Below are 72,089 nucleotides of genomic sequence, written 5' to 3'. Positions count from 1 at the left end.
GCTGTACAATGCCCCGGCCTCTCCCACGCCTGCAGCTGTACAATGCCCCGGCCTCTCCCACGTCTGCAGCTGTGCAATGCCCCGGCCTCTCCCACGTCTGCAGCTGTACAATGCCCCGGCCTCGCCCACGTCTGCAGCTGTACAATGCCCCGGCCTCGCCCACGTCTGCAGCTTATCTGGGCTTTCAGTCTGATTGTGCTGTGATGTGTCTGCAGGTGTGCATACTAATGCTTTGTGCACTGGTAGTGCCACAGGCCTGCGAGTCTCCAAGCCCATTGCTATTTTTGGACAAAGTCTAATTCCATACCTTAGCATCCTCTACAGAAGTGAGGTTTCCTTGTGATGATGCAGGGGTGTTCAATGCCTCCTATAAGAAATCATTTGGGAACATGGCTTAAACTCCTGTACCCTGTTATTCTACAGAACATAAGCCGTTCTCTATGTAACCCTGCTTCCTATCGCTGGGCAAGCTGTTACTCTGTGCTGTGTTACCTGCTGGCTCACAGGGCCCGAGCCTCTGCCATGGAGAGCCTGGGGTGCATACAATATATATATATATATATATATATATATATATATATATATAGGTTCGGTGCAGCGCCTCCACCTGCGACAGGTCCCGCCAAAGGGGGAGTTAGTCTTCGCAGGACATCTATACAAGAATTACTCTTACACGACCATGTTCTAAAACCAATCTCGTTTACTGATAGATTAACCTTACGATACATTACATGCCATGACATTGCGGTATGCTGGTACACATCATTTAACACGCCACAGAGGACGTCAACATTCTTGCGACTCGGCGGACGCCAACAATGACTTGCGCCTCGGCGGACGCCAACAATAACTTGCTCCTTGGCGGACGCCAACAACACGTTCCCCAATCCCACCACCGGGTGATCCCATCCCGTGTCCAGATACGCTAATCAGTTCTCCCGTTCCCACAGGTCGTATGCATGTGTATGGGTGACTGCGCAGCCACTATGTCTTAGGTGATTGAAAGGGTAGAGTTGGTGCACTTGATGTAATACCTGCCGAGCACTCCGGTGCTCGGAACTGCTACGATTTCTTCGAAAAGAGTCTCTGAGGGCACCACGCTCTTGCCCTTGCTAGGATCCGGGGCGCTTCTTCTCGAACTCTGGCCACGCTACGGGGTCTGAGTCCGATCTCCTTCTTGACAGAATAGTCCCAAATAATACTACTAGTTAGGGGGTAAAACCCTTGCTAAGGGTGTCCCTAGCTCAGCTTGTCTCTACTGTGACTCAGGGCTAACTGGGCCGGGGGCACCTGGCCTGCGCCTGGGGGTACAACCTCCCAGCGCAGTATCTCCGTCTCCTCGTCTCTCCACGAAGCTCTCCCTACACGTGCGCGCAACCTCTGCCTATATGTCTGGCAACTCCTCCTCCCATAGGCTAACCGCTCTCACCTGACCCTCCCCGTGGGGGCTGCTGGGTCAAGGGACTGCTCCTCTCCCGCCAAATTGTACTCTCCTCCTTCGCGGGCTCTGCAACTACTCTTTGCAAGCGCAACCTCCCATTTCTCGGGGTGGATCAGGGGTCACGGCTACATCTATAGAACAGAATTACATTTAAGTGAAGAATTTAATTAAAACAAAGGTTTTCAAACTACAAACTACAAACCTCAGAACCCAAATGTATTGGCTGTGAAATCCCTGCTTTCTGTGCCTAAAATACTATGGGATAGATCCTCAGAAGTCTGTGAAATATTGTATTGTGACGTTACCCCATTTAACGTATTACTATTAGTAACGCATATGCACAAAGGTGACTAGTGTTACGATGCCCGCACCTTAACCAGAGAAATATTGGAGTGCTACATTTTAAGGTACGTCTGTCGTAGTCCTATGCAAATCATATGCTAATGAGTCATTAACCTAATATCGCATATCCACAAAGCTCCGTTCATGCTAGCGCATTGAAATAACGTTACCATAATTAGGTCACATCCGAACCTGCCGCTACATCCAGACCAGGATTATCACAGCCTTATTTCAGGGAACAGCCTACAAGCAAAAAGGGCAGAACTTAAGTTCTGCCCACATGACTGTACTGAGTATAGGACTTAACCCTTTCATTAATTGTGTCATACAAATATATATATATATTATGTATCACATAAACACATCAAGAGATTAATCTGATAATGTGCCATGTTCATGTAATAAACTATACTATGGTTTTTAGGGATTAAAGTGAATGTAGGATATGTTTGTCTGACCTTACATGGTACAGGCAGTCCTCATTTTACAACGAATGGCTTATCCGCTATGCAATGCATACCTATGTTCATTTTTACAACGCCAAAACGGCTTATCCAACGCTCTTACGACGCTTTGCAACGTTGTTTATGTGTATGTGTGTGTATATATATATATATATATATATACACACACATAAACAACATTGCAAAGCGTCGTAAGAGTGTATTGTACTATATTGTATATATAATTATAAGTTTTTTAATATCACACTGTGCATTATAAGTTTTTTAATATCACACTGTGTATTATAAGTTTTTTAATATCACACTGTGTATTACACTTTAGCGATTATAAGTTTTTTAATATCACACTGTGTATTACACTTTAGCGCTAGTTCACATTTTTTTCTTCACCAATATTGTATATATATTGTACTATATTATATTATACTATATAATATATTATTTATTATGTTATATTATATATATAATACAGTACATACACTATATAATTGGTGTGTGTGCTGCATATCATATTGCCTGTGTAAAATATTTGGTGTATTTTAGTGTTAAAAAAGCCTTCAGGAACAGAACCTTTCATTTAAACAGTGTTCCTATGGGAAAACGTGTTTCGCTTTACAACGTTTCGCTATCCAATGCCATTTTGAGTAACGCATTGTGTCGGATAACCGAGGACTGACTGTATATGAAATAGACTGTATTAAGTATGGGTGTACAATAATGTGTCTACATTTTATAACAATAATTAGCAAGAGACAGAAGTTGAGCACACAACTTTTAATCACATGCAGTTAATTCACTGTGTGTGAAAAACAAATTAACTGGGAAAATAAACTATGTACACAGTGACAATAACTACAAAGCTATGTACACAAAAAGCACCTCCTCCTCTTTCTTCGAGCAGAACTGCCGGGCTCACTAGGTCCCTGGTAACGCGTCTGCAAAGTGTGTGCATTCATTGGATACAGGTGAGATATGGAGCCGGCACAGGTACAGGTGAGATAAGGACCTGGTGCATGTACAGGTGTGATAGGGATATGGCCCAGGTACAGGGGAGATAAGTACCAGGTGCAGGTACAGGTGTGAAAAGGACCAGGCGCAGGATAGGTGAGATAAGGACCTGGTGCAGGTACAGGTGTGAAAAGGACCAGGCGCAGGATAGGTGAGATAAGGACCTGGTGCAGGTACAGGTGTGAAAAGGACCAGGCGCAGGATAGGTGAGATAAGGACCTGGTGCAGGTACAGGTGTGAAAAGGACCTGGTGCAGGTACAGGTGTGAAAAGGACCTGGTGCAGGTACAGGGGAGGTAAGGACCTGGTGCAGGTACAGGGAAGGTAAGAGCCTGGCCCAGGTACAGGGAAGGTAAGAGCCTGGCCCAGGTACAGGGGAGGTAAGGGCCTGGCCCAGGTACAAGGGAGGTAAGGGCCTGGCCCAGGTACAAGGGAGGTAAGGGCCTGGCCCAGGTACAAGGGAGGTAAGGGCCTGGTCCAGGTACAGGGGAGGTAAGGGCCTGGTGCAGGTACAGGGGAGGTAAGAGCCTGGCCCAGGTACAGGGGAGGTAAGGGCCTGGTGCAGGTACAGGGGAGGTAAGGGCCTGGGGCAGGTACAGGGGAGGTAAGGGCCTGGTGCAAGTACAGGGGAGGTAAGGGCCTGGCCCAGGTACAGGGGAGGTAAGGGCCTGGCCCAGGTACAGGGGAGGTAAGGGCCTGGCCCAGGTACAGGGGAGGTAAGGGCCTGGCACAGGTACAGCGGAGGTAAGGGCCTGGTACAGGGGAGGTAAGGAACAGGTACATGGGAGGTAAGGGTCTGGCGCTGGTATTGGTGAGATAAGGATCAGGTACAGGGGAGGTAAGGAGCCGTGGCCACATCAAGATACTCGAAGAAAAGCTCACAATGCACTTTTCATTGACAAACACATTTTGTTACTGACCCACAGAGCTTTTCTTTTGAGATGCCGACTCAAGGATGTAAACTGATTCATCAAGGAGAAGGGATTCCATGAAAAGCAACTAGGTTTTCTTTAATACAGTACATTTGGTGCCATGTTATTATTTTGCATTGGTTTACACCTATTCTGCAGCTGGAAGACTTTGATATGTTTCCAGCAGTGTATTTACGATGGGTGCTGGGTTTTTACGTCTCTGTATTTTCAAGTACGAAGGATTCACATTAACTTTCAATTTTGCCCAAAAGTATATTCCAGAGGATTACTCAATACACGTGTTTGCGCTTTGTTTACAATGGCGCTGGAAGCATAATTTAAGCTCATTACAGTATATTGCAGCGGGCACCATTCAAACCACATCATGTAATTTTATCTGATTTCTATAATTATTGTTAGCAGCTTTGCGTTTCGGAGAATTTTTGATCATTCCGACACATTCTGCACGATTACTGGGTAAGTGTTTTTGACATTTGAATATTTTTTTTAAAGACAATTAACAATGTCTTTTTTTAATTTTAGAACACAATGTCTTGAGTAAAGCACTCCGAAGCCTCTTTGTGTCCTTATTTATTTTTATTTTGCAATGGATGTAACCCTTTCAGTGCTGGAAGGATCACGCTACAAACCGCATATTGATGCGTTGCATTTTGCTCTAGCATTATGACAGATAATTGCTAGTTGTGTTCGATGTGACGCATTGAGTACAGTATGATGTTAGTTAGGCCTCGGACATGGTCAGCGCACCGTGCTGAGGCGCGCTTACGCTCGGCACTGAGGCTCTGCAGCCGCAATGAGAGTGGCTTTAGCAGGGGCTCGCTTACGCTTCCGTAAGCGTAAGCCTTAGCGAAATTTTAAATTTTCGCGCTTGCCGGAGCGCCGGGCCGGTGACTTGACCGGTTCGCCCAATGAAGGCGAACCAGCTTCGTGACGTCACTGGCCCGCCCCCCGACACGCCCCTGGACGGCGCGTGGTCTAAGGCCAGGGAAAGCACCCGCTTTCCCTCAGCCTCCGCGCGCCTCCGCACGCAATCACTAACCATGGACGCAGCCTTACATGTTGTGTTATCTGAACAATTTACTTAGGCCGGGATTGTGTTGAATGTATTTTTCTTTAAATACGTCTTCTGTGACTACGCTGCCTTTTTCAAACCTTTTGCTTCAGAACTGAGGTTTGAGGTGCAAAGTGTGTGATGCCCAATCCACAGCACTACAGACCCAGCCACTAATGGGACGTGGCCAAGTACGTGGACTGCTTATTTATGGAGCTTTAAAAGAGTAAAAAATCTCAACCAAATGTCTTCTTAAAATATAAACCTGCTACCACATTATTGTATATATCACAAAACTGCCCCGGTCTGTGTTTCTCATACAGTTGAGTTAGTTTTGATTATTAACGCAAATAAAGGATTCCCTGAGATAATGACAAAACATAAAGAAATGCAAAGTAACCCTTTCCCTGCCAGAGGAATCTTTCTTTTTTCACATCCATTTTTCTTGTGCGATAAATATTTGTGACACAGTTATCCAAGGATCTCTCTTTTTCTGAACCAGTAAATGTCTTGTTTTAATGTTTTTTGTGTCCGGCTAAATTACCTGAGGTTGGTGTGTGATGGAATTGGAGAACCATTACTTGCTTATTTTTAACCATTTGCCAACTTACAATTCCGCCTTCTTTTGAAGGAAAAGGGAATATATTTTAGAAAGTCCTGTTCACTATTTGACAGCATAAATCTTTCTATAATAAAATACAAGGTTTGCCTCAATGTAAAGGAGCAGTTACGTTTTTTTTGTAGCCCCCCCATTTACAGGATAGGAGCCAGGGGCCCCGCTGAGCCAAACACAGCTATTTTCAGTTCCGGGGACCCCAAGATATTTACCAATGAAGTTACAAGACTTAACTCCTTAGGGGAAACAAAATGGCTGCCAAATCTTAGGCTAACTGCAAGCTGCTACATCAGTTGTGGCTTCCGGTTGGCTGGTCATTTAAATCCCCTTAAAAAACCAGGAAGTAATACCAGTAACTTCAGCATTAAGTATCTCGGGGTGCGCGGGGGACTCTGCGGACGTTAGTTATGCTGGATTGCTTCTTTCAGTTATTTTAAGGCCACTCCAATGACTGTTCTGCAGCTTGCAAACACTGCGATGCCCGGCTTCACTCTATTGTTACTGGAGTCTTGCAAAGTGTAAGGCTAAGGTCCCACTGCATGCCCTGGCGGAGCGTGAACAGCACTTCACCGCAATCTGCGGTCTGTAGGGATTTTTTTAGGCGCGGGGGGCATGGCCTAAAGGGGCCGGGTGGGCGCGGCCATGACAGGGGGCAGGGTAATGTGTGAAATTGCTGTCTGCAAGTACACAAACACACATACAGCGTTTTCCAAATCTCGTGACAAACCTTTGCCAGGGCGAGCTGCCCTTGTGAGCCTCCCAGCCCCGAATAGGGGCTGATAATCTATAACCCCCCCAGCTGCCAGATACAAGATGGAGGAGCAGCACTTAATCAAAAGAAAGTGGAAAGGAGGCGGAGGCAGAGGCTAGGGTCCCGCTGATTGGCTCCCTGGTGCACCACGTGACGCGTCGCCTCCCAGGATTACAATCCTGTTGCAGCCCCTGCTGGCTGGCGCGTCACAGTGCGCAGTGAGCCAGCAAGCAAGGCGTCACCGGGGACAGCTAGGGAGGAGGTATGGGGCTGGTGAGAGGCGGCACGCGGCCGCGCGCCGCCGGCTGCAGCGGGGACCTAGCCTAACTTTTAAAAACAGTAACGCTTCTCAGAATAAGTGAAAAACTACACAAGGATGTCAGAGACCAATCACAGCTCGCACAGATTAATGTAATTACACACTTCTGTAACACACACACACCCCTTAGGCTGCGGTCCCAGTAATGTCTGTGACACGCGCGCCCGGCGGGGGGGGGGGGCGGCGCGTGCACAGCGCTAAACGCGATCTGCGGGAGCTTGCGATGGGAGGGGGCGTGGTCGGGAATTTGAGGGGGCGTGGCCATTACGTCACGCGGCTGGTCTGCCCTCATTGGGTGAACCGCCGGTAGGGGCGTGGCCACGCCTCCGTCGCAAGTTTTAAACTCAATGTCATTGAGTTTAAAAAATCTTGCAGCACGGCGCGGCTGCACCTTCTGCGGGAAGGTGAGTACTGGGCCCTTCCCCATTGAGGGGCGGTGCTTACACGCACAGCGCACGCCGAGCCGTGCGCTGTGGCAGTGACTGGGACCGCAGCCTTGGGGAGAACCCTTGCTGAGAACCAATGACCGTTATCTAATCTCAGGGCTTCTATCTCATTTCACATATACGTTTTACCGTAATGTCATTCTTCATATTTGCAAACCACAATATATTTGTCCAATGGGAAAATGGGAAGAGGTAACATGGCAAGAAATCTGGGAAATGAGGATACCCATTACTTCTGTAGGGTGCAACCATTACAGAGCAATGACAGTCGGCAATGAATGAAACAAAATGGAAATAGCATATCTTTAATCCTTTGATTTGCGTGTCACTGGCAGCAGAAGTATTAATACCAGCTTACTTCTTTACACCTCTCAGACTAAGGGCCAGAGTCAGGGCCAAAGAATACAAGTATGTTTCAAATAGATTCTTTCCCATATTTCTTTACAAAACGCAACCGGAAGGTGAAGGCTGTCTTGGAAATGTACAAAGCTGCTGGGACATATGTCAGGTACTGAGTCCCCTAATATGTTCTGTCAATGACAGAAGTGATTTAGTAACGGTTTGCTCATGGCCACGGTTTGTAGAACGCAGGCAGCCCTGGCATGCCCAAGAGAACAATAGGACTTATTGTTTGACAATACTAGGTGTGTGGCAATAGAGCTTCATCAAGTGACAACTCTTGTTACGTTTGCTCTTTTACACTGGGGTTTAAAGAAATGAAAAGGTACAATTACACTGAATAATGTTCAGAATCAGAATTTACCTGGCACGGCAAAATGTAAAGGTTATTTGTTTTCAAAAGGCAAACATAAAATTGAGCATAATCTATAGCAGTATAATGAGATGTGTGAGATGTGATTAAGTAAACGGAACAGCCTGTAGTTTGAATGTCTCCTGTTTACTGTACATGGAACCTAGTCATTGGCTGCGTGGGTATTAACAGCTAATCTCCGCCTAATTGCTTTCTCTCCAAGCTCAGTGGTACAATTGGCAGTACATTAAATGATATTCTCTTGTCTGACTTTATTAAGTACTAGCTGAGAGCCCCGGCGTTGCCCGGGATATTTGTGGTGTGGGGGTGGCATTTGGGTGGGGAGTGGTCCACACGGCCCATGTGCGGTGGTAGTGCTGCTGTGGCTGTACTGATGGTGATTGTATCGGGGTGCTGATTTGGGAGTGTTTGGTGCTGATGTGGGGGTGCGGATGTGGGTGTGCCGATGGGGGAGGTGCAAAGGTGGCGATGTGTGGGTGCTGATGGTGTTGATGGGGGCTGGGAATGGCGGGGAGCCGAGAATGCCAGTGTGCTGGGGGGGCATGGGATACCGGTGTGCTGATGCTGGGGATAGTGTGTGTGTATACATGTTTGTGTGTATACATTGTATGTGTGTGTGTGTGTATACATGTGTGTGTGTGTGTGTGTATGTGTACGTGTGTGTGTATACATGTGTGTGTATACATGTGTGTGTGTATACATGTGTGTATGTAGACATTGTGTGTATGTATATATTGTGTGTATACAACATGTTTGTGTGTGTATACACGTGTGTATACACATGTGTGTGTATACACATGTGTGTGTATACACACGTGTGTGTGTGTATATACACGTGTGTGTGTATACACGTGTGTGTATACACGTGTGTGTATACACGTGTGTGTGTATACACGTGTGTGTGTATACACGTGTGTGTGTGTATACGTGTGTGTATACATGTGTGTGTGTATTCTGAAGCCAGGGCACGTTGGTATGAATGGCTCCCGATAGCATTAACACAGTTCCCTTTTAAATCACTCCAAGTCCTGTAATATTTCCTCCACTTTATTGGGAAAAGGTAGCAGGGTACAGATACTTGTGGATGGTGTGTAGTGGTGATTATTAGTTAGAAACCGGTAAAAAGAGATGGCCTCACCAAGGGTTATAAACAGAGAAAAGTTCTTTACTCACTGTCTCCAGGGTTGAAAAGGAAGTGAGGTGCGGTGTGGGCAAAGGAAAAGTCTAGGGGCAGACCATGTCTGAACAAACAGGAGGGGGGGCAGACTAGTCCATTCTGGTGAGGATCTCAGAGACTGCTGTAGCAGCTCACTGATGTCATGCTCGCAGGCAAGGAGTGCAACATTGTTGCAAGCCACGCAGGCACAGTATGTGTCTGCAGACTCCATGCAGCTGGGAATAAAATCTGACAGGCAGAAACTGCAAAGGAGAGAGGGGGGTGAGTCAGAAATGTGGCTCTTGTTCCATAACACTCCCCGTCTGGTATCTGTAGATACCACTATATGGCAAGCTATGTGGAACATATGTGCAATACATACAACATAACAATATACTGCAAAGCTCCATATTTCCATAGCAATGTGATACCGGCTGGTACCACTGGCATCAAAGTCCTTTGGCCAGGCCTTCCAGTAAGGGAAGCCAGGTGGGTGCGTAGCTCTTGGTTAGCTTGATGCACCACAATGTCTCTTAAAAGTCCACGGCACTGGTAACCAGTTTTTCCCCATCACAGTCCGATTTGGGCATTAGAAGGATAGTCTCTGTAATGGGTCTTAGGAAGGTTTTAACGATCCCATTCTGGGCCACTCGTACTTCCACTTTGCGAACCCTTTCGTCTTCGCTTGGGATAGTTCTTATTATAAGTCCCATGGGCCATTCATTTCTTGCCACCTGTTTATCTTTCAACAAGACCACATCCCCCACTTGGATATCTGGTTTTACTGTTTGCCATTTGTGGCGTTCTTGAAGTGTCACCAGATACTCGCGTCTCCAGCGGTCCCAAAATGTGTTGGCCAAGTACTGCACCTGTCTCCACTGTCGTTTGTGCATATCCTTAGAATGGAAGTTTTCGACTGGTGTGGAGATGTTCCCTACTTTCTGGGTTAACAGCATTGCTGGTGTCAGAATACTTGGCGATTCTGGATCTGTTGACACTGGGATCAAGGGTCTAGCATTGACTATTGCTGATATTTCGGCCATGAATGTGGTTAGCACTTCGTGAGTGAGTCGAGTCAGATCGGTTTTTAGCATTATAGAATCCAAGATACGCCGAACCACTCCGATCATGCGTTCCCATGCTCCGCCCATGTGAGAGGAGTGAGGGGGGTTGAATGTCCACGTGCACTCTTGGTCGCGCAGGTATCTTTGGATACTATTGTTTCTATTGTCTTTAGTGTCCATTTGTAATTCCTTGCATGCTCCAACGAAATTGGTGCCACAATCCGAGCGTATTTGTTTAACTGGTCCTCTGACGGCAAAGAACCTTCTGAGGGCATTTATGAAGCTTGAAGCATCCATAGATTCTATAACCTCGATGTGTATAGCTCGTGTGCTCATGCAGGTGAAGAGTACCGCCCAACGTTTGCTGTTTGCTAGTCCGCCCCTAGTTCTACGCGAGATGACCATCCAGGGCCCAAATACATCAAGTCCTACATAGGTAAAGGGGGGTTCTGTATTAAGTCTGTCGACAGGTAGATCCGCCATCCTTTGGTCTTGGCTTTTGCCTCTCAGCATTCGGCACCTAACACATTTGTGGAGATTACTGGCCACGCACCTTTTCATGCCAACGACCCAAATGCCCGCCGCCCTAATGGCGCCTTCGGTGAAGTGTCGTCCCTGATGCATGACTTGTTCGTGGTAGTGGCGCACCAACAAAGTGGCGATGTGATGCCGGCCAGGGATGATAAGAGGGTTGCTTTCCTCCCTGCTCAGTTGGGACTTATTGAGGCGGCCTCCTACTCTCATGAGGCCGTCGTTGTCGATGAAGGGATTCAACTTCCAAAGTGGACTGTTTTTGTTAACACTCTTCTTTCCGCGAATGCAATTGATCTCTTCCGCATATGTTTCCCTTTGAACATGACTCAGAACAGTTTCCTTAGCCTTTGTAATTTCCTCTACGGTGCGCAGCTCTTTGCAGATGTGCCAGCCGTGGCAACCGGTAGTTTTACCGTCTGGTGTCTGGCGGAAGGAGGAGGCTATATGCCCGAGATGGGCTACTGTTCGCAGAAGGGCCGTCCACTTTGAGAAGCGTTGGAATCGATGTGATCCGAATGCGTTTTTGTGCGATACATTGGTGAGTACCACAGATACTTGTGGGGGCCTTATCTCCGTATCCTTTTCGGGATCCACGAGTTCAAAATCGTCAACTGGGGTTGGTAGCGTTTCCGCAGGCTGCGCAAGAAACATTGGTCCTGTGAGCCACGACGTATTCTGCAGTTGAGATGCGGGTACTGATCTGGTGGCGTGATCTGCGGGATTTTGCTCTGTGGGCACGTGGTGCCATTGTTCTGGTTGGGTTGACTTCCTGATTCTTTCTACGCGGTTAGCTACGTATACATAGAATCTCCTTTTCTTATTGTAGATGTATCCCAGTACCACCTTGCTATCTGTGTAGAGTTTGACGGCATCTGGTTTGCTGTCCATCTCATTCTCGATAAGCTCCGCCAGTTCTACTGCTAGCACTGCACCACACAGCTCGAGTCTGGGTATAGTATGGTCAGGTTGTGGCGCCAGCTTAGCTTTGCCAAGGATGAACCTGATGTGGCAACTTCCATCCACGTCCGTGGTTTTTAGGTAGGCCACCGCTGCTATAGCTTTGGTAGAGGCATCTGAGAACACGCAAAGCTCTTTGATGTGTGCGGCGGTGAGAGATATAGGTGAATAGGGGCGTGGGATTTGAAGTTGCTCGAGGGCCTTCAAGGAGTGTTTCCACGTTTCCCACTCTTTCCGTTTTTCTGGAGGTAGTGGGGTGTCCCATTCTTGTTTTTCGAAGGACATTTCTCTGAGGAGGGACTTCCCTTGTATAGTGACAGGAGCCACGAATCCTAGCGGGTCGTAGAGACTGTTAACGGTGGACAGGACTCCGCGACGTGTGAAGGGTTTTTCTTCGATGGCTACCTGGAACGTAAAGGTGTCTGTTTTAAGATTCCAGCTTATCCCCAGGCTCCGCTGTATGGGAGGCGTGTCGGTCCCCAGATCCAAATTCTTGAGATCTGGTGCTTGATCATCTGCGTGGAACGCCTTCATCACTGTGGCACTGTTGGAAGCTATTTTGTGCAACCTTAGGTTGGCCTTTGCTAACATCTTTTGTGTCCTCTTGAGTAGATCTACGGCTTCATCTTCGGTGGGAACTGATTTTAATCCGTCGTCCACATAGAAGTCTCTTTCGACGAAGCTCCTGGCGTCTTTCCCGAACTCTGCTTCTCCGTCTTGGGCCGTTCTTCTGAGGCCGTAGGCTGCCACTGCAGGTGATGGGCTGTTCCCGAAGACATGTACTTTCATGCGGAACTCCGTGATTTCTTTTTCTATGTCGTCATCTTGGTACCACAGGAATCTTAGGTAGTTACGGTTGTCTTCTCGCACAAGGAAGCAGTGGAACATCTGTTGAATGTCTGCGGTTACGGCGATAGGTTCCTTGCGGAAGCGGATCAGCACTCCCAGAAGACTGTTTGTCAGATCCGGCCCGGTGAGGAGAACATCGTTTAGGGAGACTCCCTGATGCTGGGCGCTGGAGTCGAATACCACTCGGATTTGGCCAGGTTTCTGGGGGTGGTAGACGCCAAACGACGGGAGGTACCAGCATTCTTCGCCTTCTTTCAGTGGGGGCGCCGACTCTGCATGGCCACTGTGGAAGATTTTTTGCATGAAGGCCACAAAGTGTTCCTTGGTCTCCGGTTTCCTTTGTAGGTTGCGGCGGAGCGAAGAGAGCCTAGACATAGCATGGTCTCTGTTGTTTGGGAGGCGTCTTCTTGGCGAGCGGAAAGGTAGTGGGGCCACCCAACTGCCCAATTCGTCCTTGAAGAGCTCCTTATCCATTAACCTCAAGAATTCTTTGTCTTCCATTGATGGCGCCTGTTTGTCGTCGTCCTTTGTTGTCTGGAACACTGTACTCCCTAGGTCGTTGGGGTATTTTCTTGCTACAGGCGCGTCTCCATAGTTCCTTTTAGTCTCGAGCTTCTCGTGGACCTGAAAGTGATTTGGACAAGGTTTGAAGTGGGATATACGACCGTTCTCCAACAAGTTCGTATGTAGGGTGCCTACGTTGTCGGGTCCTCGTATCCTGTCTATGCATACTTCTCCAACTACCACCCATCCTAGATCGAGCCTTTGAGCGCTTGGGCCGTTGTGGTCCCCATTTCGCTGTTCGCGGATCTTGTGTGCTCTCATGATGTCTCTGCCAAGTAGCAGCAGGATCTGGGCATCTTCGTCTAGTGGTGGGATATGATCGGCAATGGTTTTTAGATGGGGATGGTGTCGCGCCACGTCTGGCGTGGGGATCTCAGTCCTATCTTCGGCCATGTGATTGCACTCGATGAGCGTGGGGAGGGGCATGCTCACTTTGCCGTCTATTGAGCATATGGTGTAGCCATTCACTCTTCTCCCTGTAGTCTCCATTCGCCCTGCGCACGTTCTGAGAGTGTAAGGAGAAGTACTGTCTTGTATACCGAACATATCGAAGAATTCTGACCTGACCAGCGATCGGTTGCTCTGGTCGTCGATGATTGCATACATCCGTTTGGCTCTTTGGGGTTGTCCCTCTGGGTGCACTGCTACCAGACATATTTTAGAGCAAGATCTACCGTCGTTTCCTTCTCCGCATACTTCTGTGCATTTGGATGCTACTGACGTCGGGGGGGGTGTGTCTCCCACTTCTTCCTCCCCGCCCTGCTTTGTCGGAGGGTTAGGGGCTTTGCCTGCTTTGGGCTTCATAGCTTCCGGGTGTAGAGCGGCTATGTGCCTGTCGCTATCGCACTCTGTGCATTTCATAGCTTCTTTGCAGTCCTTGAATAAATGAGTTGTGGAAGCACAACATTTGAAACAGGCTCCCCATTCCCTGAGTAGGTTCTTTCGCTCCTCTATGGGTTTCATCCTGAATCCGAAGCACTTGTTAAGTGGATGCGGCTTTTTGTGGATAGGGCATTCTTTGTTAAGGTCCCTTGGTTTTTTGTCCCTGTCGGCCGTCTGGCTGGGACTCGCGTGGGTCGTAGGGGGCACGTCCGTCCTGTGGACCGAGATGGGTGTTCTGGAGTCCTTGCACCTTGCTGTTGACCTTTCGTTCCTCGGGTGGCTAACGCTGGATGTGGTTTGCGCCCCTAAGACGAAGCTGGGGTCGTTTCTTGTCTTTGCCGCTTCGCAGATGAAGCTCACGAAGAATGAGAATGGGGGGAAGACAACCTGCTTCTCCCTTTTGTATTTGGAACCTTGTGAAAGCCACCTTTCTTGGAGGTTGAAGGGTAGCTTCTCCAGGATGGGTCTCACTCCACGAGCTGAGTCTAGGGCGTTGAGACCTATTAAGGAATGGTCTTTCCTTGCGGACTCCAGTTCTTGCAGCAGGTCTCCAAGATCTCGTAACTTCGAGTAGTCTTTACTCGTGATCTTGGGGAAGCTCTCGATTCTTTTGAAGAGTGAATCCTCGACTGCTTCAGGGCTGCCATAGGTCTCTTCTAGCCTTTCCCACACTAGGTCCAGACCTACTTGGGGTTGATGTGCGTTTGCCGTCCGAAGTCTCTGCGCTTGCTCCCTGGATACGTTCCCCAAGAACTTAACTAACAGGTTGAGCTCTTCCCTTGCTGAGAAGTCCAAGCTGTCGATTGCGTCTTTGAACGTGAACTTCCACGTCCGGTAGTTCTCAGGGCGGTCGTCGAAGCTGATGAGTCCTGCGTGCACCAAGTCGCGCCGGATCATGTACTTGGCTATGTCTGTCAGACCTGAGACGTCGGCGCGTTTGCCCCGTTCTGAGGTAGTTGCTGGGACGGTCTTTGCGGTCGCCTCTTCCTTGGCGTGGACGCGTGATGACTGCCGGCCAGTGTGAGGGGCTGTTTTCTCCCGCGTGGGTGTACCTGGATTACGAGCCTGTTGTGGTGCATCCGTGTGCGCTCTGGCGTGTGGATCACTGTTGCGGCTGTGGCTATCCCAGGCAGCGTGTGCCATTGACGGAGCAGCGTCTTCTCCTCGTGGTCCTAGCGAGTCTTCGTTGTCTGTGGTGTCGCTCCCTCCGTGTTGAGATGGTGCGCTGGTGTTTACACTGAAGAGGCTCCTTACATAGTCTTCAGTGCGTTGGGCTGGATCCTCTGAGGCAATCCGTCTGTAGGGTAGCTCCCCGCCGTCCTGTCTCGCAGCTGCTTCTAGGACTTCGGCTTGGGCTATGGCGGCAGCGGCGTCTTCTTCTTTGCTTAGAGCCTCTAGATCCGCGTCTAATTCGGCCTTTCTACGTGCATTGGCAGCGGCGGTGGTAGCAGCGGCGGCGGCAGCAGCGGCGGCGGCATTGGCGGCGGAGGCGGCGGCGGCGACCTGCTCCTCCTCTTCTATGCGCGCCTTTTCTGCCCTTACGGCTGCCTCTCTCCGACCATATTCGGCCCGGGCACGTGCGGCCTCTGCAGCGGCTCTCGCCTTGGTAGCGTTTGTGCTTGCTCTGGACGCGTTAGACTGCGCTGATCTTGCTGACCTTGATGAGTGTCTGGATGTGCTTGAGCGCTGCGATGCGGTTTCCAGCAAAAGGTCCTTTCTCCTACTCTCAGCCTCCGTGATAGTGGTACGTACGCGGCTGTGTCGTGCCAGGTCAATGTTGCTCTGTAAGTCTCTTTCTTGCAGGCTTTCGCTGGTGTTGGCCCTGGTCAGGTAAGTAACGTATGCCTCTGATAGCTCTTGATAACGCGAGTGATCAGTCCTTAATTGCGTTATTGCCTGCTCGAGCTGCTGCGCATAGTTGCCAATACTAGTGACATTGCGTATTCCCAGTGTGGTTGTTTCCCAGGCCAACTCTAATTTAGCGCGGTGCGCTTCAATGTCGCTCTCATATTTTTCGCGGGCCTTTTGTGTCAGTGTGACTGTCCGTTTAGGCCTTGCGCCTGCCTGCGCCTGTTGCAGTTGCGCGGCGGTCTCTGTGTCTGAGAGATCGCTTTCCTGCGTGATGTCTGGTGAGGCTCTGAGTTCTGCCATGCTGTAGGTGTGTGTAGGCCTTTGCCAGTGCGTGTGGCGTGCGGTCTTTTACCTTGTCAGCGATGGGCGTCTGTCTCAGATGATGCCGAGCGGTGTCCTGCAGCGTGCAGCGTTGGGGTAGCTGTACTTACAGGTGTCCGTTGGCTCCTCACTGTGGGGCTGAGCAGCGGGTGAACTCAGGCAGAGAAAAAGGCAGTTAGTAATTGTGAGAGGAGCACTGCTGTTGCAAGGCTGCTGCGCAGCTTGAGCTACTGGTTGTCTGTGAAAGCTGCAGACTGTGTGCAGTTGCAGAGGCTGCTCTGTGTACTATTAGCAAAGTAAGGCTGCTCACTGTCTTTGCATAAAGCTGTGGTAGTTTGCTGTGTAGAGGCTTGTGGCTCTGTGTAGCAACGTGCTTGTGCAATGTGGTGAGAGACTGCTGATTATTTGCTATGTAGGCTGCCTGCTTGTTCCTTTAGCATAAAGGCTGTGGGTAGCAGCTCCTCTGTGTGTATTTCCCAAGGCACACGGTCCTCTTTTTACTATTCTGAAGCCAGGGCACGTTGGTATGAATGGCTCCCGATAGCATTAACACAGTTCCCTTTTAAATCACTCCAAGTCCTGTAATATTTCCTCCACTTTATTGGGAAAAGGTAGCAGGGTACAGATACTTGTGGATGGTGTGTAGTGGTGATTATTAGTTAGAAACCGGTAAAAAGAGATGGCCTCACCAAGGGTTATAAACAGAGAAAAGTTCTTTACTCACTGTCTCCAGGGTTGAAAAGGAAGTGAGGTGCGGTGTGGGCAAAGGAAAAGTCTAGGGGCAGACCATGTCTGAACAAACAGGAGGGGGGGCAGACTAGTCCATTCTGGTGAGGATCTCAGAGACTGCTGTAGCAGCTCACTGATGTCATGCTCGCAGGCAAGGAGTGCAACATTGTTGCAAGCCACGCAGGCACAGTATGTGTCTGCAGACTCCATGCAGCTGGGAATAAAATCTGACAGGCAGAAACTGCAAAGGAGAGAGGGGGGTGAGTCAGAAATGTGGCTCTTGTTCCATAACAGTGTGTATACATGAGTGTGTGTATACATTATGTGTATGTATACCTGTGTGTGTATACGTGTGTGTGTATGTCTCCATGTGTGTGTGTACGTGTACATGTGTGTGATTATACGTGTACATGTGTGTGTGTGTGTGTACGTGTCTATGTGTACATGTGTGTGTGTGTCTACGTGTACATGTGTGTGTCTACGTGCGTGTGTGTGTACGTGTGTGTGTGTGTCTACGTGTGTGTGTTTGTGTATACGTGTGTGTTTGTGTATACGTGTGTGTATACGTGTGTGTTTGTGTATACGTGTGTTTGTGTGTATACGTGTGTGTATACGTGTGTGTATACGTGTGTGTGTGTGTGTGTGTCTACGTGTGTCCGTGTGTGTGTATGTCCCTGTGTGTCCCAATGAGAGGTGTAGCGGGGGCGCGGGCAAAGGGACCAATGAGGTGGGAAGGGGGGGGGGGGGGGAGGAGGTGGGAAGGGGGGGGGGGGGAGGAGGTGGGAAGGGGGGGGGGAGGAGGTGAGGAGGGGGGAAGGGGGGGAGGAGGTGAGGAGGGGGGAAGGGGGGAGGGGAAGAGGAAGGGAGGGGAAGGGGGGGAGGGGAAGGGAGGGGAAGGGGGGAAGGGGAAGGAGGGGGAGGGGGGAGGGAGGGAGGGGGGGGAAGGGGGAGGAGGTGGTGGGAAGGGGGGGGTGGAGGGGGGAGGTGGTGGGAAGGGGGGTGGAGGGGGGGAGGTGGTGGAGGTGGTGGGAAGGGGGGGAGGAGGGGGGGAGGTGGTGGGAAGGAGGGGAGAGGTGGTGGGAAAGGGGGGGAGGAGGGGGGGGGGAGGAGGTGGGGAGGAGGGGGGGATGGGGAAGGGGGGGAGGTGGTGGGGAGGAGGGGGAGGTGGTGGGGAGGAGGGGGGAAGGGGGGGGGGAGGTGGTGGGAAGGGGGGGGGAGGTGGTGGAAAGGAGGGGGGAGGTGGTGGGGGGAGGGGGGAGGTGGTGGGGGGAGGGGGGAAGTGGTGGGAAGGGGGGGGAGGTGGTGGGAAGGAGGGTGGTGGGAAGGGGGAAGGAGGTGGTGGGAAGGGGGGGAGGTGGTGGGGAAGGGGGGGAGGAGGTGGTGGGAAGGGGGGGAGGTGGAGGGGGAGGTGAAGGGGGAGGGGTGGAGGGGAGGTGAAGGGGGGTGAGGGGTGGGGGAGGGGAAGGGGGTGAGGGGTGGGGGAGGGGAAGGGGGGGGAGGGAGGGGAGGTGGTGGGGAGGGGGAGGGGAGGTGGTGGGGAGGGGGGGGGGAGGTGGTGGGAAGGGGGGGAGGTGGTGGGAGGGCGGAGGTGGTGGGAAGGGGGGGTGGAGGTGGTGGGAAGGTGGTGGGGAGGAGGGGGGGAGGAATGAAGGGGGGGGAGGAGGGGGGAAGGGGGGAGGCGGTGGGAAGGGGGGGCGGTGGGAACGGGGGGATGCGGTGGGAAGGGGGGGAGGCGGTGGGAAAGTGGGGGGGAGGCGGTGGGAAGGTGGAGGGGAGGCGGTGGGAAGGGGGGGGGAGGCGGTGGGAAGGGGGGGAGGCGGTGGGAAGAGGGGGGAGGCGGTGGCAAGGGGGGGTGGAGGGGAGGTGAAGGGGGGTGATGGGGAGGTGAAGGGGGTGGAGGGGAGGTGAAGGGGAGGTGAAGGGGGGGTGAAGGGGGGGGAGTGGAAGTGAGGTGAAGGGGGGGGGTGGAAGGGAGGTGAAGGGGGGGGGTGGAGGGGTGGTGAAGGGGGGGAGCAAGGGGGGGTGGAGGGGAGGTTAAGGGGGGGTGAAGGGGGGTGGAAGGGAGAAGTGGAGTGAGGAGAGGTGAAAGGTGGTGAGGGGAGGTGATCGGGGGTGAGGGGTGGGTGAGGGGAGGTGATGGCAGCTCACTCACCCGTCCGGCAGGTCCCACGTGGATCTGAGGCGGGAGGCAGCGTGTTGTGGCTGCTCCCCCGCTGTGTCCCGGGCGCTTGCTCGCTCCCCCGCTGACTGTAGCGGCGCCAGGGGGGGGGGGGATCGGGGAGACACTGGAGGGGAGGGGGAGGGGGGGTGGAGGGGAGGTGAAGGGGGGGTGGAGGGGAGCTGAAGGGGGGTGGAAGGGAGGTGAAGGCCGCTCACTCACCCATCCGGCAGGTCCCACGTGGATCTGAGGCGGGAGGCAGCGTGTTGTGGCCGCTCCCCCGCTGTGTCCCGGGCGCCGCCATCTTGGGTACTCGGCGCCGCGAGGCAGCCTGCCTGGCCACTGGCTGTTCCCCCGCCGGGGAGGGGTGAGTTGTAGCGCCGGGGAGTGGGGGGGCATGTATATGTGGGGGGGGGGGGGAGAGGTGGGAGATATAGAGGGGGGGTCTCGCACGGCCGCTGACACTGGGTGGGGGGGGGGGTGCTGAAGGGGTAATAATAGTGTGTGTGTCCCGCTGACTGTAGCGGCGCCGGGGGAGGGGAGGGGTCGGGGTGAAAGCGCGGGAGACACGGGGAGAGGAGGAGGTGCGCGCGGGTGCTGCTAACACTGTGAGCCCCGCTAATGTATGTAACAGTGTGTGTGTGTGTGTCACTGTGTGTGTGTCTGTCATTGTGTGTGTGTCTGTCACTGTGTGTGTGTGTGTGTCCCTGTGTGTCTGTGTGTGTGTGTGTGTCCCTGTGTGTGTGTGTGTGTGTGTGTCCCTGTGTGCCCTTTGGCCCGTCACTCCGCCTCAGGCCAATGAGAGGTGTGCGGGGGCGGGCCAAGGGACCAATGAGATTTCCCCTAGGGACACCGGACATCCAGGCAGGCAGGCAGGCAGGCAGGCAGGCATACAGTGCTTTCACTAATATAGTATAAAGAAAGAAAGAAGCAAACAGTGAAAGACAAAAATACCCAATGCTACATCCAATATGACAAAATATATATAGGGGGTTATGCACAAAGCAGAGCTAGGTGTTTTTAAGTGAGATAAATGCTTTATGGCGCAATTTATGGCGCATTTGTTTTAGCAATGACTGTGTTTTGGTGATAATAAGCCTTTTAAGCGCGATACTGCAGTGTTATCACTGCTTTGTGAATTGCGCTGCACGCAATATTGAGAAATAAAGGCATTTGTCTCACTTAAAAACACTTATCACTGCTTTGTGCATAAGTTAAATACTTTACTGTTTGTCTTCTCATAAGTAAGGCACGTTCTATAATGCCGGGCACGTGCGCGCAAATTTTTAGTTGGCTTACGTTAGTCAGCCTTTCTATAGAAGGGGCGCGCGCGCGCACGGCAGGGAGAGGGGAGCCGACAGACAGCGGCGAAGATGAAGAAATTAATTTTTTCGCGCCGCTGCCTGCGCTCAAATGTAAGTATTGGTGTGTATGGATATGTGTGTATGTGTGTATGTGTGTATGCATGGATGTGTGTGTATTTGTGTGTCTGTGTATTTGTGTGTCTGTGTATTTGTGTGTCTGTGTGTCTGTGTGTCTGTGTGTCTGTGTGTCTGTGTGTCTGTGTGTCTGTGTGTCTGTGTGTCTGTGTGTCTGTGTGTCTGTGTGTCTGTGTGTCTGTGTGTCTGTGTGTCTGTGTGTCTGTGTGTCTGTGTGTCTATGTGTGTATGTGTGTGTGTGTGTGTGTGTGTGTGTGTGTGTGTGTGTGTATGTGTGTGTGTGTTGTGGGGGTAAATAAGTGCAAACACACACAAAAAAAATTATTAAACTTTTATTTTATTTTAAAAGTCTTACTTACTCTCCCCTTACACTCACACACTCACACAACATATACACACACATACACACACATACACACACATACACACACATACACTTACCAGCAGCTCCGATACTATATACATGAAAAGCATGAGGCACGTGCATGCGCGTTTGCATAGGAACGCGCGGCCGCATGCTGTATAGAACAACCCTAAGGATCATTTAGTTAAACCCTTTGGCCAAAGCGTTATAAGCCTGCAGCCGTGTCATGGCATGACCAGTATGCAGCCGCGTCACGGCATGACCAGTATGCAGCCGTGTCATGGCATGACCAGTATGCAGCCGTGTCATGGCATGACCAGTATGCAGCCGTGTCATGGCATGACCAGTATGCAGCCGTGTCATGGCATGACCAGTATGCAGCCGCGTCAGGGCATGACCAGTATGCAGCCGCGTCACGGCATGACCAGTATGCAGCCGTGTCATGGCATGACCAGTATGCAGCCGCGTCACGGCATGACCAGTATGCAGCCGTGTCATGGCATGACCAGTATGCAGCCGTGTCATGGCATGACCAGTATGCAGCCGTGTCATGGCATGACCAGTATGCAGCCGTGTCATGGCATGACCAGTATGCAGCCGCGTCAGGGCATGACCAGTATGCAGCCGCGTCACGGCATGACCAGTATGCAGCCGTGTCATGGCATGACCAGTATGCAGCCGTGTCATGGCATGACCAGTATGCAGCCATATCACGGCATGACCAGTATGCAGCCACGTCACGGCATGACCAGTATGCAGCCGCGTCACGGCATGACCAGTATGCAGCCGTGTCATGGCATGACCAGTATGCAGCCGTGTCATGGCATGACCAGTATGCAGTCACGTCACGGCATGACCAGTATGCAGCCGCGTCACGGCATGACCAGTATGCAGCCGTGTCATGGCATGACCAGTATGCAGCCGTGTCATGGCATGACCAGTATGCAGCCGTGTCATGGCATGACCAGTATGCAGCCGTGTCACGGCATGACCAGTATGCAGCCGTGTCATGGCATGACCAGTATGCAGCCGCGTCACGGCATGCCAGTATGCAGCCGCGTCACGGCATGGCCAGTATGCAGCCGCGTCACGGCATGACCAGTATGCAGCCGCGTCACGGCATGACCAGTATGCAGCCGCGTCACGGCATGACCAGTATGCAGCCGTGTCATGGCATGACCAGTATGCAGCCGTGTCATGGCATGACCAGTATGCAGCCGCGTCACGGCATGACCAGTATGCAGCCGCGTCACGGCATGACCAGTATGCAGCCGCGTCACGGCATGACCAGTATGCAGCCGTGTCACGGCATGACCAGTATGCAGCCGTGTCACGGCATGACCAGTATGCAGCCGCGTCACGGCATGACCAGTATGCAGGTCCTAACACTACCTGCGAATATTCTCATTTACCTCTGCTGGAGGGAGAAAGGTCTGAATACACCTGTCCTGCACGGGAACATGAAAAAACCTGCTACTTAAAAAGGATGTGGGGGGGGGGGGGGGGTGAGCTTAATCCCTGGGAGGAGGGGACACTAACCTCCAAACAACTGCCAGCAGATAATATTTTACAAACACACAATCCCTGCAAGCTGACCCCAGCGCCCACCACACCACATCATATGTTTTTATAAAATGTGTTACCAGGAAGTAATACAGTGAGAGTTACCTCTCGTTTTCACGCATGTCCTGGGCACATCAGTTATGATGACAGATACATGGTTACAAATACATGGTTACATTAAGTGAGCAGGGTTATACATTATATACTATCTCCGTATCCCACAGTTGTCTTGACTGACACTAAGACCAGGTCCCCAGAGGCCGCTGTGGTGCGTGCTGCTGCGTGCTGCGGCGCGTGCGCGCCACACAGCACAGCCCTCTATGGGGCCGGCCCCAGTGGCCATGTGTGTGCGTGCAAAGCGCTTTGACGTGTACCCTGGCAGGAAAGACAAGGATTTTGTCTTCCCGTGCAGTGACATGGTCACGTGCTCGGCGGGCAGCCAATGGAAGGGCAGATATGCCCCCCCCCATGGCCGCGCCCCCCCGTCATGGCCCCGCTCCCTCGCGCATCCCATAGCTCCCCTACAAACCGCAGATCGCTGCTGTAGTCTGGGCACGTGCCCCCAGTCCGCTACCATGTTCTGTATAACCTGTAGGCTCGCAGCGCCTGAGCCTCCGCCACAGAGAGCCTGGGGCATGCGTAATAATAATATGTATAACCTTATACGTGGTGCAGCGCCTCCACCTGCGATGGCTCCCACCAGAGGGGGAGTGGCTCCTCGCAGGACACTTATATATCACTCCACACACACTCGGCATATAAAACAAACGAATGACTTTACTATATTGCATAGGCAGTATCTCTATCAACAGATGTCCCTCTCTAGAGGAGACACTATCTACTGCGTCGCGCAGGACGCTCCCACCTCCACCGGGTGATCCCACCCCGTGTCCAGTAACCCCCCACAATATGTCCCCCACCCTCCAGTGAATTAATGGATATATACACTGGCGACACACTTTATTCGAGCTTGGCTAGTCCCACGAATTCGGGTATACCCGGGTGTATTGAGGTTTGTGACTGTTTTCTGCCCGAGTGCATTGAGTTATTTTCCAAGCAGGGATTGAAGCATTTTATTCCCGCTGGCTGCAATACTGCACAGTATATATATATATACTGCATTACAATTCATGAATTTATGCCATCTGGTAGACACGCGAAGCATTGCAGCCTATTAAATCCTAATCATTATCATTTAACAGATCAGCCGCCCATCAGCCAGGCATGAACCCAGGCTGGGAAGGCAAATGCAACGGGGCTTGTCAGAGGTGAGGAGTGGCGCATTCCAGGTATCTGCCAGGTACATACCGGGTATTTGCTCGAATAAAGTGTGTCGGTGCAGTATGGGTGACTGCGCAGCCACTATGTCCTGTGTGAATAGAGTATGAATCTCTCTCTCTCTCTCTCTCTCTCTCTTTCTCTCTCTCTTTCTCTCTCTCTTTCTCTCTCTCTCTCTTATGCCTAATGGAAACCGCGGGCGATTACGCGTGCTGTTGTTACCTGTACGCGCACAGGAGGTCCGAGCCTCCGCTTCTGGGAGCCTGGGGGGAGCTCTCTCTCTTTTAGTGCAGTGCATCCACCCATGAGGGATCCCAGCATTGGCGGGATGACTCCTCATAGGAACCAATACAATCAGTAATAACAATATCACACTATATATATACATATATAACTCGTCTTTACTGTAACAGTATATAGCATATATCACACTCAATGCAATACACCAATAATATAGTGCAATAATACAACCTGCTGAGTGGTTCCCCCAAAGTACTGAGGGTGCCTGGGGCACCTATAACCTCGGTGTCCGCACATGCAATCCCACCCACGTGTGAGGTAGCACGTGATGTGTAGGTGCACGTTGGTACCTTCCTGGTCACAGACCAGATCAGGGAATGAGGAGAGGAGGATGCTGGATCAGGTCCCCCGCAGCAGGTCCTCCAACACAACTCCCTCTCCTTATCCAGAGCGCAGTGCAATTTCCGCTGGAGTGTTCCACCTGTGCTGCCACGTGCAGCTCTGTCCAGGCCGCAGGTAGCCGCGAGGACGTCCATCTGCTGGCGCCCTTGTACAGGATGCAGCTCTAATGGGAAGGGTCCCTTTCCTACAATACTGCTCTGTGGTAGGACTGAGGCCTATCTGGGGCCTTGGGGAATGTACTGGCCTAGTCCAGGAAGCAAATTGCTCTCTGGACACTGCCTGGACACTGCCTTACTCTTCGTCGGCTCCCACGCGACTGGTTCACGGGCTCTCTGTCCGCAGAGGATATCCTGCTCCAAAAGGCCTGTATCATCCCATTTGCTGGGTCAGCCCATTTGCTCTATCCCCCCCTACCCCTCCACCTGAGGATTCTGGGACTCGTAGTCCCACTTCATTACATGTGGAGCAATTCTAAGATGGCCCCCACAACTTTCTCCTGAGGCTTCTGGGAGTTGTAGTTCCACGATTTCCAAAATGGCTGCCACCACTCTAACCTGGTCCCACGGAGTAACGGAGGAGAGAGAGAGAGAGAGAGAACCAATCACATAGTGTGACCCCCCTGATGCAAGTAACATTACAAAAGAAAATTTTTATAGCCAGAATTGCTTCATGGGAAGCATCAAAGGCCCCTAGCACGGGACCAAAATAGGAAAGTTTAAGCTGTGTCTGTAGAAATGATTCAGTAATATTTCCATGCTGATGCAAATGACAAAAAAGTTCCTTTTGTTATGTTACCGATCACCTTCACCTATTTGCAGGAAAAACCACCCAATCAAACATAGTCACCTTGAGGATGCAACTAATAACATGAGACAGTTAATTCATAAATAATACATATTCAGAAGCAGAACTTACTGTGTGAGTCAGAGTTCTGACAGCAAAAATATGTGCAAAAAAGATAATGGAAAATGTTCCATGCCTGGCCATGTTTAGTTTCCAGTTTGATTCGGACTTTATTCCCAGTGTCACTGGCGAGGGTCGTCCCTCACATTGCAAAGCTAAAGAGGTAAAGGCGTTAATAACAATGTATTTGCAGAGCTAATAACAAAACACATTTCATGCTCCATTCAATTTTTTTTTTGGTTTATAATTATACAAATCCTTGCGGATAATACATAGTAAATACTCTGTACATCCCCCAAATCATCCCTGGCACACACCCATCATACCACGTTACCCCTGCACTCCCCCAAATCATCCCTAGCACACACCCATCATACCACATTACCCCTGCACATCCCCCAAATCATCCCTGGCACACACCTATATCATACCACATTGCCCCTGCACATCCCCCAAAACATCCCTGGCACACACCTATCATACCACATTACCCCATGCACATCCCCCAAATCATCCCTGGCACACACCTATCATACCACATTGCCCCTGCACATCCCCCAAATCATCCCTGGCACACACCTATCATACCACATTACCCCTGCACTCCCCCAAATCATCCCTGGCACACACCCATCATACCACATTACCCCTGCATATCCCCCAAATCATCCCTGGCACACACTTATCATACCAAATTACCCCTGCACATCCCCCAAATCATCCCTGGCACACACCCATCATACCACATTACCCCTGCACTCCCCCAAATCAACCCTGGCACACACCCATCAAACCACATTACCCCTGCACTCCCCCAAATCATCCCTGGCACACACCCATCATACCACATTACCCCTGCACTCCCCCAAATCATCCCTAGCACACACCCATCATACCACATTACCCTTGCACATTCCCCAAATCATCCCTTGCACACACCCATCATACCACATTACCCCTGCACTCCCCCAAATCATCCCTAGCACACAACTATCATACCACATTACCCCTGCACTCCCCCAAATCATCCCTGGCACACACCTATCATACCACATTACCCTTGCACACCTATCATACCACATTACCCTTGCACAACTATCCCCCAAATCATCCCTGGCACACACCCATCATACCACATTACCCCTGCACTCCCCCAAATCAACCCTGGCACACACCCATCAAACCACATTACCCCTGCACTCCCCCAAATCATCCCTGGCACACATCTATCATACCACATTACCCTTGCACATCCCCCAAATCATCCCTAGCACATACCCATCATACCACATTACCCCTGCACTCCCCCAAATCATCCCTTGCACACAACTATCATACCACATTACCCCTGCACTCCCCCAAATCATCCCTGGCACACACTTATCATACCACATTACCCTTGCACATCCCCCAAATCATACCTAGCACACACCCATCATACCACATTACCCCTGCACTCCCCCAAATCATCCCTGGCACACACCCATCATACCACATTACCCCTGCACTCCCCCAAATCATCCCTGGCACACACCCATCATACCACATTACCCCTGCACTCCCCCAAATCATCCCTGGCACACACTCATCATACCAAATTACCCCTGCACTCCCCCAAATCATCCCAGCACACACCCATCATACCACATTACCCCTGCACTCCCCCAAATCATCCCTGGCACACACCCATCATACCACATTACCCCTGCACATTCCCCAAATCATCCCTTGCACACACCCATCATACCACATTACCCCTGCACTCCCCCAAATCATCCCTAGCACACAACTATCATACCACATTACCCCTGCACTCCCCCAAATCATCCCTGGCACACACCTATCATACCACATTACCCTTGCACATTCCCCAAATCATCCCTGGCACACACCCATCATACCACATTACCCCTGCACTCCCCCAAATCATGACTAGCACACAACTATCATACCACATTACCCCTGCACTCCCCCAAATCATCCCTGGCACACACCCACCATACCACATTACCCCTGCACTCCCCCAAATCAACCCTGGCACACACCCATCAAACCACATTACCCCTGCACTCCCCCAAATCATCCCTGGCACACACCCATCATACCACATTACCCTTGCACATTCCCCAAATCATCCCTTGCACACACCCATCATACCACATTACCCCTGCACTCCCCCAAATCATCCCTAGCACACAACTATCATACCACATTACCCCTGCACTCCCCCAAATCATCCCTGGCACACACCTATCATACCACATTACCCTTGCACATCCCCCAAATCATCCCTAGCACACACCCATCATACCACATTACCCCTGCACTCCCCCAAATCATCCCTGGCACACACCTATCATACCACATTACCCCTGCACTCCCCCAAATCATCCCTGGCACACACCTATCATACCACATTACCCCTGCACTCCCCCAAATCATCCCTGGCACACACCCATCATACCACATTACCCCTGCACTCCCCCAAATCATCCCTAGCACACACCCATCATACCACATTACCCCTGCACTCCCCCAAATCATCCCTAGCACACACCCATCATACCACATTACCCCTGCACTCCCCCAAATCATCCCTGGCACACACCCATCATACCACATTACCCCTGCACTCCCCCAAATCATCCCTAGCACACACCCATCATACCACATTACCCCTGCACTCCCCCAAATCATCCCTAGCACACAACTATCATACCACATTACCCCTGTACTCCCCCAAATCATCCCTGGCACACACTCATCATACCACATTACGCCTGCACTCCCCCAAATCATCCCTGGCACACGCCCATCATACCACATTACCCCTGCACTCCCCCAAATCATCCCTGGCACACACCTATCATACCACATTACCCCTGCACTCCCCCAAATCATCCCTGGCACACACCTATCATACCACATTACCCCTGCACTCCCCCAAATCATCCCTGGCACACACCATCATACCACATTACCCTGCACTCCCCCAAATCATCCCTGGCACACACCTATCATACCACATTACCCCTGCACTCCCCCAAATCATCCCTAGCACACACCCATCATACCACATTACCCCTGCACTCCCCCAAATCATCCCTAGCACACAACTATCATACCACATTACCCCTGCACTCCCCCAAATCATCCCTGGCACACACCCACCATACCACATTACCCCTGCACTCCCCCAAATCAACCCTGGCACACACCCATCAAACCACATTACCCCTGCACTCCCCCAAATCATCCCTGGCACACACCCATCATACCACATTACCCTTGCACATTCCCCAAATCATCCCTTGCACACACCCATCATACCACATTACCCCTGCACTCCCCCAAATCATCCCTAGCACACAACTATCATACCACATTACCCCTGCACTCCCCCAAATCATCCCTGGCACACACCTATCATACCACATTACCCTTGCACATCCCCCAAATCATCCCTAGCACACACCCATCATACCACATTACCCCTGCACTCCCCCAAATCATCCCTGGCACACACCTATCATACCACATTACCCCTGCACTCCCCCAAATCATTCCCTGGCACACACCTATCATACCACATTACCCCTGCACTCCCCCAAATCATCCCTGGCACACACCCATCATACCACATTACCCCTGCACATCCCCCAAATCATCCCTAGCACACGCCCATCATACCACATTACCCCTGCACATCCCCCAAATCATCCCTAGCACACACCCATCATACCACATTACCCCTGCACTCCCCCAAATCATCCCTAGCACACACCCATCATACCATATTACCCCTGCACTCCCCCAAATCATCCCTAGCACACACCCATCATACCACATTACCCCTGCACTCCCCCAAATCATCCCTGGCACACACCCATCATACCACATTACCCCTGCACTCCCCCAAATCATCCCTAGCACACACCCATCATACCACATTACCCCTGCACTCCCCCAAATCATCCCTAGCACACAACTATCATACCACATTACCCCTGTACTCCCCCAAATCATCCCTAGCACACACTCATCATACCACATTACGCCTGCACTCCCCCAAATCATCCCTGGCACACACCCATCATACCACATTACCCCTGCACTCCCCCAAATCATCCCTGGCACACACCTATCATACCACATTACCCCTGCACTCCCCCAAATCATCCCTGGCACACACCTATCATACCACATTACCCCTGCACTCCCCCAAATCATCCCTGGCACACACCATCATACCACATTACCCTGCACTCCCCCAAATCATCCCTGGCACACACCTATCATACCACATTACCCCTGCACTCCCCCAAATCATCCCTAGCACACACCCATCATACCACATTACCCCTGCACTCCCCCAAATCATCCCTGGCACACACCCATCATACCACATTACCCCTGCACTCCCCCAAATCATCCCTAGCACACACCCATCATACCACATTACCCCTGCACTCCCCCAAATCATCCCTGGCACACACCCATCATACCACATTACCCCTGCACTCCCCCAAATCATCCCTGGCACACACCCATCATACCACATTACCCCTGCACTCCCCCAAATCATCCCTAGCACACACCCATCATACCACATTACCCCTGCACTCCCCCAAATCATCCCTAGCACACAACTATCATACCACATTACCCCTGCACTCCCCCAAATCATCCCTGGCACACACTCATCATACCACATTACCCCTGCACTCCCCCAAATCATCCCTGGCACACACCCATCATACCACATTACCCCTGCACTCCCCCAAATCATCCCTGGCACACACCCATCATACCACATTACCCCTGCACTCCCCCAAATCATCCCTGGCACACACCCATCATACCACATTACCCCTGCACTCCCCCAAATCATCCCTAGCACACACCCATCATACCACATTACCCCTGCACTCCCCCAAATCATCCCTAGCACACACCCATCATACCACATTACCCCTGCACTCCCCCAAATCATCCCTGGCACACACCCATCATACCACATTACCCCTGCACTCCCCCAAATCATCCCTGGCACACACCCATCATACCACATTACCCCTGCACTCCCCCAAATCATCCCTAGCACACACCCATCATACCACATTACCCCTGCACTCCCCCAAATCATCCCTAGCACACAACTATCATACCACATTACCCCTGCACTCCCCCAAATCATCCCTGGCACACACTCATCATACCACATTACCCCTGCACTCCCCCAAATCATCCCTAGCACACACCCATCATACCACATTACCCCTGCACTCCCCCAAATCATCCCTAGCACACACCCATCATACCACATTACCCCTGCACTCCCCCAAATCATCCCTGGCACACACCCATCATACCACATTACCCCTGCACTCCCCCAAATCATCCCTAGCACACACCCATCATACCACATTACCCCTGCACTCCCCCAAATCATCCCTAGCACACAACTATCATACCACATTACCCCTGCACTCCCCCAAATCATCCCTGGCACACACTCATCATACCACATTACCCCTGCACTCCCCCAAATCATCCCTGGCACACACCCATCATACCACATTACCCCTGCACTCCCCCAAATCATCCCTGGCACACACCCATCATACCACATTACCCCTGCACTCCCCCAAATCATCCCTGGCACACACCCATCATACCACATTACCCCTGCACTCCCCCAAATCATCCCTAGCACACACCCATCATACCACATTACCCCTGCACTCCCCCAAATCATCCCTAGCACACACCCATCATACCACATTACCCCTGCACTCCCCCAAATCATCCCTGGCACACACCCATCATACCACATTACCCCTGCACTCCCCCAAATCATCCCTGGCACACACCCATCATACCACATTACCCCTGCACTCCCCCAAATCATCCCTAGCACACACCCATCATACCACATTACCCCTGCACTCCCCCAAATCATCCCTAGCACACAACTATCATACCACATTACCCCTGCACTCCCCCAAATCATCCCTGGCACACACTCATCATACCACATTACCCCTGCACTCCCCCAAATCATCCCTGGCACACACCCATCATACCACATTACCCCTGCACTCCCCCAAATCATCCCTGGCACACACCCATCATACCACATTACCCCTGCACTCCCCCAAATCATCCCTGGCACACACCCATCATACCACATTACCCCTGCACTCCCCCAAATCATCCCTAGCACACACCCATCATACCACATTACCCCTGCACTCCCCCAAATCATCCCTAGCACACACCCATCATACCACATTACCCCTGCACTCCCCCAAATCATCCCTGGCACACACCCATCATACCACATTACCCTTGCACTCCCCCAAATCATCCCTGGCACACACCCATCATACCACATTACCCCTGCACTCCCCCAAATCATCCCTGGCACACACCCATCATACCACATTACCCCTGCACTCCCCCAAATCATCCCTAGCACACACCCATCATACCACATTACCCCTGCACATCCCCCAAATCATCCCTAGCACACACCCATCATACCACATTACCCCTGCACTCCCCCCAAATCATCCCTAGCACACACCCATCATACCACATTACCCCTGCACTCCCCCAAATCATCCCTGGCACACACCTATCATACCACATTACCCCTGCACATCCCCCAAATCATCCCTGGCACACACCCATCATACCACATTACCCCTGCACTCCCCCAAATCATCCCTGGCGCACACCCATCATACCACATTACCCCTGCACTCCCCCAAATCATCCCTGGCACACACCCATCAAACCACATTACCCCTGCACTCCCCCAAATCATCCCTGGCACACACCCATCATACCACATTACCCCTGCACATCCCCCAAATCATCCCTGGCACACACTCATCATACCACATTACCCCTGCACTCCCCCAAATCAACCCTGGCACACACCCATCATACCACATTACCCCTGCACATCCCCCAAATCATCCCCAGCACACACCCATCATACCACATTACCCCTGCACTCCCCCAAATCATCCCTGGCACACACCCATCATACCACATTACCCCTGCACTCCCCCAAATCATCCCTGGCACACACCCATCATACCACATTACCCCTGCACATCCCCCAAATCATCCCTGGCACACACTCATCATACCACATTACCCCTGCACTCCCCCAAATCATCCCTAGCACACAACTATCATACCACATTACCCCTGCACTCCCCCAAATCATCCCTGGCACACACCCATCATACCACATTACCCCTGCACTCCCCCAAATCATCCCTGGCACACACCCATCATACCACATTACCCCTGCACTCCCCCAAATCATCCCTGGCACACACCCATCATACCACATTACCCCTGCACTCCCCCACCATTCCCCATTTACTCCCTGCACATCCCCACATCATCAGCAGGAATTTTTATAAAACATATAGTGCTTTATTGGATATCCGTCAATAATCCTTCACAGACACTGACACACCTCGTATATTAATTTGCGGGATTTCCTCCCCTGTGTAGCCCTCACTCCTACGCTGGGGGGGTACTTGGCTTGTTACCCGCAGTAAGGGTTAGACTGGCCGTCTCTCGCATAGTCAGTGACGCCCCATATTAAATGGACCTATATGATCAGGATTGCACCAGGGACCTCCCGGTGGGGCCGATACAAACACGCTCCAGAGTTACTAACACTGAGAACGCCTTACTAAAAGCATGTTTCCTACTATTTAGTAGTGAGAGCAATATCGGATCCATACTACTCGCGCTTACTTAAAGGGGAACGTTCCATTACTGAAAACAACAAAGCGTGATAGGACACATCTTAACACAGTAATCTATAAACAAAAACCTATATAAAGGACTCACAGTGAGGCCCCCATCTGAACTCTAAAGAACCTGTTTCTTGAAGATTGGGTGGAGCTATGTATACCCTTCTATCTCCCTGTAGTGACATCACTGGTCACAAGACATACTTGGAAGTGGCAATCCCTTCTGCACAGTCATCCTACATCAGTCACAGTGTGACTCTCCTAATAGCATCTAGTCCAGCAACCGTAGCCACCTGACGCCGGAGAAGCGACCTGTACCGACATCATCGTTTTGTCAGTCGCGGGTGCTGTTGTTAGCGACTCTCTCTCCTTGCTGATCGGGTCGGAAGCAGGTTGCGGACGGCATTTGTTTGTCATATCGCTATCCTACACACATTGTAAGTGTGGGTAGTTTGTGTTTTTATCATTTTTATTAAAGTGTAGTTCGTATTACACCATATTGTGTCCTATTCCCTTTCATCAATGGGTGTTATGTATCCGGTGTGCCCGTAAGCCTAATCGTCATCTTAAAGGGAGAACCATCGCGTCAGACCACGTGGGGTCTGTGGAAAACCAAGTTGAAGACGTGGCACAAGCACAGATTCTCTCCCCCATACAAGCAAGACATTATCTTGTAAGTAGGGTTTCTATGTTCTAGATAGGGGTCCTTGCCTTTACATACTGGGCAACTGGTGTGTCCTCTTCTTTCTGTATTTTCCCAGAACCACCTTGGAGTCAATCCATAAGGACACCCTTACCCATCTGGAGCATTCTTGATATTCCATCTACCCATCCAGAAAAGTCTCCCATCTAAAGACTGTCAATTGGACTATGGTAGTATCTTGGACAATTTATCACTAGCGCCGGGGGACACTTACAGTATTTTGTATTTTCATTTTGTTTACCAGGTTTGGAATCATCTGGTTTATGTAGTTCCCCTTGGCTGCTTAATTTTTGATCACTTCACATATGTGTATAGAATTATCACTTTCTTTTGCACATCACCTCACTTGGTTTAGGTTAGCGCTTGTAGTAAGTTTAGTTAGTTGGTTAATCCTACATCAGATGATGGGGAGGGGAGTAACCTGAGTTCGCTCACAAAGTTAACCCATTAGGGCTGTTAACCCCGTAACTGAAATAGTAGTTCCTAAGGTGGGCTGCATATATATTGAGCTTGCTGGGACAGTGTATATATATATCCATCAATTAAACTCAAAATTGATTATTCGGCAAACCTAGTAAACTTTCTAGATACAAGAGTAACACTGAAAGATGGCAAACAACACACATCTGTATACAGGAAACCAAAAGGCAGATGCAGTTACCTCCACAACTCCTGCTTCCATCCCACTCATACAAAACAAGGTATCATACACAGCCAGGCTATAAGATACCATCGCATATGCTCTGACACTGAAGACAGAAACAGGCATCTCACAACCCTGACCGAATCATTCAGACAGAAGGGATAAAAGACAAAGACCATTGCCAAAACAATTACATCTGCACTAAAAGCCCCACGAGAACACCTGCTACAATACAGACAGAAAGAACCTACCACACGCATACCACTAGTGACCACATACAACCCTACCCTAGAGGGTGTACGAAAAATAATCAAAGATCTGCAACCCATGCTGGCAGAAGATGCGACATTAAAATAAATCTTTCCCAAACCTCCCATTCTTGCATTCCAGCAACCACCAAACCTCAAACAGAAATTAGTCAGCAGAAAACTTCACAACGATTGGACACTGATAATGGCACAAACCCGTGCAACAACTCACGTTGCAAACTCTGCAAACATATATGCCAAGATCCCACAGCCAGTCACAACCATAGAACATTCAATGTTAAAGGATCATACAGCTGCACATCCAGCAATATAGTGTATATGATTCAGTGCAACAGATGTGACCAAGGCTGCTACATTGAGGAAACCAGCCAAAAACTACAAGGAAGAATGAATATGCACAGACACTCTATACTCCATCACGAAGAAGGAAGATACTGCTCACCAGTGGGACATCACTTCTCACAACCAGATCATTCCAGAAATGATTTAAAAATCAAAATCCTCAATGGAATGTTTAAAAGCACCCAAGAATGGAAAACATTTGAACTCAGAATGATGAGACTCTTTGACACCAAAACCAAAGGACTTAATGCAGACATGGGTTTTCTCACACCCTATCAAAATTGTTTGTAATTATCCTGCTTGCCTCCATTCTTATCCACACTTTCTCTCCCCCCCCAGCATCCCTCCCCCCCCTACCTTTTCTTGTCACCGTCCCCTGGCTTCAAACACTTTTAACACCCTACCTTATCTACAGTCCATATCTGTTGGGTTTTTTTTCTCTACACTGTTTTAGCCATTGAATCCTTTGTATATCAGTATTGCTTGACCTGAAGAAGAGAGGAGAACGCTCGAAAGCTTGTCCTATGACATAAATTGTTAGTCCAATAAAAAAGGTATCACCTAATACTGAAGAACTAATTTATTCTGCACTATCGCAACTGGACTAACACGGCTATTTTCTGCTTTATATATATATATACAGTGGTCGACAAATCACCAAAAAATCTACTCGCTGAACAAAAATATCTACTCGCCACCTGGTACCACACGTGGCTGCTTGGGCCAATAGGAGCTCGCCACGATGTTAAATCCACTCGCCCGGGGCGTGCAAATGTATAGGTTTGTCAAACACTGTATATATATATATATATATATATATATATATATATATATATATGTAGAGGTATCAGTACCGTGTTAGCCGAGCTTCAATAATCAAAAAATAAATAGATGATACCGTTCTGTGGCTAACGAAATGCTTTTATTTGTGCGAGCTTTCGAGATACACTGATCTCTTTTTCCTGCGATGTTACAATGAATGAAGCAAGCAAAAGCTATACTATAAACAGTGTCTATTGGAATGTTATCTGTGCTGGTCCTTCCCCCGGTGTGGATGTGTTTTATGGCTGGAGGTGTCAAAAGGTTCCTGAAAGCAAGTGATGAAAGAGTGTGTATGTGTATCAGTGTGAATTAACATGAATGGAGAGCCCACAGTATATACAGTGCTTTACACAAGGTGTGTGTGGAGTGGGAGCGGATATAAATGGTGTGGGTGGGTGTGGAAATGTGAGAGTTAGTAACATAACTAAAAGTGTGTGTGGATACTATGTGGTCCTTATTGGTGAATATAACACATCCACACCGGGGGAAGGACCAGCACAGATAACATTCCAATAGACACTGTTTATAGTATAGCTTTTGCTTGCTTCTTTCATTGTAACATCGCCGGAAGAAGAGATCAGTGTATCTCGAAAGCTCGCACAAATAAAAGCATTTCGTTAGCCACAGAACGATATCATCTATTTATTTTTTGATTATATATCACCTGTAGGGTGGTACATCATACATCATAAATCCTAAATTAACTTGGCCGGGATGTGTCAAAAAATGCAATAGTTCAGTCGATCAAAGGCAAAAACAATTCAAATGCAAAAAGTGTATTTACAGTATCAACGTTTCTCTCCCTATAAAAGACCGTTCTCAGGATATATGAACAGGAACTAGCGCTTCAGACTTTTCCAAAGGTGAAATACATTTATTATAAGGATTGATATATCGGTCTGTCATGGGACCATTATCAAGATAACACAGTGTCTATTCCAACCCACATACAGTAAATACCATAGTGTACAAAATATATAGGAAGGTTAAAAAGAAAAGAATCTCAAGTGAAACACCCTGGCACTGTTTGAACTGGCGGGGATTAAAAGCAATGTTAGGTAATGGGGGGACATAGCCCGCCAGAAAGTTAATGGGAAACAATAACCAATGCATGTAAAACATAGAGAAAAAAAGTACAACAGGAAAATGTGTCAAACTAGGTCATGGTGAGCAAGCAAAATAATCTAATCACCCATCAAGGAGAGTACACTGCAGTGTCATGTGGGAAACACACATCTATCTTTCATGCAGATAAAAGTCTAGCGGCAAGTGAATGTTCAAACCTTTCCGGTGTATTGTATTGGGGGTATAAATCCCAAAAGCTTGGAGTTTCAGAAGCAGCACAGATTGGTTACTCCCACTGGGTGGTTGGGGAACCTGATCAATTGACACTGATCTGAGGCTGACGTCCAACAGACAGTTCCACTTGTCCATCCCTGGTGGCCACTCTGGTATTGGATCTATGCAGAGCCATCTTCTCTTTAAATTGGCAATTAGTGTTGCCTACATAATATAACCCACAAGGACATTTAAGTACACCACATAGATAGAAGTTCAGGTGTGGACTTTACCACTGTGAGGATGAGTGAAAGTTTGTCCTGTGATCAAGCTACTACATGTTAAGTATCTGTTAAGACCCTTCTTGGGTAGTAGGAAATGGGACAAGGGAGCGGGACACCATGCACATGTAAAAGAGAGATCACAAAAATAGTACAGTACTGTATAGCACAAAAATTATAATCCTATGAAATTCTGCAAAGGTTATACTCACAAGCAGACAGTGAGTAAAGGCATTTCACACATAGAGTGTACTGTACACGAACAGTAGTCCCACGTAGAGGGGCGTCTGGGGACCAGGATGGGATGGATAGGGTGCACTACAGCAGAGGACAAGAACACACCATAGCGCGAACTGTGCAACAATTTAATGAATTAAAAAACACTTCACAAGTGCTCACTTACAAAGTATAAGAAGTTATCAGGCAATAAGGAATCAGAGGTACAGGCATATGATGATCTCACCGCCCCTTCCTCTCCAGGAATCGCGATTAGGTTTGGAATGGAGACGCTCCGCCACAGGTGCTCCTAATTGTGGCCGCAAGAAGCAACGAACAGCTCAGCGTCTCCATTCCAAACCTAATCGCGATTGTTGTTTAGTGACTTTATTTAGTGACTAGGTGGGTTATTTAGTGACTTTATTTAGTGACTGGGTGGGTTATTTAGTGACTTTTATTTAGTGACATTTATTTAGTGACTTTATTTAGTGACTTTATTTAGTGACTGGGTGGGTGGGTTATTTAGTGACATTTATTTAGTGACCTTTTATTTAGTGACTGGGTGGGTGGGTTATTTAGTGACTGGGTGGGTGGGTTATTTAGTGACTTTATTTAGTGACTGGGTGGGTGGGTTATTTAGTGACTTTATTTAGTGACATTATTTTTAGTGACTGGGTGGGTTATTTAGTGACTTTATTTATTGACTGGGTGGGTTATTTAGTGACTGGGTGGGTGGGTGTTTGGGTTATTTAGTGACTTTATTTAGTGACTGGGTGGGTGGGTTATTTAGTGACTGGGTGGGTGGGTTATTTAGTGACATCTCCCACTACCCCCGCCCTCCGCAGCCCCCATACCTCAGGCGGAGGCCTTAAGATAGCGGGCGGGCAGGCCTGCATTTCCCCCCTGCATCTTACCCCCCCCCCCCCCGCGGCGGCATGAAGCTAGTTTCAGGCCGGCATCACACCCCCACCCCCCCCCCCCCCACATGCGGCGGCTTTGGGGGCATGAAGATAGCGGGCGGCACGCCATTCCCTCCCCCCCCCACCCACTGAAATATTATATATTAGTACATTCCGTTTATAGCGGTACACTAAGCGCCTTCCCTTTCTGTGCGCCAAAACAAAGGGAAAATACATTTTGTGCCACAGATGAAGAAATACGAGCTTAGTACATAGGCACACAGTACAGAGGTACACAGTACAGAGGCACACAGTACAGAGGTACATAGTACAGAGGCACACAGTACAGAGGTACACAGTACAGAGGCACACACCACGCAACTAAAATGGAGTTGGACATTTGCAAACATTAGCATACAGGCCTTATTGTTTCATGTAACGCCTTTTACACGAGGTTTCCCTCGAGTTTACTCTCATCCAATTTCTGTACTAAATGCTTCTTTTATCTACATTATTTATACCTCCTCGATGTGTCTCAGGCCCTCCTGGCAGCAGAGGAGTTAAAAGGTTTATGATAGAATACAAAACAACAACAAATGTAAATACTAGAGCAAAAAAAACCTAAAAAACACCAGACTTATCACTGCACAAATATATATCATCAAATTGAATGTAGTAACGTTTTTTCTCTGATAAATTTAGTGCTATTCTTTTGTTTATGTAGCTGGAAAACTTTAATACATAAAATACAAATAGATCTCAATGTGACTGATACAAAATAACAAACTAAATGAAAAGCAGAAACATATACATATCTGGGAGCGCCCAGTTAGAAGCTTCCCCCAATACGCAAGTCACCATACGGCAAACAAAGAGTTAACCAGATAGCACACCAAAATCAGTTGGAAATTCCAGTAGCAAGAATACTGATTAGAAATACAGCCAGGAGGTGCCAACGGTTCTATTCCTAGGGACCTTCCTCAGGTCTGAGGGGTACAGTACAACAAGTGAAACAAGTCAGGCAATGCACAGGCAGCGTCTATGCCGATCGCGAGCAAGTGTGCGCAATCAGCATGGACGCGGAATTACATAGGGGGTCATGCTCTAAGCAGTGATAAGTGCTTTTAAGTGAGATAAATGCCTTTATAGCGCGATACTGTCTGCTATGAGATTCACAAAGCAGTGATAAGTGCTTTTAAGTGGGAAAAAATGCCATTATAGCACGATACTGCAGTGTTATCACTGCTTTGTGAATCTCACAACAGGCAGTATCACGCTATAAATGCATGTATCTCACTTAAAAGCACTTATCACTGCTTTGTGCATAGCACCCAGAAAACCCACTTATCACTGCTTAGTGCATGACCCCCATAGTATGGAAAGAAGTATTGGGCGCTCCGGGAAAGACGCGCAGCCTCGTGCCGATATATAATCGGAATAGAAGAATTTCCAGGCATCCCCTGTAGTATTTGACTTGATATATAATATTTATTCTCTACATGTCAAACAAACCGACGTTCGGTCTTTCATCCAGAGCTGATGAAGGTCACAGAGGCCGAAACATCGGTCTGCTCGACATGTACAGAATAAATATTAGATATCAAGTTGAGTACTACATGGACCCCGCAGACTAGATACACTCACACCCTCCAGGGGATCTCTACCGTGGCAAAGTGAAAAAGCAACAATGCAAAGCTGGGGTAAGAGCCACAAAACTGCCCAGATTTCCTAAATTTAAATATCCACTTGTTTTCTGGGTGACCAGCAGCCCTTAATGCCTTTACTGGGGCAGGTGCTGGGCAAATAAAGCAGGGTATGCACCTGGAAAGGGGAATGCGTGGCACGGGGGGGAAAGCTTGTGGCAGGCCGTGTCTCCGAGAATGTATAATTGGTGTTTTCTAATTGGGTTAAAGTGATGCATTAATCTGTAGAAATGAAACATAATATTTGCTCTGAGCATTTCTCGGTTTCGTGCTTCTGTGTCAGGATCGCTGAGGGCCTCGGAGATGGTAGAAAGAAGCGTTTAGCAGTTTTAACGCTTGAACAAAGATCTGGGAAGGAGCAGTAAAGAGAGAGGCTGGATAACCTTATATTGGACGAGCCACTTGTATTTACTAGAATTCATTTGCAGCTCCAAATAAATGTGTGCAAGTGTTTGTACATCACAAGATTGTGTTAAATTAGAAATGTATGGGGGGTTTCTGCACTTGTTCCCCATTCAGGGGAAATGAGGCCTGATTTGCAGTGCAGATGTTGATTGAAGTGTAGGAGGGGGGCTGGGGATGGGAACGATGAAGTTGGCATGATAAGCCAGTCTGTCCTACTACCAAAGCCACGTGCTGGAGGCTTCGCTGGCACCGAGAGGGTTAATAGGTTTAGAGCTCAGCCTCTCTACCACTGGATTCCTAACCATGTTGGTTTAATAGATATAACAATATATCACTAATCACTTTTAAATTGCAAAATGTAGAATAAAAAATATTCCAAACATATAGAAGATATAAAACAAACAGCAATTTCACTCAATTTTACCCGAAACGTTATACAGCTCAGAGAGGATCTTTCATGTCACTGTTTCCGGTAGATCTTGTATTTTTGTTAATTGGAGTGAAATTGCTGTTTGTTTTATATCTTGTTTATTTTTGGAATAACATTGTTTCTAATACAAAATTTGAGTGTGCAGTGTCTCATTTTCAACCTTAATTTGCAGGTTGATATCCATTATAGTATATTATTAGGTGCTATCCTCTCTTTTTCTGGGACATTTGTATGCACCTCCTTTAAAAAAAGGGTTACTGTAGGGGGGAGAGCAGGGGGTCTCTGGCACTGAAGGGGTTACTGCAGGGGGGAGAGCAGGGGGTCTCTGGCACTGAAGGTGTTACTGCAGGGGGGAGAGCAGGGGGTCTCTGGCACTGAAGGGGTTACTGCAGGGGGGAGAGCAGGGGGGTCTCTGGCACTGAAGGGGTTACTGCAGGGAGGAGAGCAGGGGGTCTCTGGCACTGAAGGGGTTACTGCAAGGAGGGAGAGCAGGGGGTCTCTGGCACTGAAGGGGTTACTGCAGTGAGGGAGAGCAGGGGTGTCTCTGGCACTGAAGGGGTTACTGCAGGGGGAGAGCAGGGGGTCTCTGGCACTGAAGGGGTTACTGCAGGAAGGAGGGGCAGGGGGTCTCTGGCACTGAAGGGGTTAATGCAGGGGGGAGAGCAGGGGGTCTCTGGCACTGAAGGGGTTACTGCAGGGAGGAGAGCAGGGGGTCTCTTGCACTGAAGGGGTTAATGCAGGGGGGAGAGCAGGGGGTCTCTGGCACTGAAGGGGTTACTGCAGGGAGGAGAGCAGGGGGTCTCTTGCACTGAAGGGGTTACTGCAGGAAGGAGGAGCAGGGGGTCTCTGGCACTGAAGGGGTTACTGCAGGGGGGAGAGCAGGGGGTCTCTGGCACTGAAGGGGTTACTGCAAGGAGGGAAGAGCAGGGGGTCTCTGGCACTGAAGGGGTTACTGCAGGGGGGAGAGCAGGGGGTCTCTGGCAATGAAGGGGTTACTGCAGGGGGAGAGCAGGGGGTCTCTGGCACTGAAGGGGTTACTGCAGGGAGGAGAGCAGGGGGTTTCTGGCACTGAAGGGGTTACTGCAGGAAGGAGGGGCAGGGGATGCCCATGCTGAAGCAAATCCCATAGAAAGGGGGGGGGGGGGGGGAGCAGTGCTGTGTGAGCGGCTTCCTACAAACCACATCACACGCACCCAGCTCCAGCACTGCTCCTACTGCTCCTTCTGCTCCTACTGCTCCCTTCTGCAAGGAAACAATCCTATAGACCTGTGCAATCCAGCAGGACACCCTGAGGTGCGCATCCAGAAGAGGCTGCTGTGACCTCAGTGGGGCATTACTCTGTACTGAAGGGAAATTCAGGGGGTGCTGCTTGTATGGGGCGAGGTTCCCCCGAGAAGATGACAAAGTGTTTAAACCCAATGCATTGTCAGGATAAAGTGTGCAGTTACAATGCTGCTGCCGGATTACTGTAATGAGGTGATTGCTGGGCAGGGGCATCCCGGGGATCTCTCTGGGGCAGCACAGTTACCGGGATCTCTGGGGCAGCACAGTGTCCCGGATCTCTGGGGCAGCACAGTGACCGGGATCTCTGGGGCAGCACAGTGACCGGGATCTCTGGGGCAGCACAGTGTCCGGGATCTCTGGGGCAGCACAGTGACCGGGATCTCTGGGGCAGCACAGTGTCCGGGATCTCTGGGGCAGCACAGTGACCGGGATCTCTGGGGCAGGGACATCCCGGGGATCTCTCTGGGGCAGCACAGTGACCGGGATCTCTGGGGCAGCACAGTGACCGGGATCTCTGGGGCAGCACAGTGACCGGGATCTCTGGGGCAGCACAGTGACGGGGGAAGCTGCGTCTCCCGGACTCCCTCACAAACCCAGTCTGAAGCGTGGGACTCCCTGCAGCTGAGTGGGAGTAGAGGGGGCGCAGGGCTGCACCCCGGAGATGCTTCTCCCAGGGAATGGGACACCATGCACCTGAAGGGTCTGCCTTCTGGTGACATACTGAGGCTGAGACAATCCGGACCTGCTTCTATCAGAACCATGAGTTGGACTTTCCATCCAGCTGCCACCAAAGAATTCTGGAGAAGGATGGGGTCCCCACTGGCAGCAGGGTGCTGCTCTGTGCTGCACTTCACTTCTTGATGCTGTGCAGGGTAAGGTCCCTAAAATACTTACTGCCCCCCCCCCCCCCCCACATGCTTGTCAAGAAAACACTACCAGCTATTTCACTTATGCTTGAATAAAACTTCCCTGTTCCTGACTTAATGCTTTAATAGTTCAAAGTCTGAGGAAGCTGCTAACATTGTGTACCGGAGGCAGACATGCTGTAACAATAAAGGTGCATTGAGGTATCTCCTTCCCTAGCCCCCCTGTTATGAAAGGAGACCCCCTAACTTGCGTTATGAATATTTCTGTAAGTAGCGGGCACATTATTATAAGAGAAAACGACGATGGTTAAAAAAAAGTGTGGAAATTATACATTTAAGGGCTTATATATATTTTCTTTTACAGTCTAAGTCAAGTCTCTGAAGACCTTGAACTATTGGATGTGTTGATTGCAGATTTACTTTAACATACAGTATATTATGTAGAAACACATTTATTTTGCTACAGTATCCACCAAAATAGAATAATACTGACTGTAGCACAGTTAGATTTGTGTAAGGGAAGTTATGCTGCTGCATCCATAGAGCAGGACTGCAGTTTGTTGGGATTAAATCGCTGTGCACTTTGTTTATATGGAAAATTAAAATATTTAGCACCTGTTACAACTTCATGCAGCAATCATCCATGAAATCGTATCCGTTTTTAGTTTCTGGATGTGACTGGTTGATTATTTCTACAACACAGCAAATTATTTACACAAACCTACACATTCACCCCATGAAGGGTATAATTAGGTTCATATACTGTATTTAGGATGCCTTACAGAGGAAAACAAGGCTTGGGTTAATGTGCTGATAACATCAGAAGCCCCAGGTGGGGGTTCGTTTGTTTTCTGTTCTGCTTGAATAGACTTTGTTCATGTGCAATAGGGATGTATTTATAGTTTTATATTTGAAAAAAATAAAATGCGATACACTGTGTGATCCCCTTAATTTAGAAATAATCCAGCCGGTTATTACATCTTAAAATGATACTGGAATTGATTAGCAAGCATCAGTCAGTGATTTCCCGAGATAAAGATAAAAACAGGCTGGGCTGGTACCCTGACGTTTGGTCTCCTAGCAACAGCTGGAGAAGATGTGAATTTTACTAAAAGTGCTACTTTGGCATAAGTATACATTGAAAGTGATAGTCTGGTACATGTTAACTGCTGAAACAGGAGATAAAATCCTCTGTAATTGTTATTTTACAGTATGTTTTAATTCACCTTTTGCAAACACTGCAATCAAATCTCATATGAAAGAATATTTCTTTCGATTAAAAGTTACTATGAAAATACCTAATATTATTATTGACTGGTAAAAAAAAAAGAAAAAGAAGGCACACTTTGATGAGCTATAATTAGAGGCAAAGAAGGATTTATGTATATGTCCGTTTGTAATTTTGAATATCCTGGTGATGTTTCTTTAGGTAACATCAAAATATAATAATGATACATTTTGGAAATGCCACAGGTTTTATATTAACATTAGACAAAATATTCAGCAGGTAAAAAAAGATTGAAAAATACCCATGCCTTCATGCATGTTACGATATAGACTTCTTTGTTGTATGTATAACTATAGTGCTAAATCCACTATACATAAAAAATATATATTTTGATCACAAATCATTATAAATGGTTTCATTTTATAACAGCTTGTGTTGGGATTTCTATATCACTGACTACATCAGCTTGAGTATACCACTATTAGCCATTCGGCAAGCTGCAACGTTGCAATGGCTTTTCTGGCACCGACGAGGTTAATCAATGTCATGGGTACATGTAGTAGGGGTAATAATGTCCTCACGGCCCAGTATATACCATTAGAAAGACTCCCCAAAGCGGTGCCTGTTTTCCCCCTTCCCCATGCCCATGTTATTGTGATAGCCAAGTAACGCTCTATTAGTATGACATTAAAGGGATTTTTTTCTTCTATTTCCTTGGTTATTCCTAAAATGGGGGGTGTGTGGGGTTTAGGAGAGGCTTGAAACCCTCAGATCTTCAGGTACACAGAATATGGCAGTGCTGGAAGTCTATAGAATGGCGAGTTTCATAATCTCGTGTAAAGTTGGGGTAGCCACATTGGCCCTGAAGACGTAGATTTTGTTTTGTAGGTTCTGATACCTTTTTAGGGGAACAACTTTAGGGTTCTCAAGTATATAGTTAAAGAAGAGATGTGAGTTTTGGAAACTCCGTACACTACAATTTCATCTATGCATTTGTGACACAGGAATGCAAAAATACTAAAACTTGTGTCATTCAAAGAAAAGCTCTATATTGTGAATATTTGAGGGATCTCTAATTATCGAATAACATAATACATGGGAAATAAGAGTTTGTGCAGAATTTGGGAATAAGAATAATGCAACAAAAAACTAAACCCAATAATCCATGTTATTGCAATCTTAAAGAATACTTCGCTTGGGGATCCCTTTGTATGTGGAATGACTGTATATTTTTAGGAAGAGCTTTCAAGTGCATGTTTATTTTTGTACAATTGCAAGTAAGATAACATGGCTATCACAGTCTAAGTTATTACCAGATATAACTGTATCTAAGATTTGATTTTTAATTGCAAAATATATTATTTAAATTCTTGTCAATGTATTTTTATATAGTGCCAAGTGTATATGGTACAGTGTGATACAATTTTATACACACGCTAAAAGAAAAATGCCTGTATGCATATGGAAGGGAATATCTGTTCTGGAAAGCTTACAGTCAAAGAGTTCTGGTGATGGACATGTCAAGCAAGCAGGACAAAGTGTAGGTAGCTGGAAATATTCTGTGCGTGGCAAACAGGACGAGTTGTATGAGACTGATTTTTTTTCTCCAGTTTTGCATGCTATTGGAAGGATTCTTTGAAAGGATTAGCTGTTAATTCAACCAACATTTGTTCATGTTAATGTAATCACTTTGAGTGCATGCTCTGTCACTAAATTGATGTAGAAGGTGTTTTTCTGTTTTGCTAAAATAAGTTCCCTCTGGATTTATTATTCGGATTTATTATTTTAAATATAGTGGCAATCTAAGGCCCATATCCACTAAATAGTGCTATGCTTTAGCACACTACTCCCTTTATAATGAATATAAGCACCTTTTAGTGAATACTGGCCTAAGAAGCAGGCACTTTCTGCTGCATGGTTGCTCCCACATTATAATAAAATGGGAATATAATACTGGGCAGCGAACAGGGAGTAGCGAGCAGCTTGGGCTCATGGATTAGGTGCAACAACCTTTTGGTAAAATAAAATTTTCTTCATGAAGAGCGACCTGACCATTGAGAAGAATTAAACTGATGTTATCTTTCCTACAACTCATTGGAAGAGAAAAGCGTAAGAACCGAGAGGATATGGGGCAGTGAATATACCAGGTTTGTAGCTTGAATCCGAACATTAGGGAATGTGATAATTTCATGGGAAATAAAGTGTATGGAAAGAATAAAATAGCAAACACCAACTTCATGGAGGTTTGCAGAGAAAAATCTTTGTACATTAAGAGGGTGGGAAAAATATTACACAATTTTTCACTTAACATCCTTAACTAGTTTTTGCTCTAATAGTTTTTTTAATTTTTTTATTTTTTTTTACATTTTTAAACTTTTTTGTGGGGTAAACTTTATTTTCAGCCGCTATTAAGTACCAGAAAAGTAAAGGCCTAGGGGTGCTAGGCAAATGAAGTTATATCAACACCTATATTCATTCACGTGTCATTGTTTAAATAACATTCATATGAAAGGGTATATACTGAATAAGTAGTGGCAGGGACCAGCAGATATCTAATTCTAATATATTCTGCTTTTTCTGAATGATATCTAGGAAATCTAGTATTCAAAATTAGACAAAAACAACCTCAAACAGGAAATCATATTAATTATTGTGTGTGACTATATTCTGTGAAGTTGATAATTAATTCTTGCCGTTTACACGCTCAGTAAAACACACTGAAATAAAACAAAACCTCAACCATATTCTTTCTTTAATCTACTATCTGCTTTTGGCAGCAATGAGGTTAATTCAACCAGTAATTCACATTTTGGAGTCCCAGCATTGCACCGATGGGATATACATTTGATATTGTTTTTATTTTTTATTTTACTGTCAATAACTACTGAATAAAAAACTGAACGTTTGCACTTGTTGTAAAGATTCCCCAATCCTTGGACAATCTGAATAAAACAATTTACACTCTATTTCTCCCAAATGATTTCTAACACATGTGACAGCTCAGATTGCAGTATGAGCTTCTGTTAGCTGTTATATGCTTCTGGCAACTCAAGAAACATTTCAGGAAAATGTTAGTAGCAACGAAGATTGATCAATTAAATTACAAACTCGCCCCGGAAATGAACTCAAATACCTTTGTTTCATACATGTAAAAATAGTTCATATTATAGGCATTACCAGTTGAATCACTTAATCCGCACTTTAATGAGAACAGGGATCTACAAATATGATGTTTTATGCTTGCAAATTGCCCAATATATCAACATTTACATTACCATTGTATAATCTCAAATGAAAAATGAGATTATTAGCCAGGTAAGAGAAGTAATTTAGAACTAATTTAAAGAAGTTAAGTCATTTAAGTCATGGGTGTGTTTTACAATTCACACTCTTGATCGTTTTTAAAACCCCCCCACGTTCCTGCAATAGAAATAAACCTAATTGTGCAGATTACAACGCTGAGAAAGTTCTGACGCAGAGCGGAATGTTTCAAAATCTTTATTTCTCTGTTAAACGTGATGTTTTGGTTAATGTTAATTACTGTTGTTATTTGACATGAAGAAAAAGTAGTCCCATGAGGTCCGATGGCGGAGCACAGCCGTGCAAACAGTGGGGGCTGCAAACCAGTTTTAGGTGATAAAATAATTTATTAGGTGGTCCAACGGGAGTACATGGTAACTCTGACGCGTTTCGGGACCTGCGTCCCTTTGTCAAAGAGAGGATTCGCGTCTGCATACTCCCCCGTTACATATCGGAGCCCCCGCCCCCAGCGATGACGTTATTTGACATGAGCATCATGTTTATTAGGAGAAGAGCACCTTCATTTTATATCCATATTTCCAAATAACATTTCACTGTGCTTCAGATAAGAGCAATATGACTTTCCAAGCCTTAGATCGCAATGTGTCAGCATTTATTACCCTCCCTGCTCAAGATTAGTTGGTGAACTCCAATCATTATTTTGAAACTTTATTGCACCATGAATTTGTGGTAAAACAGTGCTGGGGATTTGGGGCAAGTAAATAGGTTTCGGGATTCAAGAATAATTAACAAAGAACAGTGGCACATAAACAAAAATAGTCATAAAACAATAGATCTTATAAGGTCAAAGATCTTCTGACCCAATAACATCAGAAATGGGCTTTGTTGATCTCATCTCAACCATTATTTTGGGTTCCCGGGCCACAAAAATGTACCGGAATATAAAACACAATAACAAATCTAAACTTTATGGCTACACAGTTCCACTTCTCCAAGCAAAATATTTGACATTGATAGAATAGAGCTCCAAAATATTATCTCCTTCTTCAGTAATTCCCCATTATTAGTTTATTTTTGTAATGCTTTTCAAAGATACATATTGTTGGGCACCCTAAAAGAGCAGGCAAAGTTCCTCTGCAGAGGTTGCAAAGGAAAAAAGAAAGAATGCATTTATGTTGTGTATGTCCAGTTTTACTTGCTGGTGAAATGACTAGGGAAATAAAAGAACAGCAAATTAATTAAATGTTTTAACATAATATCCGTAATCACTCGCACCCAAAAAGGTGAGTGGCCAGTAAATCGGGTTCAGACAAGAACTCCACCAGCAAGGATAGCATCCGGGTCCTCGGACCACCAGGATATCCAGTACTGGCTAAACATAAAACCCCAAACTCCAAGGATTGCTATCACCTGGGACCGCCAGTGAGGAGATCCAAGCACACCTCTCTTATCCACTGGGATCTCACAAGTTCTCCAAAAGCTGTGACTTCCAAAAATACACCAGGGTTTCTGGAGAGATGGAACCTGCTACCAAGTCAGAAGCAACACACCAAAAAACAAATAAAACTATTAAAACGATAAAAAATAAATGCAATGAGTAGCGTCACCAAGCCAGGCAAAAGAGCCAATAAACGAATAGGTTTAATAGAAAATGGTAATTGTACAGAAATGGTTAACAATACAGACACTTGCAATAAATGAGAGAGGATAGTATAAAAAGCTTATAACTTACACAGGAGACTGGCCTCACTAAGCTTGGCATTTTCCGAGCAGGGGTTGCAGGACTGTAGGGTTGCGGAAAGGAGAGCCCCTGAATGCAGGAGAAAGTCCTTCGTTGCAGAGGGACAGTTTAAGTGATTTAGCTGTACAGGTGAGGCTTGCAAGTCATGTTACGTGAGCTTTATTCCAGGTAAGGCTGGCGAAAGCGAGCCCAGGCAGGTGGAGATGTAATGGGCCCTCCTCAGTTCAAGAATTAAGGGTAGAGGGTGGCGCTCACTGAAGCTGCCAATACGTAGTGCTGGAATAGAGACGGCCCAATCAGCAAGCACCGGCCTTTAAACAGAGGGCCAATCGGAGATAAAGTGGTGTCTAGAATCCAGCCTGCCAACTACGGATTGTAAATCAGCTAATCAAGTAAGAAAGCTTTAAAAGGCTGACCAATCGGGAACCGCCAGGATTGTGAACATCTGGCCAATTTGTGGGCCTGGGCTTTAAACAACCAGCCAATCACTAAATCCAAACCAGAAGAGGGAAACCCGGGCTGAGAGGAACACAGCAATGCCGAGGAGTGCAGAACGTGACGGTCAGATTAATGATTACATTCAAAAGGACTTCCTTCCTTTACTTCTTATCAAGCCTTTGCCAACCATTTTTAAGGCAGAGTGGATGCAATCCACAGGGAGATTCCTTCTGTACTTTCCACCATGACACTGCTTCTACTTTTACCTTCTACTTTAACTATGTGACTTTTTCTCCTGTTACAGAATTGAACGTTTCTCACTCTTCACTGTACCACGTACCCTCTCCATCCTATACCCTCACACCTTATAAGCCCTCTTATCCCAGTCCCCCCTTTCATCAACATCTTTAACTCCTCTGTATCCTCTGGCACTTCCCCTGCATTTTATAAGCATGCAGTTGTCACATCAGTTCATAAAAACAAAACCCTTGTCCCTACGTGCCTTACTACAGTAACTACCGCTTTGTCTCCCTCCTGCCTTTTTGCCTCCAAAATGCCAGAACATCTCGTCTTCTCCTGTGTGATCAACTTCCTTAATTCCCATTCGCTCCTCAGTCCTCTGCAATCTGGCTTCGTACAGCTTACTCAACTCCTTCACCTATTGTCTCTGTGTCTCCTAACATACCACTTAGATTGTAAGCTCTCTGGGGCAGGGACTTTCAATCCTATTGCATGAATTTGTTTGTTTTCAGTTATTGAGTTATAATTCTCTGTAAAGTATTGTCTCTTGCGTAATTCACTGCATACATTGTTTTTTCTATAGAAATACACATATACATAAATACAAACATTACAGTGTGGTCAGTACCAACAAGTCACTCACGGTCCGAGGACGTGGCAGCTGTAACGACTGGCAGCAGGGGAAGAGTGGCAGGCGACTGTGTGGTACTATACAGAGGGTCAAACAGTATATTACAAGGGAACAATATATGTTCAATAGAAAAGATTCATCATTAAAGGAATACAGTGCAATACATTAATGTAAAAGGTATTTGCAAAAAATTCTAAATTGAAATGTTGAATGGGCGCAGCAGACTTGGTTTAACCTTTATTGGGGAGCCCTGCCTCCTTCCATCAAAAAAGGAAGTGTGTTACGTTACATTTTATTATGGAAAGCTAAAGTAGGGTGTACAATTCTTCCTGAAAACATGTAAGGGCTAACTGTGATATTCCAGCCACTGCAGGCAACGTTGTTTGGAATGAGACTGAAGCTAGATCATGTAATGAGCAGAGACACATCCCTATGCTAGACACTGCTTCAAGAATTTGGCTGCAAGCAAAAAGGTTGAATAATGTGTAGAAAAGCAGAGCTCAATATATTAATTTAATGGATATAGTAGGTGGGACAAAAGGTTCTTGCCTACTGATATTGTTAATGTTTCTATGTTTGCATCCAATTTGAATGTGTGAAACATTACCATTAACACAACCTTCCACCAACTAATTGTTATAGAATAAACAGCAAACACAAATATCACTTGTGTGAGCACATTCACATGTTTCCGACTGGTCTCCACCCTTGCTATTTACCATTATCTCTTAGTATGCAATGCTTCCACTCCATCCAGGAATTCTGGGAAATGACATGCAAATGTTATAGAATAAACATAATAACTAAAACATTTTTTATATCCCTAGTGGAACCTCCAGTGGATAACTTGGGAAAGAGAATCACCATTTTTTTCTTTTCATTAACATGTGCCCACTTGTTCTTCTTTAAAATAATCAATTTTAAAAATGGTGTCAGTGTTAAGAGTTTGGATTGAGGGAATCACGGCTTCATGTTTATTTCCCTGCCATCTTTTATTTCATGGTCCTTCATCCCGCTCCTTTCTACTCGCATATTATACTACTATTAATCTATTCCTTTCCCCTTTAAAAACTCCATCCTCCTCTATGTCTGCCCCCGTACCTCCTCCTCCTCTTCCTCATTTAATCCGCTCTTTCCCTATATCCTCCTTCTATCCAGCGTCCTGTGTCCTCTCTTTTTCTACGTCTCTGTTTTCTGTCTTCTTGTAAGAATGGCGTAGGAAGAGCTTTGTCCCGTGACTAAAAGGATTGTGTGCTTGGAAGCAGCATAGTACAATGCTCTTTCCTCATTGAGAGATTTAGAGCTTGAGAAGCATTTTACTCAGAGATGTACATAAAGCTGCTGGAATATGTCCTGTTATAGCAACGTATAAAAAAACTTCACACCTCGCTACTCTATTCAGGCATATCTATAATTAAATGTATATAAAGTGTGGGAAGCTTTTCCCATCATACACGTCGTACATGTAGTGGCGGACTTACCTTTCCGGTGCCTGTAGACTCGGAGGTGGTCCACGTCCACAGCGTCCGATGTCATGATGTCACCGCGTTATGTGACATAGGGGTATCATTTGATGTTGGGTCGCCATGATGACATGACGCTGCAAGAGGGGGTACACACCAGAAAAGGTAAGGCTTTCTTACACACACGTACCTTTTCTCCCCAAAAAACTGGCGTCCCCCCCACAAATGTGCTGCTATAGTCTAGTCAGCTTCAGGGGAAATTCGCTCCTACATACACATCATACACCCGCCTAAAGATAGTAATATATAATAACATGTATCTTTATTCAATTGGGAGCCCCCTTACATTGTGGTTTACCAAACAATCTGCACATCACCGATACAGAATAATTCCAGGTAAATTCCCTTCTTTTTATGCTTTAGTAAAGAAGTCAGAGATTAAAGGAGCAATCCAAGCAATATCCTACCTCTTTATTTTTTTTATAATAAATCAGTTCTGTAGTATTATATTATATTTACTACATTTTTTTAAAATTCAACTGACGGTAATGCCATTTTTTTTTTTAAACATTTTTATTAGGAAACAGGCAAGTTTACAGGCAAATATCACATCACAGTATCCTAATACACTTTGATTTTCAAATTTTCCATGTTGGAGGGGGGGGGGGGGAGAGTGTACCGCCAAGAGTGGCGCGACCTCTGGGTCACCGGGTGACCGGGGGGGAGAGAGGTCTGAAAAAGAGAGGGGGGGGGGGGGGGGAGGTTATGGGGATGGGGATGGGGGAGGGGGCGGGGTGAGCCTCCCCTGTGCCGCTGACCCTGGCGTCCTTCAGGCTGTGGCCTGGGTGGTCATAGTTTCTCCTATCGGATTCTCTCGGGTGTCAGTGAGTCTCCCAGGGTTCCCAGATTTTGTAGTGACTTGTTGTCTTGCGTTTCAGAAACGCCGTCAGACGTTCCATTAGCATTACGTCGTATATTCTTCTCCTAACCGCCTTAATGGAGGGGGGAGAGATCTTTTTCCAGGAGAATGCCACAGCACACCTAGCCGCGGTAAGGATGGAGGAGATTAATTTTCCTATTGGGCGGTCAATTTCCTCTATTGGCCTGCCCAGGAGGAAGGTCAGTGGATCTGGGGCTAATGTGAGGCTAGTTACCTCTTGGATTAAAGTTTGGATAGAAAGCCAACATTTTTGGATTTTTGGGCATGACCACCAAATGTGGGCCATGTCTCCTCTCTGTCCACAGCCTCTCCAACATAGATCTGAGGCCAGGGGTAGATTTGCTTCAATCTAACTGGGGTAAGATACCAGAGGAACATGATTTTGTAGATATTCTCTTTTGTTGTGGTACAGATGGAAGTTCCTGAAGCAGCGTCCCATATATCCTCCCAGTCTTCTCTATCTATGTCTATACTTAGTTCCGCCGCCCACTTGGACATGTAGTCATGGGTGGAGGGGCCTGCTGTTCTCTCCATACCAGCGTATATGTTAGAGATCAATGCTGTTTGATGTGTACTAGTTCAGGGAGTCTCTCAAAGTTGGTGAGGGGAGGATACTCAAATTTTGGGGACAGTTTTTGAAGAAAATGTCTAATTTGGAGATACTTAAATGGGCTCAGTTCTGGGGCCTCGTGTCTCGTTCGTAATTCTTGGAAGTTCAGCAGCCTTCCATCGCTCAGTAGGTCGGCAACCACCCTAACCCCCTTCAGACGGAAGTAGTCGAACTGTTTTGGTTCACATCCTGGGGGGAAATGGGGATTGTTGTGGATCGGAGTAAGCAGCGAGCCTGGCGCAGTTAGTTTAAACTTTGATCTGCATTTCCGCCAAACTTCCCAGGTGTGTCTGATGGCACCAAGGTCGAATCTACGGGGTGGTTTATCCCCCTTGTCTATGCACCAAAGGAGGGCCTGCAGAGAAGGCATTTTTACGTAGTGGGATTCAATATCTCGTCAGCAATAGAGACCCGGGTCTGCGTTCCACACTACGGCTTGCCTCAAATGGGCCGCTAAATAGTACTTTGTGATATCTGGGACACCCAGGCCCCCTCTTCCTCTTGACGTCAGGAGGACCGATCTGGCCACCCTGGGCCTTTTGCCCTTCCAGATGAAGTTGAACATTTTATTCTGGATGTTCTTAAGTTCAGGGCTGGGAACATGGATCGGGAGTGTCTGGAAATAGTATAGCAATCTGGGGAGTATATTCATTTTTACCGAGATCATCCTTCCGATCCATGAGATCTGGTAGTCTTCCCATTTGTCCAGATCTTTTTTGATTTTCCCGAATAGGGCCAGGTAATTATATTTGTACAGTGATTGGTAGTTGCCTGATACATTCACTCCCAGGTATTTAATGTATGAGGAACTCCATCTATAATTAAAGTTCAGTTTCAGTAAATTAACTTCCGATTCTGGTACATTTAAGTGTAGGGCTTCTGATTTGTCATTATTAATTTTGTAGTCCGAAATTTTGCCGAACTCCACCAATTCTTTATGTAGATTGGGAAGTGATGTTTGAGGGTGGATTAGGGACAGTATTATATCGTCGGCAAAAAGCGAGATTTTGTAATTTGTATCTCCAATTGGTACGCCCTGAATGTTTATGCTCTCGCGTATTTTGGCCGCCAGGGGTTCGATCGTCAGGGCGAAGAGGAGAGAGGACAAAGGACAGCTCTGCCTTGTACCATTCGTTATTGGAAATCTCTGCGCTGCGCCTCCCGGGAGTTTGATTGCCGCCGATGGATTGTGGTACAGTGCTTGGACCCCCTCTAGGAATGAGTCCTTGAAGCCAAATTTTTGTAAGGTTTTGTCTAAGAATAGCCAATTGATTCTGTCAAACGCCTTCTCTGCGTCTAAGCTCAGGAGAACTGCCTTGGTGTTTGTAAGGTTAGTGTGGTCTATTATATTTATAAGTTTGCGGGTGTTGTCTGAAGCCTGACGGCCCGGAACAAATCCCACTTGATCGTTATGGATAAGTCTGGGTAGGATGGGGTTTAATCTGTTAGCTAGTATTTTGCTATATAGTTTTAGGTCGTTGTTCAATAGCGATATGGGGTGGTAACTCCCACATTGCATTGGGTCTCTCCCCTCTTTGTGGATAATTGCTAGGTTAGCCATTGACATCGATGCTGGTATGGGGTCACCTTTCATAAAGGAGTTGAACAAGTCCAGTAAGTAAGGAGATAGGGACGGGAGAAACCTCTTATAGTAGGCGTTTGTGAATCCATCAGGGCCTTGGGCTTTGGATAGTTTTAGAGCTTTTACCGCATCTGCCAATTCCTCTTTTGTAATTTTCCCATTAAGTGTCTCGTTCTCCTTCTCCGTCAAGGATGGGAGGTTGCAGCTATCTAAATAGTTCGAGACTGCCGTAAGCCTTGATGCTCTATTATTTTCCTCTTGGGTTCTGAGGCTATATAATTTGGTATAAAATTTGGTGAATTCCTCTGCAATGTGTCTGTCATTATATAATATATGACCTGACCGATTCTTGATCGCAGTTATTTGGGACCTCTTTTGTACCCCTCTTAATTTACTGGCCAATAGTCTGTCAGCTTTGTTGCCCTTATCATAGTATCTCTGTTTAGTCCATCGAAGGGCTTTTTCGACATCCTCAAGTTGGATCTTTTTTAACTCGTTTCTGGCGGTTGTTAAGGTTTTGTATATTTTCCCCGGGTGGTTGGATTTGTGTTGCTGTTCTAGTTTGATTATTTTCTCTGTCAAGTCTTTGAGTAGTTTTGCCTTAGTTTTTTTTCCTATGGAATGCTATGGAGATAAAAGTACCTCTGATGGTTGCCTTATGGGCTTCCCATAGTACCGCTGAGGATGGGATTGAACCTGAGTTGCTCCTGTAGTACTCTGATAGGGCTGTCTTGATTTCTCTCTCTATTTCCGGGTGATTCAATAATGAATCGTTTAGTTCCCAGTTAAATGCGCTCGACTTTGTGAACGGAACTGAGAGAGTTAAAGAGATAGGGGCATGATCCGACCATGTGATCGGGCCTATATCCGTTTTTTGGGAGGCATCCAAGATGTTCATGGTTGTAAAGAGGTAATCAATTCGAGAATAGGTCTGGTGGGGTGCGGAGTAAAAGGTTTAGTCCCTTTGGCCCTGATGTTGGGATCTCCAAACGTCCACTAGGGAAAATTCTTTGATAATTGCTCTAAATGCTGTTCCCATCTTTAGGGATAGTACCGTGTGTGGGCGGTTAAGAGGGAGTGTCTTATCCTCCAGTGGGTTTAAGGCCATGTTTAGATCGCCCCCCACTATCAGTGAGGATAGGTAGGTAAGGCCGATTGTGTTTAGGACTGTTTTCAAGAACTCTGGTTGGTTCTCGTTTGGTGCATAGAGGTTGACCAGGGCGATCGCCGTGCCTGCCAGTGAGCCATATACCACAAGAAATCTACCCCCTGGGTCTGAAACTTTTTTGACAAAATTGAATGGAGTTCCCTGGCGGATTAAGATGGCTACCCCTCGTTTCTTGCTACTGAACGAGGAATAATAGCCCAGCGGGAATGTATTATTGAATATTTTAGGCGGCTCGTGGTCTGTGAAGTGTGTCTCCTGGAGAAAGATAATATCTCCTTCGGATCTTTTCATCTCCTGGAGAGCTAGCTTTCTCTTCCTATGGCTCTGTAGTCCTTTAACGTTAAGGGAGATAACTTTGATTGGGGCCTGGCTAGCCATTTTTGTTATCTCTGAAGGGGTCTTTGCGGATCACCCCTTTCTCAACCGGGGGACCGTGACTGATTACTGTGCCTGAGGGGTAGGAAAGTACATCTCTAGCTGAAGAGGGTGGCCTATTGTCTAGACCTGGGTCAGCGGTGTCCGGGGGGTGGAGGGGGAGGGGATGGAGGGGGTGGGCAGGAGGGGTAAAGGACTGCTGGGACAGCATCAGCAGGCAGAGAGATAGAGGATGGGGGCCTGAGGGCGCCCCCAATGGAGTGTAGCCGGGTTTGCGTACCGGCATTCAGACTTAGGGCCCTTGGGGGGTAGACCCGGGAGTACGGACTGGCTCGTCCAGGAGGGTGTGGACCCCTGAGTGTTTTTTTCAAAATCATTTTCCCTGTGTGTATATAGTCAACAGGGAAAAGGAGAGAGAGAGGGGGGGTGGGGGGAGAGGGGGGTGGGGGGAGAGGGGGGCGGGTGGAGGGGTGGAGGGGGGAGGGGGGGAAAGGGGGGTGGGAAGGAGGGAAGGATAGGTGTTCCTTAGTGGGGTAGGGGTGGCCTGTGATGATCGAGTGGAACAGTTGATCTTTTGCATAAACATACATTCAGGTAACGCAAACAGTGGTTTCCCAGCATGGCTGATCAGTTATAACAACGAGTCCCTCTGGATAAACGTTTTGACATTAACATCATATTTAACTTTTTTAACTCTAACAAACATAAACCATAATGAACACACAGCTATCTTATACAGTACCTATTCTGTAGGGCTAATTTGCTGACAGAGGAGGGCTGTCTGTAAGTCTCTTAGCCGACCTCTTGTTTGTGGCTCCTGTCTGCATCATGTCGTTTCTGGTAGTGCCTTTATTGCGGGGTGGGACGGCCTTTATATGTCAGCTTTTACTTTTGAGCCTGGTGGTGGGGAGATTGTGCCGAGCTTGCATATTTCCGCGCCTGGGGGCACGCATGGAGCAGAAGGGGGGGGGGCGCAGCGGCGCCTCAAGTTGTGTTATTACTAAAGTGCCCGCGTGTCCGCCGTTTTATCTCGTTGACTGCTAGTGGAGTAGGTGGGTGCCAATATGATTTATGGTCGTGGGGGGTGGAGATGGGTGCCCAGGCGGGTGTGAGATGGTCGCATGGGGGGGGGGAGGAGGCAGCGGCGGGGGGATAGGGGGGGGGGGTGAGTGGGGGTGGTGGGGGGCCAGGGGGGGTGTCAGAGGGGCGCACGGGGATAGGGGGGGGAGAGGATGTGGATCCAGCTGGTTCAATTGGGTCATTCAGAGGATTTGCATTCTACAGTGCACACATACCATTTAACAGGGCTAATATTTACAGAGTACTTGAGCACTCATGCCTGGTCTGTTTACTGCGAGACACATGGGGTAGGGGAGGGGGGAGGAGGGAGGGGGGAGGGTGGGGAGAGGGGGGGAGGGGGAGGGGAGAGGGGGGGATGGGAGGGGAGGGGAGAGGGGAGGGGAGAGGGGGGAGGGGGAGAGGGGGGGAGAGGAGGGGGGAGGGGGGAGAGGAGGGGGGGAGGAGGGAGGGGTGGGGAAAGGGGGGAGGGGGGAGAGGGGGTGGAGGGGGGGGAGGGAGGGGAGGGGGGAGGGGAGGGGAGGGGGGGAGAGGGGGAGAGGAGGGGGGGAAGGAGGGAGGGGAGAGGGGGAGACGGGGGGAGGGGAGAGGGGGAGACGGGGGGAGGGGGGGAGAGGGGGAGAGGGGGGGGAAAGGGGGGGAAAGGGGGGAGGGGGGAGAGGAGGGGGAAGGGGGAGGGGGGGAGAGAAGGGGGGGTAGGGGGGCAGGGGGGGGGGAGGGGGGGAGAGGAGGGAGAGGGGGGAGGGGGGAGGCACAAGGGGGCCAGGTATGCTTCTATGGATATGGATGATCGACAGTCCTTCTGCGTGGCCCATGGAGTCTAGCCCCATCCAGATCCCTTCCGCCCCCCGCCCCCCCACAGACCATCTTCAGGAACAGGAACGGCTCTCTGCAGCTAGCGCTGCGGCGTCCTCCCGCCGGTTCTCCGCAAGAGAGGGGGTCCCCCTCGGCTCCAAGTGAACTCTCCTCCCGGGGTCCCCTCCCCGGTTCTCCAGCCCACCCCCTCCCCACCGCCCCCACCCAAAAGCCACAAGCGGCGTCTCCCTCCCGGCTCCCTGGTCCGCTCGTGCAGGTCTTTTATGGTGGTGCAGGTGGGTCTCCCTTGAGACCTGGGTAGTGGGTGCGTCGTCGAGGTGCACTCAGCGGAGTTGCCCCCAGGCACGAGTTCGGCAATGGTTTCGTCTCCTGCAGTCCCTCAGGGGCGTGTTGTCTTTCGAGTGATCTCTCTCCATAAGACAGGTGGGCCGCCTGCGCTGCCGGGGATTTTATCACGTCGTTCAGGTGCACTCAACGGAGTGGATGGCCGCTAGCAGGTGTATTTGCGTCTCCTCTTCAGTGGTCACTGCAGGCGGTCGTATCCGCTCAGCGCTGGGACAGGTCTGTGGCAACGGCCAACAGGGAATAAGGAGGTTAGTTTGGGTTTTCCTTTACTTTCTTTTTGCCTGCACTTGGGTTGGAGCAGCGGCTCTGCGGGAGGGGCGGTTGGGCCCGTCTTCCTCTTCAGCGTCTCGGCTCGGGCGTTCCACTGATCCCCAGGAATGCGGGGGAGTGAGGCCTAGTGCTCTCGCGAACGCCTCCATCTCCTCTGGGCGCCTCAGGGTTAAGAATTTCCCATTCTTGCTGGCAGTTAGTCTAAATGGAAATCCCCACCTGTAGCGGACGCCACTTTCTCGCAGGAGCAGCATTAAAGGTTTGAGTTCCTTTCGCCTGTTAATGGTGGATCTGGACAGGTCGCTGTAGACTTGTATTCTTTCCTCTTGGAAGATAATGTCTCCTTTTTCTCGGCAAGCTGTCAGGATTCGTTCCTTGGTGGTATAGCTGTGGAATTTTACAATCAGGTCTCTTCTTCTGTTCGGGTCCTCCGAGCTGGGGCCAAGGGCTCGGTGAGCCCGGTCTATCTCCATGTCTCTGGATTCCACGTCGCCACACAGGGAGGAGAAAAGTTCCAGAAGGTACGGCCGGATGAGATCAGGGAGAACAGCCTCAGGGACGTTGCGGATCCGCAAGTTCTGTCTCCTGTCCCTGTTCTCCTGGTCTTCTATCGTGTCTTTTAGGCCCGTCACTTCTTCCCCCAGGCAAAATACTTCGTCTTCGGCCTCCATTAGCCTCTGAAGAGTCTCTCCCTGTTTTGTCTCGAGCTCGGTGGTTCTCTCGGTGAGGCCTGAGATCTCCTCCTTGAGCTCCGTGACGACTGTCTTGAGATCCTGTTGCAGTGAGGAATGGAGTTTGTTGTGGAGGGATGTCATAAAATCCTCAAGGTATGCTTTTGTTATTAACTCTCCACGGTCGTGGCGGTCGCTTGCAGATGTGGGGGAGCCGCGTGCATCAGCGCCGTCTTGGTTGTCGGGCGTTGCGCCTGGGCTTCTTTGTGCCGGCGGGAAGTATTTAGTTACCGCCGGAGTTGAGGCTTTTTTCTGTCGCGACTGCATTGTCGCGGTGTTCCCCCTTCTAGGGATGTTTGCTTCGAGCCGTAAGCGTTAGAGGAAAGGTGGTGGTCCAGGGGGGCGAAACGTAAGGGCGGTGCAGGCACCTGGGGATCCTTATGGGGGAGCGAGACAAAGTTATTTATTTATTTATTCTGTGGTGTTGTGTCAGGGCAGCTGCAGTGATATGGGACTCAATGCTTCTGGAAACAGTGGACATTTTTCCCTAGGCAGGGACTCTGGTATTACTGCACTTTGTGGGGTGCTGGTACCTGGGGCCGCCTCTCCCTCTCAGATGGCCGCCTCTCCCTCTCAGCCACGATACTAGGGCTCACCTCCTCCCAGCGCTCCCCCCCCCCCCCTCACAGTTCCTCCGATCCTGGATTTATTTATTTATTTTCTCCTTACCGCTCGCGCCGCGGGAGGCTGCTGCGAGCGTCCCTTTAACTCCAGATGCAGGGGGAGCTCCGTCCCGTTCCGCCACCGATTCCCCGGCTTCAGACCTCACGGGGCTCACAGTGCCTCGCCGCCCCTTCTCTCCGTCGGTCCCGTGCCTCACAGGGGGGTCTCCCACAGCTGCCTGTCGGATCGCCCGAATCAGGCTCTCCGGGGCTCTACAGTGTGCCGGAGCTGGGTCCGGAGAGGTCAGGGGGAAAGTGTTTATTCTTTAGATTATACACCGGGGTCCACGGGACTCTCCTAGAACGCGGCCATGTCTCGTGACGTCACCGGAAGCCCCCCCGGTAATGCCATTTTTAATGAGTTTTAACATACTGAGCATCCTTTGCTTTCTGTAGCAGGTTGTAGTCACCTCCCCAGCAGTACCAGATCTTTGTAACACTTTCCTGTTTATTATAATTTGTTGCCAATGTTCCCAGCAGTTTGAGCTGCAAACTGTAAATATAGATAATGTTGCCTTAGTAATATAAGAATACATTGTAGCTGCGGAGTTACACTGGCTGAAGGATTGATTGAAACTGAAAGGCAGCCATTTAGTGAACCCTGGGAAGCAGGATCTTTGCTGATCAATCACGGGAGAATGAATCGATCGGCAGCTTAGGTAATTAGTTTTCAATAAAGGTAATCAAAGGCTGCATATATTACAACTAAAAAAGTTTTTTTTTTTTAAAGTGCCATGCAGATTGTCTCTTTAAACAGCAAGAGCTGACTGTTTCTTAATTGCAATTCTGTATCAGACAGTGACCCCTGAATGAGAGTGACAGCATTATAATTGGTCATTGCTTTACTTCTAGTCTTGTAAGTGGAAAGCACAATGTTACTTGTCTTTGCTAATATTAGACACATTTAGCGTATCTGCAGCATGCTATTCTCACGGCCCCTGATGAAGTATGTGGTTCTTCACTGAGAATTCAGAGTGTGCAGTGAGAGATGTCTCATTCTGTTATAATAATTGGTTCTACTATGTGATCAGTGAGCTTGTGTTTTATTTTGGAACATGTTGCACTCTGTGCTATCTGGTTTAGGTTTCTAATTCTGCAATGCCAGTAACTGAGAAGATCAAGCATACTCTTCCATGATTGAAAAACAAATGCGTTCTGCTCTGCCTCAAAGGCAAGGTAAGATTTCCTAAATAATAATCATTTTCTAATGCCCTGCTTTGTTTGTTAAGCACACAGCTCCCCTATTCCTGAACTCTGTAGCTGCAACTGAATCATACGCTAATCTGATAATTTCATAAAGACACACTAACTCCACTCCTTAGTTTGGCCCCCCTAGAATACTTGCCGTTCTCCGTTTTTGTGTATATTCCTTGTGTTTCATGTTTTTTCCCTTTTTCCTCCCCCCCCCCACCCCTCACTTAGTGACATGCCCATTTGTGATACTGGTTTCTGCAAACACATTTGATTTATTTCTGGTTCGTTTTATTATTAAATGTTTATTCTGCATTACAACTGTTTTCATCATTTAGCTATTAGACAGTGAGTGCTGGTACTTACGTAGATTTGTTAGTACTATACAGGGGAATAAGGGTCCCCTTTTGTTCTGTGCACCCTGCAATTGCATAAATGTAACACTATCAGAGTGCTGTCTATCGTCCCCCTTTACCCTATTATTTTATGGAAACTTGAAAGGAAATATTAATAAGCAAATAATACCTTTTCATTGTTTATAGTTTATCTTACATATTTTCTTGTGATGTAGATAACCGCTTCTAATTTATAACTATGTTTAAGTTATTTCCTTCTGTATAAATACTGGTATCCAAAGATACATGGTACTAAGGGCTCAGGTTTCTTGTGTTTCTCTAAAAAAAGTATTTTTGTAGGATGGTGTGCGTGCCTTGTGTACAGTATGTATACGGACATATGTCAGCGTTGCTATATGAGCTGGATGGTGTGCGTGCCTTGTGTACAGTATGTATATGGACATATGTCAGCGTTGCTATATGAGCCGGATGGTGTGCGTGCCTTGTGTACAGTATGTATACTGACATACGTCAGCGTTACTATATGAGCCGGATGGTGTGCGTGCCTTGTGTACAGTATGTATATGGACATATGTCAGCGTTGCTATATGAGCCGGATTGTGTGCGTGCCTTATGTACAGTATGTATACTGACATACGTCAGCGTTGCTATATGAGCCGGATGGTGTGCGTGCCTTGTGTACAGTATGTATATGGACATATGTCAGCGTTGCTTTATGAGCCGGATGGTGTGCGTTCCTTGTGTACAGTATGTATACTGACATACGTCAGCGTTGCTATATGAGCTGGATGGTGTGCGTGCCTTGTGTACAGTATGTATACGGACATACGTCAGCGTTGCTATATGAGCTGGATGGTGTGCGTGCCTTGTGTACAGTATGTATACGGACATATGTCAGCGTTGCTATATGAGCTGGATGGTGTGCGTGCCTTGTGTACAGTATGTATACGGACATACGTCAGCGTTGCTATATGAGCCGGATAGTGTGCGTGCCTTGTGTACAGTATGTATACGGACATACGTCAGCGTTGCTATATGAGCCGGATGGTGTGCGTTCCTTGTGTACAGTATGTATACTGACATACGTCAGCGTTGCTATATGAGCTGGATGGTGTGCGTGCCTTGTGTACAGTATGTATACGGACATACGTCAGCGTTGCTATATGAGCTGGATGGTGTGCGTGCCTTGTGTACAGTATTTATACGGACATATGTCAGCGTTGTTATATGAGCTGGATGGTGTGCGTGCCTTGTGTACAGTATGTATACGAACATACGTCAGCGTTGCTATATGAGCCGGATAGTGTGCGTGCCTTGTGTACAGTATGTATACGGACATACGTCAGCGTTACTATATGAGCCGGATGGTGTGCGTGCCTTGTGTACAGTTTGTATACGGACATATGTCAGCGTTGCTATATGAGCTGGATGGTGTGCGTGCCTTGTGTACAGTATGTATACTGACATACGTCAGCGTTGCTATATGAGCCGGATGGTGTGCGTGCCTTGTGTACAGTATGTATACGGACATACGTCAGCGTTGCTATATGAGCTGGATGGTGTGCGTGCCTTGTGTACAGTATGTATACGGACATATGTCAGCGTTGCTATATGAGCTGGATGGTGTGCGTGCCTTGTGTACAGTATGTATACGGACATATGTCAGCGTTGCTATATGAGCTGGATGGTGTGCGTGCCTTGTGTACAGTATGTATACGGACATACGTCAGCGTTGCTATATGAGCCGGATGGTGTGCGTGCCTTATGTACAGTATGTATACTGACATACGTCAGCGTTGCTATATGAGCCGGATGGTGTGCGTGCCTTGTGTACAGTATGTATACGGACATATGTCAGCGTTGCTATATGAGCTGGATGGTGTGCGTGCCTTGTGTACAGTATGTATACTGACATACGTCAGCGTTGCTATATGAGCCGGATGGTGTGCGTGCCTTGTGTACAGTATGTATATGGACATACGTCAGCGTTGCTATATGATTCAGATGAAGGAGGATTGATGGTTCTTCACTGTCATTTGCAGTTCCACCAACGTGATTTTCCGCAGGAGCACAAACAGACAATACATAACTTACTTCATTCTCACAAGTCTGCTGCTTTTAGCCTAAATTGGGTGTGATAGCCATATCAGAATCATTATCCTGACATAATGAGTGTCAGTGATAGCAAGCTTTTGGCAGGCCTAGCAATGGACTGGACACAGGTGTCGGCCTCACTGGCAGTACTGGCTTTGTGGGCCTTGTAGTTTAGACTGCAGTCACTTGGAATAAAGCTGTTAGGGACATGGCTATTACAATTACTGCCAACTGTCTCCTGAGATAAGCGCTTAATTGTTTTAGGGTTACTAACTGTTTCAAACATTTGACCTGTTTCATAGAGGGAACGTTCCCCCACATCCGTCATATTATGTCTAAAATACCATAACTCAGGCCTTGTTAATCCAGCAGGAAATGCAGCCCTGGCACATGAAATGTCTCAGGATTTTCCCATTGTATGGAATCTATTGATCTGAAAAACGACATAATAATAATAATATTATAATATAATAATAACCTGTTTCAGTTTCCATTAGAGATTAAGGTCCATGTTTACCCAGTGTTGCTAAGCGATTAGATACGCTACAGCACCATGAGACACTTTTATAGCTCCTTCTCTTCAACGGACTGTAAGATGTTCTACTGGGCCATGAAGTATTTTCGGGGATAAACACTGTTTAGTAAATATTGCCCCTAATAAGGCAAAAGGGTTTATGGCAAAACCCAATAAAATGTGCAGTGATATGGGTGGGTTTTAGTGGAATTGGTTACTGCAAGGCATTGCCCCCAGGAGGGATTGGGGGTCACAAGTGTTGATGGTTATTCATTAAACTGCAATAGTGCCCATGGTGGTGCATTGAGTTCAATGGGAGGTTCCATGTTATAGGGCCCTGATCAGGACTCTATCGCAGTTTGATCAATAACCCCCTTGGTATTAAAACATATGGCACTAGGAAATGCTAAGACAGGTGGTTGCTGTGGACTAATGACATTTTACATTGCACCCTTATTATACACCTATAATGCATACAGGTGAGCAGTTACAAATCACTATGTTTGATGCTGACCTTTCTAATTGTAGGTAAGACGGACGAGGGGTACATTGGAATTTGCAACCAAGATGGTAATCACTGGTGGTAATGAAGAAGACAAAGGAAATCAAGAAAAGGAAAGCAAAGAAGAAACGATCCTGGCGATGCTCGGGATTATTGGGACCGTACTCAACCTGATTGTCATTATCTTTGTCTACATTTATACAACATTATGAACTACAACGAGACTCATTCAAGAGCAGCAAATCCTACCACAAACAGTCCAGCAGTTGGCACTTTTGGGATATACTATGACATGTCTTGCTTTGGTGTAGGATGGAGATTAGATCAGTGACTTCTTACTTCTTTCCTGCAACAAACGAAACGTCAACGTTTTTCACACACAATGGACAATGTTCGCCATTAATATGATGTATTATTATAACATAGCATGGATGAGATTGTTTAAACAGAAAAGTATGTTCTATACAAATATCACCACATCTTTTTGAATTTTTGCCATATAAACTTGTAATATTTTTTATATTCATATGGCCACATGATAGTTCCATATTCAAGATTTGCCATAAGGGGAGGAAAAAAATGAAACATTTTTATGTTATTCCTGAATTACTGAATTGTATCCTATGTTATTATGAGTGTTGGTTTTTTTTTTGTTTTTTTTAAATCTGCATTTTTCAGATAAGTGCAATATTTAGGATCCCTTCTCAATAATCGGGGCTTAACATTCTTTTAATGATTAATGCCATAATATATTGCATATTTATACAAATCCCACAAGATTGTGCTGAATACGGTGAACAACGTAATGCACCAATCCCATCAGTTTTCTGTAATTAATGCATTAGAAATGAGGGGTAATCCAGAGATAAACCATCTTATTTTTTCTTCCTGAGACCCCAGTTTCCGATGTACCGGTGTAATACCAGCGTAGTACCAGTGTAGTACCAGCGTAGTACCAGTGTAGTAACTGATGTTCTCCTTGGTAATTTAACTGCCAACCAATAAGAAGCCATATGGAAAGAATTAGGAGCTGGGATTGCTGCTTTAAGATTCCCATATTGTTTATATCATGGTTATCCCAGTACAAGGAATGCCAGCGAGGGTAACATTGTGCTTACATCTATGTGCTTACTGTACATGTATGTGCTTACTGTACATGTATGTGCTTACTGTACATGTATGTGCTATAGCATTCTCCCCCACATTTCTTGTGCTCTTTTTCTCACAGTATTGGGCTCGTCAGCTTCCCAATTAGTAATATTATTATATAGTGTTGCAGTGCTATAAAGAGACACCGCTCCCCTCCCCTCCCCGGTCCGGTCGAGTTTACAATCTAATTTTGTGGAAGTAATGTGTCCATAGCCACGTGGAGTTTGCACTGGGATTAAACCTGCGTTGCTGCAATTATCTCTTATAATAATACTAATAATAGCATGTTTTTGTATAGCGCTGCTAGTTTTACTTAGCGCTTTACAGAGGCATTTTGCCAACACAGGTCCCTGCCCCGTGGAGCTTACAATCTATGTTTTTGGTGCCTAGGTCACAATGAGCTGACACCAGAAATTGAACCAGGTTCCCCTGCTTCACACTCAGTGCCAGTCAGTGTCTTTACTCCCTGAGCCGCTCCTTCTCCCAGGTCCCCCTGCTACAAACTCAGTGCCAGTCAGTGTCTTTACTCACTGAGCCGCTCCTTCTCCCAGGTTCCCCTGCTTCACACTCAGTGCCAGTCAGTGTCTTTACTCACTGAGCCGCTGCTTCTCCCAGGTTCCCCTGCTTCACACTCAGTGCCAGTCAGTGTCTTTACTCGCTGAGCCGCTGCTTCTCCCAGGTTCCCCTGCTTCACACTCAGTGCCAGTCAGTGTCTTTACTCGCTGAGCCGCTGCTTCTCCTTGGCAGACCAGGTGGATCTCACATGACCCCCCCCCCCCCCACCTTCTCTCTGGTCGCCCCCACATTTGTATCCACTCGTACCAACTGGGAGACATCAATAGTGTTGGTAGTAAAATCCCCTTTGGAGTCAGAGATTATCCAGGCCTTGTACCCCCAGTTGAATGGGCTAGTTAAGCAGTAAGACTTATTCTGTCATTCATATCTGCAAAGTATTAATCATTTATTTACAGTAAACCACCTCGGACTTTCTGCACTCCTCATCATGTCAGCTTATTACATGGCCTTTAACTGTGAGACGTTTAAATCACATATGCAGAGATCACAAAATCCCCTTTATTGCACCTGCCTTTGGGGCAAAAGAAGAAATGGAAATGCACAATTATCACATTAATAAAAACAAAATAAATATTTGCCCCCCACTTTCCTCCCCCACCCCCACCCAAAACAAACCTTACAGGGGTCTCACAGAGGTAAGATTGAGGAGACTCCAGGATCACGAATCTCTAGTCCTCTGCAAGTTGGCGTGACCTGTTCCAGCCAATCAAAAACAAGATCATTTTCAGTGATGGATGACATTGTGATGTAATAATCTGCTCCCGGTTATGCTGGGAGAATGTGTCTGAGTTTCGGTACAAGTGGAAGTGTCTCAGCAGTAAGACATGGGCAGTCATGGTGCGGAAATCCTCCCAGCTCGCAGAATAAGAGCAAAACAAACACGGTTAGAATGAGTTCTGCATGAATCCGTTCACTGCCAGGGAGGTCTGGAAAGCATTGCAGAGCGATGAAGGAGTTAACGTACAATGCAGAATATTATTTTTGTAACTTCTGCACAAACCCAATATATGAAATTGCACAAACGCCTTATGTATCATTTAATGAAGTAATTTATTTAACTATCATTTAGTTGAATAATCTAATAATTTTGTTTAAATTGAGATATTATTGCATTACAATAAGAAGCCAAAATATATCATTCTCAATGAAGCTAAAAAGGAAACAGATTTACTTTTCTGTACAGATTTACAAAACTGTCATTTGTACAGTGTTGCACTACAGTATGTATATATGTATGTATGTATCTTTGTATGTATGTATGTACAGTATGTATGTATCTTTGTATGTATGTACAGTATGTATGTATCTTTGATGTACAGTATGTATGTATCTTTGATGTACAGTATGTATGTATCTTTGTATGTATGTATGTACAGTATGTATGTATGTATCTTTGTATGTGTATGTATGTATGTATGTATACATGTATCTTTGTATGTATGTACAGTATGTATGTTTGTATGTATGTATGTAAGTATGTACATATGTGTGCGTGTATGTATGTATGTATGTATGTACCATTCTTATTTATATAGCACCAACCATAGTGCTTTATTAACCACACTGCAGACCACACAGATCATGTCACATATTCATGCTCTTAGTTGAGTAGCCAGATCAGAAAGATGATAGGGTTGAAAACATCTCTGTGTTACACGAAGTGATGCAAATGATGTGAGGTGTTTACAATGAATACATCCAGTAAATGCAGTGTGGTCACAGGAAATCCTCTGGGAAATATAGACTTCAAAACAGTGAGAGCATCATTTAAAAACTATTCCTGCAGAACAGACCATTTGGGCTTATTAGTGCCCCTGTCTCATTTAATAATAATTTTACTGAATACAAGGCCGAAAGTTGCTGTTGATTTCATTCGTTGTTTCGGTTGCGACAAACTTCAGTGGGAGATATTATCACATCTGTGACACAAACTGGCTCCAATGTTCTAAACTAAGCATATTATATAAAGTCCATCGCGAGCACAATGAAACCAAATTCTGAATACACATCCATTCTGATATATGTCACCAAATGTATATATTATTAAAGCAAGACTTCTCCTGGGACATGGGAAAGACATAGCACAGATAGACTTTCCTTTTAAGACGCACTTACCAGTTTGTAAAATAAAATGTTCCTGTGCACTATACTGAGTCGTTCACTATACTGAGTCGTTCACTATACTGAGTCGTTCACTATACTGAGTCGTTCACTATACTGAGACGTTCACTATACTGAGACGTTCACTATACTGAGACGTTCACTATACTGAGACATTCACTATACTGGGACGTTCACAGTGACTGTTTGTTCACCAGTTATTTCATTTTTTATTTTTATATAGGTATGTCTGAATGTAAGATCCCTGCTCATAATGTATAATGCTCTCTGTCTAGGTGTCAATCTTTCATATTTAGGATTCTTGTATCTGCCCCAAAACTATTTTGAATTCCCTTACTGTATTAGCGTCTGTCGGGAGGCGATTCCATGAAACTACAACCCTTTCTGTGCCCTTCAGTGTCAGAGAATGATCTTGTTCTAGCACACTTCTTTCTCTTAACAATGCTTCTCTCCTGTACCTTTTGGAGACCCTTAATGTATTTGACAGTTCCTATCATACCCCCGCTTTCTTCTCTCTCTTCCAAAATTAGTGTCACCATGAGCCAGAGGCAATAGGGATCTTGTAAGTGATGTCACTATGAGCCAGAGCCAATAGGGGTTTCCGGTAAGTGATGTCAAGATGAGCCAGAGCCAATAGGGGTTTCTGGCACTACTTCAGTAATTGATATTTAAAAACTAAAAACACATTCCTGCTACAAAAGTTGAAATATCTGATTCGGGATCAAGTTGTGTTTGAAAATCCATCGTTTCCATAATTCTGCCTGAAAACAGACCTGTATTGCTCACTTGTGTAATCTTATTGATTCTGAAGCGGTGTGCAAAGGATTGCACCGAAACCCCTCTCATTACAATGGGTTATTATGTGTATTTTCTGTAAAAACAATACAACATTAAATTGTTTTGCATTTCTTTAAAAAGAAAGAATAGAATTTGTGCAGTTTGTAGAAAGAATGTCGGTTTGAGAACCTTTCACATGAAACGGTTATTTGGAGGCATATCTTTGCCATTTATTTCCATTCGATTTGATGTCATCCTTTTGGATAGTTAAAAAGGATCGACTAGATTAAGACATGACGTGCTCAGCACTCCAAGGCATTCAGTTTCTTCTGTCAATAGCGCAAATCTGGAGAAGACAGCAATGTGATCTGGAAATCTCAGTAAAATCCACTTTTGGGGAATTCTGACAATGCGGGGTCCCCAGGCACCTGCACCTCGTGATCTGTCCAGGAGCGATCACATGAGGATTAATAAGGTTAAAAGTGTCAAAACCTGCAAACTTTATTACAAGAATAAACTGTTATGAAATATTCATGCAATTATAATCCTGGTGATTGTGTTGCCTGGTTTTATATTAGTTATTACATTACTGTAGAGTTTTAGACAGTATTTCCATGTTTTAAATCTTTCTGTCTTTAGCTAAGAATAACATCCCATGCAGAATGTGACTGTAATTTAACTTTTCAATGCACAGAAATCTCAGCAGCTTTACGTACGAAGACAAGTGACCTGATTCAATATTGTGAGATATGGAGTAACACACAATCCATTGTACATCATCTCCCATGCACTTGAAGTTAATGTAATGCATTGCTAAATGCGCATTATCCCACCTCTTACTTTTAAATAGGGACTTTAATTCCGACTCTGGTTAACACAATCGCATACGTTGATTTGAAGTCACATGATTTTACTCTAAATATTGCACCATCCATAACGACATCATTGCTTTAGCTCAGGGAAGTCCCCAAGTCCCCCAAAGGCCATGTTTTCAGGAACATGAAGACTGAGCCTCTGATTGAGCCACCTGTGCTGAAGCAGGGACTGATTGCACCACCTGTGCTGAAGCATGGATATCCTGAAAACTTGACCATTTGGGGGGGGGGGGGGTTGGCTTAAAGAGTGAAGTTGAGCACCCCTGCTTTAGCTGAAAGTCTTCTCCAGTGGCAGCAGTGGAGATCAGGTTATTTAGTTGTGTTTTGCAAGCCATTGTGGTAGAAATTAGTGATGTACCAAGCACGGTGTAATTACCCGGCACCCGGCTTACCTGGTGCTTTTTCAGCTACCCGGACATTACCCGGACCCATTAGCAGGGGGCTGGGCCCAGCACAGGGGAGGAGCCGGCTATCCAATAGAAACGCTCCTGCACGGTCACATGGTTCTCTGGCTCGCCCCGGCATCCTGCTGCTCCCGCCGGCTGAACACGGACTTCTGTTGCTGCCACTGACAACCAGGACCTCTGCTGCTGCTCCCAGATGTCACCGCGGTCTTCCTCACCCTCCAGGTAAGTGCCGTCCGGGTAACCGGGTACCTGGCCTGGTAAAATGATTCATCCGGTTTTCTGAAAAATTAGGACCAGGTACCACACTAGTAGAAATGGATTTAAAAAGATCAACCACAAAACTCCCGATAACACAAATGACAAACCGTTCGGTGGGACCATTCGAGGTGGCAGCAAAGTTATCGAAGCTTCTAGAATAGGCCCCTATGTGTTTTTAGAGGTATATACTGTTATTGGGTTGTCTCTCTCATTATTACACGTATACTATATCATTGCAGTATTTGTTACTGCCTTTACTCGTAGATATCAGAGGAAAAACAAACACACACATCAAAATATGCAGTGCCCTGAAATAGCAAACTCTGCTTCTTTGCCTATTGCTAGACAATGCAATATATTGTTTGTGG

The 72,089-nt window shown here is 47.4% G+C and overlaps 1 protein-coding gene across 2 annotated transcripts; it reads left to right on the top strand.

Moving 5' to 3' along the window:
* The first annotated feature begins 42,384 nt into the window (after window positions 1-42,384).
* TUNAR (transmembrane neural differentiation associated intracellular calcium regulator) lies at window positions 42,385-70,671 on the top strand. 2 transcript variants are annotated; one of them, XM_075614432.1, is made up of 2 exons: window positions 42,385-43,334; window positions 65,590-70,671. In XM_075614432.1, the coding sequence occupies exons 1-2, from the start codon at window positions 43,318-43,320 to the stop codon at window positions 65,768-65,770; spliced, it is 198 nt and encodes a 65-aa protein (XP_075470547.1). In that variant the 5' UTR covers window positions 42,385-43,317; the 3' UTR covers window positions 65,771-70,671. The 2 variants fall into 2 exon arrangements, with proteins under 2 accessions (XP_075470547.1, XP_075470548.1); XM_075614433.1 differs by lacking the exon at window positions 42,385-43,334 and adding an exon at window positions 61,947-62,077 and having other exon boundaries at window positions 65,585-70,671.
* The last annotated feature ends 1,418 nt before the right edge of the window (window positions 70,672-72,089 follow it).

This window comes from Ascaphus truei, chromosome 9 (genome assembly GCF_040206685.1).
Source record: "Ascaphus truei isolate aAscTru1 chromosome 9, aAscTru1.hap1, whole genome shotgun sequence".
NCBI classification, from domain to species: domain Eukaryota; kingdom Metazoa; phylum Chordata; class Amphibia; order Anura; family Ascaphidae; genus Ascaphus; species Ascaphus truei.
Note: the sequence above shows the minus strand (reverse complement) of the source record. Positions and strands in the feature narration are given on the sequence as shown.